Source organism: Eptatretus burgeri, chromosome 9, assembly GCF_056783735.1.
Source record: "Eptatretus burgeri isolate ZD-2024b chromosome 9, Ebu_testis_v1, whole genome shotgun sequence".
Taxonomy (NCBI): Eukaryota; Metazoa; Chordata; class Myxini; order Myxiniformes; family Myxinidae; genus Eptatretus; species Eptatretus burgeri.
Window position 1 is genome coordinate 105,348,360 of NC_140969.1, and position 72,089 is coordinate 105,420,448.

At 45.1% G+C, this 72,089-nt stretch overlaps 2 protein-coding genes across 6 annotated transcripts; one reads left to right on the plus strand and one right to left on the minus strand.

Annotated features, from left to right (window-relative positions):
* Nucleotides 1-5,580: 5,580 nt before the first annotated feature.
* Nucleotides 5,581-48,140, minus strand: MPHOSPH10 (M-phase phosphoprotein 10). The gene is made up of 11 exons (XM_085896507.1): nt 47,985-48,140; nt 36,748-37,375; nt 35,506-35,627; nt 32,493-32,583; nt 32,041-32,182; nt 31,879-31,946; nt 28,322-28,459; nt 23,153-23,263; nt 14,537-14,644; nt 14,138-14,407; nt 5,581-8,080 (listed from the first exon to the last, which is right to left on the minus strand). Exons 1-11 carry the CDS (start codon nt 48,077-48,079, stop codon nt 7,928-7,930), a joined length of 1,926 nt encoding a protein of 641 aa, XP_085752633.1. The 5' UTR covers nt 48,080-48,140; the 3' UTR covers nt 5,581-7,927.
* Nucleotides 48,141-48,813: 673 nt separating this feature from the next.
* On the plus strand, nt 48,814-60,028 carry LOC147020838 (lysM and putative peptidoglycan-binding domain-containing protein 3-like). 5 transcript variants are annotated; one of them, XM_085896508.1, is made up of 5 exons: nt 48,838-48,939; nt 49,055-49,097; nt 53,399-53,555; nt 56,849-57,082; nt 58,843-60,028. In XM_085896508.1, the coding sequence occupies exons 3-5, from the start codon at nt 53,460-53,462 to the stop codon at nt 59,485-59,487; spliced, it is 975 nt and encodes a 324-aa protein (XP_085752634.1). In that variant the 5' UTR covers nt 48,838-48,939; nt 49,055-49,097; nt 53,399-53,459; the 3' UTR covers nt 59,488-60,028. The 5 variants fall into 5 exon arrangements, with proteins under 5 accessions (XP_085752636.1, XP_085752634.1, XP_085752637.1 ...); XM_085896511.1 differs by having other exon boundaries at nt 48,872-48,939; nt 49,055-49,101; XM_085896510.1 differs by lacking the exon at nt 49,055-49,097 and having other exon boundaries at nt 48,814-48,939.
* The last annotated feature ends 12,061 nt before the right edge of the window (nt 60,029-72,089 follow it).

A 72,089-nucleotide genomic window follows, 5' to 3' on the forward strand; every position in this document is an offset into this window, starting at 1 on the left:
TCGACCTTAGTCGAATTACAGAGTGCACCGATGGTCACGGTTACCTGAAACATATGCCACCAAAATGTACACACCTGCACATGATTTATGCAAAAACTCCTTTTTCCCCCTGCTTCTGATAGTTTGCATTAAAATTCATCTACCAATACCAAAGTAGTTCCAGATCAAACTTGAAGGGCACTCAGTGGAGCGCATACCCCCCGCCACGTAATAACCTGATGCACGAGAACATGTCGGTCCCAATACATGTTTGTAATATCACGTTATACAGTACTATATCGTTTGTGGCCCCATTTCTCAATGGTGAAGAATCATTTTAAAAATTAAATCATTCTCATATCCAGATCAGGATTCGGGTTTTCACCAAAATCGAATCAATTTGTCGTGGTCACACACCCAAAGTGTCCACAACTTTTTGATATATCTTGCAGACAGACAGACAGACAGAGGTGGAAACAGGACCTCTTTCATCTTCGGTTTTGGGGAAAATATGCCAACTTCCAGTTCGGGCTTGCTCGGAGTGTTGGTCAGATCTAAAGCTGCTCCTCCCACCTGAATCAAAGTTACGTTTTTCCGAACTGGATTCGTCGTGTTTTTCTGTTGTATTTTCATCCACATTTTCTCTTGATACATCGTACCTTGTCGATATCTGTTGAACTTGTTCTTTTCATGCAGCCTTGGCCCTTCTCACATAACCAGTACTAATCATCTTGGGTTGAAGGAAGAAAGGACAAAATTTTTGGAAAAAAACAAATGAGAAAGAGGACGACAAGACAACCTCAAACGCTTTCGTATTCATCCCCAATCCAAAACCATGATCTTTTCTGCCCTCGCAACCCCCCCCCCCAAACCCACCTCATTCCAAAGTTCCATTTTTTCCCACCTGTGAGATTCCTTCTGTAACCATCTTGTCCTTTCCTGTCCCCCAATACCCATTGTTTGTTCGTCTCCCTCTTGTCCTTCAGTTCTGCTGTTGGTGCGTCCCCCCCCCCTTCTCTCTACTGTTCCTCTAATCCTGTTACTTCCTGTTCCATTTGGTGTACCCTCAACAGGATTCGCTCATCTTTAATTGAGGTCCATGTTTCATGTTTACATTATTGTCAGGAAAGGATAAAAATGCATCAGACATTAATGACATTGAAATATTAACAACAAGCAGGGCCACCTGGCGAGGCCATATTTTTTTTTGGGGGGGGGGGGGGAGAGGCGCTAAAACACTTCACCACACCCATGAAGGAATGGGGTCGGGGATCATTTAATATTACCCTTCATGTAGCGACAAAGGCTGAAGCACGATAGAGAGATTTAAAAATTAGCAATACCCATGGGTGCTCACCTGTTAGCGGCTGGATAAGATAACCAGGGAACCACTGGTAGGCATTGAAATTGCATAGTTAATTAGGTAAATTGGTTATAGACAAATAGACTCTACGCTACGCGGTTGAGATATTGGCTTCCAAGGTCAGTGAAACGACCCGCCGGCTCACGGAGTTATCCGAGCGATGGCCTTCAATTCCGGGGAGTTGGTGGGAGACGACGCAAGCCTCCCCCACCTAGTGGTCGTTCTCGCCACCGACCCCCGGCCCACAACAATATAATGGAGAAGAAAGTAAATTCCTCTGGATTTTTTTTTTTTTAACTGGTGTGGACAATCTTTGGTAGATCTCGGGTGATGAAGGTTGTGGTCAAGTTCCATCAAAATTGTGTGTGTGGTTTCAGAGAAAAAGAGCAAATACATATTTTGGGGGGCAACCCCCCCCCTCACCTGCAGACCCCAATTTTTGAAATCCAGAGCACAGAACTGCATGCAACATGATTACAGCATTTTCACCAGCCTTGAGAAGTACAGCATGGATGCTTTACCCCATTTCAACAGGATCACCACAGCCTGTTTCTCTCCACAAACTAAGGTGGATCACAGTTGATTGGAGGGTCAGCAATATGGACCGTAACACCCTGACATCCAACTCAACACCGGGGGTGATGTTTTCACCCATCTTTCTGTCTGTGCACAACAGGATATCTCAAAAAAAGTTATGGACGGATTCGGAAGAGACTTGGTGGACAGGTTGTGTGTGTGACAAGAATGAATTGATTAGACAAGTGTGTGTGACAAGCCGGAGCCAAATCCGGCTCCTACTTTTTTATTACATCACGAGCAACTACCACCCGTCGCTTCGCTGAAAGGAGGGAGGAGGGAGGGGGAGTGAGGCAGGGTGTGGGAAGAAGACAGAATGAGGTGAGAGGGAGGGAAGGCAGACGTGCGGTGGAGTGTTAATTACGATTCGGACCGTCTCATAAAAATGATTCGACATAGAATAACAATGAAGATTAAAACAAAATAATGTCTGAAATACATTTTCTACCAGTCATACGATGAACACAGCCTGAAGACAAACACCCGTCCAGAGAGAGAGAAAGAGAGAGAAAGAGAAAGAGAAAGAGAAAGAGAAAGAGAAAGAGAAAGAGAAAGAGAAAGAGAAAGAGAAAGAGAAAGAGAAAGAGAAAGAGAAAGAGAAAGAGAAAGAGAAAGAGAGAGAAAGAGAAAGAGAAAGAGAAAGAGAAAGAGAAAGAGAAAGAGAAAGAGAAAGAGAAAGAGAAAGAGAAAGAGAAAGAGAAAGAGAAAGAGAAAGAGAAAGAGAAAGAGAGAGAGAGAGAGAGAGAGAGAGAGAGAGAGAGAGAGAGAGAGAGAGAGAGAGAGAGAGAGAGAGAGAGAGAGAGAGAGAGAGAGAGAGAGAGAGAGAGAGAGAGAGAGAGAGAGAGAGAGAGAGAGAGAGAGAGAGAGAGAGAGAGAGAGAGAGAGAGAGAGAGAGAGAGAGAGAGAGAGAGAGAGAGAGAGAGAGAGAGAGAGAGAGAGAGAGAGAGAGAGAGAGAGAGAGAGAGAGAGAGAGAGAGAGAGAGAGAGAGAGAGAGAGAGAGAGAGAGAGAGAGAGAGAGAGAGAGAGAGAGAGAGAGAATTAGCAGAAAGAATATGTTATGCTTTATGAACAAACGAACAAACGCGCGCGCACACACACACACACACACACACACACACACACACACACACACACACACACACACACACACACACACACACACACACACACACACACACACACACACACACACACACACACACACACACACACACACACACACACACACTTTTTGGGGAATGCAACCTGGAGTCAGTGTGATTACCAACTTCAGTACTTACTGTATCAAATCCAGAAACCTTGAGTAGCTTGGACTGAAAAACATTACATTTATATAAACATTTCAAGGATATGTTCACAAACATTATTCTTCATAAACAATAACTCGCTCAGGGTGACGGAGGACGGACCACTCGCTCAGGGTGACGGAGCACGGGGCACTCGCTCAGGGTGACGGAGCACGGGGCACTCGCTCAGGGTGACGGAGCATGAGGCACTCGCTCAGGGTGACGGAGCATGAGGCACTTGCTCTGAATGACGTGGCGTGGCAAAAGCGTCCGCAGAGTGAACAATTCACTCAGAACGATGTAGCGCAGAACCACTTTCGAGAATGGGTGCTCGGAAAGTGGCTTAAACACTCCAATTGAATGGTTGATAAGGAATGGTTGGCCAGGCTGTCGCTGCATACCAGAAAGGATCCCTTTAACTTTAAAGCCCATGTTCACCGCACACACAGCAGTCAATGAAATAAAATAATTTCATCCACAAAAGAGCTGCAGCTTAATGCAGAACAACCCTGGAGACATCGCAAAGTTCAATCGCCCATGAAATAAACATGGCAGAAAATGCACCATTTTGCCTGCTCGTTTGTGCATGTCATGTGGTACATCGGTTCGGGGTCCAAGCAGGCATTATATCTTTATTTTAAAACGTCCGCCTCGTTTTTTTTTTTTTTTTACCAGATTTGCTTTGATTGCCTGTGGAGCACCTCACGAAACCTCCGAAAATATAGACACAGATATGGCATACGCTATGGATAGGCAGTACCTTGGGGGACAGGGGTGAGGTCAAGCAGTGAATGCATTAAATGATACGTCAATGAAGCTCGTTAATTTTGTTACTTCCGAATTTTTTTATCCACTTAATATAATTCACCAAACAGTAGAAAAAGATAAGTTTCAGGTTTAGGAAATTCCACATTTTATTGTGTATGTATGGAGGAAGGCACATTTCCTTGCTTGCTTAGGGTAAATATGTATATCGGCTTTGTTACAACTCATTATTTCTTGAAATTATCAGATTTCAGAACAGATTTTGACACTTATTTAGTCCAGATGATATCTGATCTTCAAAACCGAAATAATATTGATATACTTTAATTAGTTCGTGAGAGTGGATCGTGGAAGTCGCACAAAGCTAATTTGAAAAGTTACAGTACTTACAAAAGTGGCGTATACAACAATTCGTAGCTATGATGAACACACATTTAATAATACGAGTGAGGAAAGTGAGAACAAAGAAAATATATATATATATATATATATATATATATATATATATATATATATATATATATATATATATATATATATATATATATATATATATATATATATATATATCGTTGAGAAATCGTTGCGGCATACATACATATATATACAGTACATATACTGTCAGACCATGCTGTTCGCAGAGGATAACTTCCTGAAAAATGCTGCGAATATGAGGGCATTCTTTAAATTAAAAATAGGTTTAAAAAAAAAAACCACATGGTCCAGGCTCATGGAAGAGCGATGACACAGAACAAATCAGGACACAACACAACAAAGTGAACAGCAGGAGAAAGAGGAAACAACAGTAGAGGACAGGAGAAAGTAGTCAAAGACGGACAAACAAGGGATGCAGGTAACGATGAGGGGTAAGGGAGAATGCAAAGGGTGGGCAATATGGATACATAAGCAAAATTGTGTTTGACCAGTTTGTGATTTTGTCAAGGTCTGAGAAGAGGGGAGAGGCTGCTGCATGCTTGGCAGGAGGATGAGGGATGTCACGGCAGAGAGTGGAGTCATCAGCAGAGATAAAGAGGATTTTCCAGCGTCAGTGAGATAATTAATGAAGATTAGGAATTGGGGTACTTCAACCTTGACAAGAAGAGGAGATAAAAGGGTTCCGTTGAGAGCCACATGTTGATTATGAGAGTGGAGGAAGTCAGCAATCCAAGAGTGGAGTTAGCATTAGATTACATGGGCAGACAGTTTGAAGAGAAAGGCAGGATGCCAGACTGTATCAAAACCTAGAGATATGGCCAGAGAGACAGCCCCGACCTCATGGCCGATAATGAGGGCCTCCACCATTGTTGGGAGAGAAGCAGCAGCATGTCCAAGGTGGAGTGACCAGGTCTGAATCCGAATTGATGATCTGAGACTAGGATGTTGGAGAAAAAAGGAATGATTTTATGTGAACTGCGATGATGGATTCCATGACTTTGCTGATGATTGGAATACAGGAAGCTAATTGGGCTGTAGTTAAAGGGATCTGTTTTTACACCTTTTTAATGAAAAGCTGTGATGTTGGTCAATTTCCAGTTTCCCAGGTGGATATTGGAGACCACTACTGCAGTTAAAAAACAAACAAACAAAAAACCACAAAGGCGCAAAGCACGAATGTCAAAGCAGGTCACTTTATGACCCACAAATACGCGGGGTCCACGTTTCGCGAATCCACGAATAGCAGGGTCCGACAGTATAATATGCCAAGTAATCATTTTATAGATTACATTACAAATCGTAAACCTTAAACAGAGTATTACCAACTTACCGTAAACCCTAAACAGAGTACTACCATAAAAAACAAACATTAAAAATTAGTCCAACCAATATGCATTTGAAACATGTAAAAACAAACAAACAAAAAAATGCACTTTTTGTATAAATAGTTGAGGCTCATGGAAGAGATAGTACATTGAATGGATCAGGACACAACAGGACAAACGGAACAGTAGAGAGCGAGAGAGGGGGGGCACCAGCAGCAGAGTTGAAGGTCAAGATAGAGGGAGTTTGGACAAAGAGTATGGTGGTGGGATGGGGGTAAGAAAGGAAAGGACAAGATGGATACATAAGGAATCTCGCAGGAGGGAAAAAATATACCATCAGAGATGGGGAATCCCCTGCCATTGAATGAAAAAGGTCATACATATTCCAGATAATGAGGGAGGTGAATTGGAAACAAGACACCATTTGGTCATCATCTCGAAAAAGTTCCCCAGGGGTGAGGAACGAAGTAACCAAAAATAATTGAAATCAGATAAGCGGCTTTCCATTTATTACAAAAAACATTTTTTTGAAGATGGCCGCCCCAGTCGGCCATCTTGGATCCGGCCACGCCCAAACTCAATAGGGTTCTTCCTTTACAGGTGGTACATGTGTGACTCAAATTTCAAATCGATATGGCTACACTTTATGAGTTATCGCACTCACAGCTATAAATGTTGACGTCCGGACGGACGGACGGACAGCTGGACGACCTGGGTGACAACAATATCCCCCTTCCGCTATGCGGCGGGGGATAAAAACTGAAATTTGGAAGGAGGGGGGCTTGGGGTGGGGGTTAGTGAGGGTAGAAAAAACAATGATTTTGGGTTGGGGATGATTTGAGATGCTGAATACAAGATACAACTTGAGACACAATATAAATTATTTTTAATGTCTTGGATTGTGTTGCAGAGAAAAACTTTCGGAATTACATCAACTGCTTCCAATACAAGACAAATGGTCTTCCAAAAAAAAAAAAAAGTTCACCAGGATATCTTCCTAATACGTGATACAAAGGGTTGCAACATGGAGATGCGGAAGTGAAAAAAAAAAACATGATGAAATTCCACACATCCACAAAGAGAAGCACAAAACAAAATGGATGCCCTGACCCAAAATACTCAGCACTTCAATCACCACATCACCTTCTGAGAAAAAAAGTAAAAAACTGGTGCTTTAACTCAAAACCTCAAATCATGTTTCGGTAAGAAAAAAGTTCAAACAGAAAAGATTGTCCAAAGCACTCGGCGACATTTTATGACCCCATCGTTGTCGAGCAGTTTTACAGAGTAAACCATTGAAAGGGAAGAGTTGGCTTCTTTGGCCTTCCAATCTGAATACAAGTGAGTACAATCCAAATCGCTAATTCAAGAATCCTACATCGAGTATTGCTTTGTACATCATGAACAAACGACTTTCCAACCATTAACAAAAAAATAAAAAAGTCATCTGGTTTGTTTACTCTCTCTGTAATCAATCACGCGCACACACACCATGAACATAGAATCACTATTCCTTTTTTTTAACCCACTTGAACCCAAAGGTATTCTGTGATTGCCTGGAAGTTTCCATTCACAAGGAATCAGGTCTTGTATTATTCCATATGCAGCCTGAGGCTGCTGGTTGCATCATTGTTAGTGGGAGTGTGGTTGTGTCAGACGTAGTGCTCCTCCCCCCACCATTTACAGTGAGCTGGTATTCATTTTGCCGACCTTGGAAGGATGACAGGCTGAGTCAACCCACTTGGTGTTGTTTACCAGCAATGACAGGGGCTCAAATTCAAGACCCAAAGATCTTTAGACAGGTATCTTAACTGTTAAGCCAACACCAAGCTTATCAGGTCCGATAACAAAATGCTCTCAACATTTTGCATTAAAATGGTGAAAAGGGGATTACCTACAGACTACTGGAGCTCCTCAGGGTAGTGAGTGGTGGTGGGTGGGAAGGAGGTAGGTGGAATGAAAAGGTTTTGCATCACATACCGCTATAAACTCGATACAAAAATCAGACTTCAGTCTACTCCCAATTAATGTTTTTTAATAATAATTTAAAAAAAGAAAGAGGGGAGGACACTTTACATGAACCAATGAAGTCGAAAGTCATTACATTACAATGAGAACACCTGCAAAAGGCTTCTTGTGTTGAGGTCACCAAGGTGGAAGGAATGAAGGCTACTTTTAATAATGGCAAAAAACAAGGTCACAATTTCAGTTTGGATGCCTGAAGATGCTGCTTTCCATCCCTCTTGCGTTTCTTTCCTTCAGGTTCTTTCTTCTTTCCTCCTGTTGTATTCACTTCGTGTAAACGTGCAAAGAACGCTTGTGAAGAACTTATCGAGTTTAATCCACTGTCCTGTAAAACAGACATTTACACAGGGTTATATAAACATCTGTGCCACTGCACCCCCCAAATAACCTGGAGATCGACAAATATGCCATTTGACAATCAAAATAACCTATTTGATTGCAAAAGTGGACACTATCAACTGACGGTTGAAAAAACGATCGTGAATAACAGGAGTACATCATCCCCCTTCAAGTGAAAAGAGCAAACTATAAGATTGCATCAATTATTTTAAAATACTGAAAATGTTTGGAGAGTGTGGAGTGGAAGAAACAAAGTAGTTAAGGCTGAATGCCCATTTCTCAGATGTGGGCCATAACAATACAAGACAACATTGCAGTGAGAAAAATGTGACTATTATTGCTCTTGTTATTTCAGTTGCTTTTATATGTAGGATGTGAATTTTTTTATTTATTTAAATAAATGCAAATACCACAAAATGATACATTAAATAAATATTTGCATCACTTTGTGGAATTCACATTGTGAGTAAACGACAGTAAACCCTTAAATACCGTAGGAGTAACAGTCCTGGAACGTGCCTCAATATTCAAAATCGCGAAAGTTAAAACCAAGGGCCAATGGGAAGAAGGGGATTAGGTTCCGAGACGTCGAGAAAATAGAGGAAGGTCGGCGAGAGCCAAAAATAAACACATCACAATTGAAACAAACAAATAGAAAAAATATAAATCGGCTTTACGAAGAACTCTCCTGCTGCATTCAAGCAGATTAAACAGGTGATCTCTCCCTTCTGTAACGTGTCTAAATGCCCCACCATTCATCTCTTAAATCATTTCCCTTTTATCATCTTCAACGTCGATCTTTGTGGGGCCATTGGCCCAATCATGATCATTTTCATGGATTAATTTGTCATGGTACTTTTACGCATTATTGTGCAAATATTAAAAAAAAATCTACGAGGGGCAGATCAAGATTTGGATTTAGGTTGCCAGAGAACAGTGCAAAGTTTATTAAAAAGCACAAATAAATTAATTAATTAATTAAAAAAAAATATGAAATAGGATATTTTTTTATTAACAGAAAGGCTAAATAATGTCTGGAATTAGCTGGGCCCAAACGGCATCCAGTTTAGCTTTAAAAACAGCAATAGATAGGACTGATTATCTGATTGAGAACCACATCCAAAAGGAGGGTATTCCACAGGTCCACAATTTCATGGGAAAAAGCTGAGGAGCGGAAATTCCTTTGCGTTTTCTGCTTGAATATTTTCAAAGGGTGTCCACGCCGAGCATTATCTTGACAAAAGATGAAAAAATGACTTTGGTCAAGGTTTTCATCACAACACACATGGTATGGAAGGGCACGGAGTCAGACAACCATCTGGGTTGCAAGCCGTTGAACACGTTCAATTTTGACGACATGTTGGAGGCTAGGGGGAGCAGGCCTGGAGACAGTATTCAAGTGGAGGTCAGACAAAGGCCGAATAGGCAGGGATAAACACCCGTGGTGCAAGATGAGTCAAGGCACGTTGAATGATAAATAACATCCGCCGGGCCATTTGCACAAATGCATCACATTGAGCCAATGAGTTCAAGGAGGTGTCAAATAGAACCCCGAGGTCCCAAACTTGGGCTGTTTCTGGGATGGGAAAGGTATTCTCAGATGAATCATGCAGGGATAAAATTGGTACATCGTCCCAACTTAAATGCAGATGTTGGCATTTGGGAATACCAAGATGCAGTTTGTAGAGTGCTACCCATGCAGAGATGGAGTCGAGATCTCGCTGCGTAGTTGGGGCCTTCCTCGGGTTACAGATGAGATTCACATCATCGGCAAAGAGTAGGCATTGGCTGACAAGGTGGTAGGGCAGGTCAATCACGTAGATTATGAATAAGAAGGGACCAATGACAGAGCCTCGAGGGACACCACTCGGTGCAGGGGCCCTTTAGGAGAGAACACGATCAACACAAGACTCTAAACTGCCTCGAGGTTAAGAATGCAGCCAGCCACTCCTTGACATTTCCTGCGATTCATAGCTAGTAAGTTTCTTGGTTGACTGAGTCAAAGGCTTTGCTTATGTCTGAATAGCATTTGTTGACTCAGGACCCCTCATCTTGCATACGAGTTACCATCTCCACAGTGGTGAGGAGGGAAGCAGGATCTCCCTTTGAAGAAGCTTTGCTGAGCATTGCAGAGAAGAGGAGTTTGTCAGTCGCCTGTGATTGTCGACTTCACAAGTCTCTCCATAACCTTACACACTACACTCGTGAGACTTATGGGGTGGTAATTCGTGACCTCGCCCTTGTGGATCGGTATAATAACAGCGTCCCGCAAGTCATCAGAAACGGTTCCACTAATTAACGTTTCGTTGAAAAGGATAGCTGGAGGGTCAGCCAAGACCCCGGCAAGGGCCTTCAGGAGTGCTAGGTAAATAGCATCAGGTCCTGCAACTTGGTGGCATCGAGGAATAACAGGGCACCCACCTGACACCATGGTAGGAATGACCTGGAAATCCAGAATTGGCTGCCCTCCATATTGCTGCTCAACTAGAGGGTCTGTGAGATGGAAATCATGTTCATATAAATTTTGGAAGAATGTTTGGAAGGCATCAATGGATTTGGCAGGTGTAGCTGTAATGCAGGAGTGTGTATGAACACAACAGGGGTTGTACCGTAGGGAGATGTTTGATCAGAAACAAATCGTTTTTTAAAATTATTGTCCTTGGCATTTACGACGAGTCGTTCCTCATGCTGTATTTTACTCTCCCTGTTGAAAGTTTTAGCATGGTTACAGGTGCACCTGTAATGCACATAGCTGGGCTCTGTGGGCGGCTCCGCAATGATGGTTACTACATCTGAGAGCTCTCCCGACACGACTTCGGAACCAGGGAAGCCTCAAGACTGAGTTTACATGGCGGACGGGGACATAGATGGCTTCGAGCTGCTGAATGTTGGTCTTGAAAACATTCCACAATGCAGAGACCGATGTTTTACTAACAGGGTGAACACCACAATCAAGACTTTGTACTGCTTCAATGATTGCTGGCTTGTCCATTTTGGTGCATCTCGGCTTGAAACTCTGTGGTTGCTGGCAGTTTGATGGAGTTGCCATGGTAAAATGGATACAAGCATGATCAATAAGACCAACGGGCAGAAGTGATCTAATGCTAGAAATGTGAGAGGGATCATCTGATAAAATGAGGTCGAGAGTTGACAACTCTAATCCCACACAAAATGCCGTCGGAAAGAGAGGAGAACATGTTGGAAAAGGATATGGTTCTCACTAAATGAGAGCAGCTGAAAATCAAATGAAGTAAGGGAAGAACATGAACCAGCTGACCAGCATATGTGTGGGGCATTTAAGCCCCCAATAAGAAGGTGGTGGCCAGAGATTGAGAAGACAGTATTTAGGTGTGTTATAAGCAAAGTATCAGAGTTTGTGGAACTGTTTGGGGGATGGTATATACAAGAAATATGAAGGGGGGGGGGGTGTCACAATTTCCATTTGTACATGTGATGGAGTCAGAGTGAAGGTTCAGATTGACAAGGAAGGAGAACTGGATTTTATCAACAAAAGAACGCTGCCACAGATTCGACCACCACTACGCTCTACTCTAAAAATATGGTACTCCGGGATACTTAACAGCATGGCGGATGTCGGAATGACCTCACGTTTCCATGATCGCAAGGACATCTGGTGACGTGTCGATGGCAACTCTTCAAAGTCGCCAATTTTATTGCGGAGACTTGATGCATTTGTGAGCATGACAGCAAGGGAGGATGCCTCACCAGCTATAGTACTGGGATCAGATGAAGTGGTACTCCATTTTTTTGGAACAGTCGGTGTAATGGTGGTCCTTGAAACGTTACTGGAACATTGGAGAGCAAGGTACATATTTGTGGGTGTGGGGATACTAGTCTAAACACAGACTAACATGTATTTGGAAGAGAGATGCAGCTCTGAGGAATAGGGCAGCAGCATTGATGCTCTGTGAACTGGTTTTACCCGCATCAACTTCGGGGTGTCAGGTAATATGCCAACCCGATGGAGGTGGAACTGGCTGAGCCTGTATGACCGTCTCATGACGGTATCTCTGGCTCCTTCGCTATCAAATTTGACCACCATCGGGCGAGTGGCCCGATTCTTCAACCAGTGACCAATCTGATGAAATGCGACAGGTTGAGGGATTTCTATGTCCTTAAAGATGACCTCCAGTACTCCATTGACTGATGACAGACAATCCAGTTCTCAATTACTCCATTGACTCCAGTACTCCAGCACAGAAAATCGTCCAACAGCACTGATGCAGATGATCCTCATGGTTCTGTTTTGGGTTCTATGTTGTCCTTGTTCCACATAAATGACCTGCCAGACCACATTCTTTCACAGCCAGGCACTTATGTTGATGATTCTTCACAACTGTGCACAACTTACTCAGACACCCTGAGGCTGTTCCGTTTCATCTCATTCCCAAGGCAGCACCACTCAGAATCAAGATTTCGAGAAGTGATAAACTGGGGGAAGGATTGCCTTGTATCCTTCAACATGAACACGACTCAGTTGATGACCACATCCCAAACAGGATCTCCATGCTTTCCAACGTCAATAGGTTCTTCTCCGTTGCAGGAATTCCCCGCATCATGTCTGCTTGGGCCCGATATCGGTTCCAACATGTCGGGAGAAGTAGATTTTTCGTATTGCAAAAAGTGCTTCCAAACGCATTGGCTGTCGACGCAGTGCACGATGATACTTCCCTCCGATACCTCCCATATTTATAGGTCTCTGGAATATTGTTCCCATGTCTGAGCTGGAGCACCTGCTTGTCAATTTTCTCTCCTTGACAGGATCAGCAGCATGCTGTTAATCTGGTAAGGCACAACTTCACAATCATTGGAACCTCGTCCCATCTGGTGTTCTGTGATCAAGTGAAGTCTCTTCTCCAAATATCATGGAATGTGCTTTGAAGGTCTCATTTCTTGTTCCTCCTGACCATACTTAAAGAATTTTTTTATTATACATAGTCCAGGCTTGTGGAAGAGATAGTACACTGAACAATCAGGATGTAACAGACAAAAAGAGATGCAAAACACGCATGCATGGGGTGGAGAAGTTGGACACAGAAGGAAACTCCAAAGAGAGAAAACTGGAAAATTGGAAGAAGGGGGGATTTGGGTGGTGTTATCCAGACGAGAAAAGATCATGCCTTTGGATTGGAGACAATCTGAGGTGGTGGTGGACAGCCGTCTTGAAGACCTGACGGGAAAAATGAGATTGAAGAGGATGTGGAAGTTGATTCCATGGGAGGGGAAAAAGAGGAACAAATGAGTGGAGGTGAGCAGTGATCTGAGATTTAGGTAGTTTCACCAAAAGGGGGTCGATGGTGGACCATGTGAGCCTTGCAGAAACCTGGGATGGGGTGGGGTAAGTGGGACAAAGCACGGAAAGAGCAGAGGGTGTAAGACCAGAAAGGAGGCGGGAAGACAGATCATGGCGAATGGTCGCTGCGATGGCCAAGCAATATGCCTATTGACTCAGCTTCATCATGAAAGATTCCAATGATCTTAAAGGCCTTGGTTTCCACGGCATCAAGCTGAGCAAGATGTGAGGCAGGAGAGCCAGCCCAAAGGGGAGAGCAAGACTCCATCAAGCTGCAGATGAAGGTCTTGCAGGTGGATAGCGACAACCTTCAGATGTTTGGTGCATTTTGCAGCTTCTTCACACACTTGCACTGTATCTATCCCTCGGGCCACCACTGTTACATACTCCTCCAGCTTATTTCCTCGTGCTGCCCAACGCTGGAACCCCCTCTCAGTGTCCTGCTTTCCCTCATCCTATAACCATCCATTATTCAAAAGGAACGTTAATAGATTTCTTCTGTTCTCTCTTGTCTGTCACACAAACTCTGCTTTTGCAGCCCCACCTTGAGTGGCATTTGGCCTTCTGAAGAGCAAGGTCAGTAAAAACAAATAAATAAAGCCACAAGAAATGCAATCTTACGACCTATATCACGAGAGCAATGAAAGGATGTAAAATTCACAAGAAGGAAACAAATGACTAAACTCGTTTTTGAAAATAAAAATGAAAACCATGAAAACAATCACCAACCTTCAGAAGTGTTGCTTTCCCGTCACGAGCCAGTTTTTGTAAGCGCACCGTTTCAGCTTTCTTATCCACCTTTTTCCTTCGACCGACACTCTCCTTGCCCTCGAGGTTTTTATTCTTCTCCTGTGCCAGTTTCTCTCGATTTAGCTGCCGATTCTCTCTCTGCAGCCGTTTCATGTGACGAATCTTCTTCTTTCTCCTCCGTGCACGTTTTTTATCAGTCGCACACTGCTCTGACTTACCCTTCACATCACTTCCAACACGTCCCTTCTCCTACACATCAGAGCAGAGAGGAAGCAAAAAATAACAAGCTTGTTCTGTCGAATGTGTTCTTTCCCACCACAACATACATCTGCCTTGAAATCCATGCAGCTGAACAGGCCGTGCAAAAGGCCGTCTCACCTTGACCTCCTCGGGTGCCAGCAAAGCTCCATCGCTTATGTGCTCGGGAATGGCCTCTTCCAGTGAGATTGCTGGTAAGTTGGAGACCACCTTCACCTCCGGCTCAGGCTGCAACGATGAAGAGCACATACCAAGGAAAGTGAAAAATGAGGCAGCAATCAAAACTTATCTTCTTCCCATGATTATTAACACAACAGACATTTTTAAGGCCATTTTCCCTGCTAGAGTGGGGGTTAGCCTTGCGGGCCCCATGACAATCTTCTCCACTTTTCCCTATTTTCTGCATCTCCCCTTGTTAACCCCCCGACCCGCATTTCTTTTTCCACCACCTGCAGCCAAGTCTTTTTCAGTATTCCCCGTCCTCTACTTCCATCTACATTCATTTCAATCACTCTTCTTACCCAATCACTTTCATCCTTCCTCAACACATGACCCAACCATCTCAACCTGTTTATCTTCACAACATCCATCACAGGTTCTATTCCCATTATCTTCCGCAAGTCATCATTTGTCTTCCCCCCTCTCTGAACGATACTCCGCACATCTTCCGAACCATTCACATTTCCACCCCTTCCAGCCTTCGTTGCTGCTCTACGTTCATTACCCAAGTCTCGCTTCCATAAATCATTGCACTTCTCACACATGTAGCATACACCTTTCCCTTCAACTTCAACAACACTCCCCTCCTCGTCAGCACGCCACTCAGTTCCCGAAACTTCTTCCACACACATCTCGCTCCAGCAACCATCGCCGAGTCTGATCCACCTTCTCCATTCAGCATGTCTCCGAGATGGCAAAATGTTTTCACACCTTCCAGCTTCACACCATCTCCAAGATCCAACTCAATAATTCCTCCATCTGCAACTCCCCATGTACACACCTTACACTTGAATGGAGCTTCCACGCTGGTTAATGACCCTCTCACCACTACACTTTTGATGAATCCACTCAGCACACATTGTACATTGAATGGCATTCACTCCAACACCCTTCCTGCACAGAGCACACGGCCACTTCCCCAAACAGCACATGGCCACTTCCCCACACCCTTCATGCACACAGCACTCGGCCACTTCCCCACACAGCACACGGCCACTTCCCAGTCCTTTCCACCTCACCACATACTTTACCACTTACCATCACCTTCGTCTTTCTGACATTTAACCTTCAAACCTTTTGCCTCCATACATTCCTTCCACTTATTCATCTTCTCCTTCAGTCCATCCCTACTCTCCACAATCAACACCAAATCATCTGCATGCAACAACTCCGACGGTAAACCCTCCTTTGTGTGCTGAGCCAGCACCTCCATCACAATTACAAATAGTAGTGGACTTAGTACCGACCCCTGATGCACTCCCACTTTCACCTCAAACTCACCACTGTTCCCGTCCTTCGTCCTTACAGCTGTGCGCGCTCTCTTGTACATTGCCATCACCACTCTGATCAACCATTTCTCCACTCCTAACTTCCTCAATGCCCATGCCATTACTTCACGTGGGACCCTATCAAATGCTTTCTCCAGATCAACAAACCCAAAAAACAACTTCTTCCACTTCTCCACATACTTCTCCTGCAACTGCCTTACAATTGAAAAAAAACAAAACAAAACAAAAAAAAACTAACAAATAAATAAATAAATAAATAAAAATCAAAAAAATAATCGCATCTGTCGTTCCTCTTCCTGGCATAAATCCAAACTACATTTCATCAATCTTCGCTTTCTTCCTTATCCTCTTCTCCAACACCCTTTCCAATCTTTCATTCCATGCTCCAGTAACTATCGCTTTATACGAGCCACAATACAAAGGGTCACCTTTCCCCTTGAACAAAGGGACGAGGGTACTCAGTTCCCAATCCTCGAGAATGTGGCCTTGTTTCACCACCAGATTACAAATCTGTCATTCTCTTCACGTCCCAACTTCCCGCTGCCTTTACCACATCTCCCACAACTCCCGTCGGCCCTCCCGCATTCCCACTCTTTTCCATTGCTCTTATAGCTTCCTCAACTCCCTTCTCAGTTATCTTCTCTGCCAGTACTAAAATTGGGTTGCTCTCGATGTTGCCGTCCCATTCATTCTCGACATTCAACAGCCTTTCCATATTAATGTTCTATCATCCTTTAATTCCATCTGGGTCCACAACGATTTGTCCCACTTCATCCTTCAAGCAACTCACCCCTGTCACATCAAACCTTTCTCTCTCGCTATCTGCTTTGCAATCCTAAATACCACTCTCTGACGCTCTTCCGAATTCAAACATTCTCTGAGCATTTGCCTTTGCTACCTCTTTCTTTGCAACCTTCTTGGCTGCCTTACAACTTTCATACAATGCCTCTTCTGCCACTCCTTGAACTTCTTCCTCTTCTCATCAATTCTCTTTCCAACTTCATCATCCCACCACCATGTTTCCAAGTGCCTCGGTGGTCTTTTTATCCATCCGCATACCTCATCAACAACTCCAAAAGACTATCTTTGATTGACATCCAACCACATCATCCTCTACTATACTCAACCTCTCTCTTAATGCCTCCTTCACCGTCACCTCTTTCAACCTCCTGACCTTCATCCTCAGTTGGTACTTCACCTGCCGAGCTCTCCTCACACCTTTCATCCTTGCGTCACAGACAACCAAGTGGTGCTGTGAAACGGCCTCCTCTCCCAGGATCACCTTTGTGTCCTGGAGGTTCCCCCTATCTCACCTACACATCATCAGGTAGTCGTCAATTGTCATCGACCCACCTGATGTGTATGTAACAAGCTTGTTATTCGCTTTCTGAAATTGAGTATTACAAATCAACCAACCAGCTCCATCAGCAAACTCCAAAATCCTTTCACCTTCTCCATTCCTCACACCATATCCATAACCCCCATGGACCCCCTCAAAACCATCTGTACTCCTTCCCACATGTCCATTCAAGTCTCCTCCGACCACAACTTACTCATCTTTCACACACCAGAACTTTTCCTTCTTTTCATCGCTCCGACCGACCTGCGGGACACATCCCGAGATGACATTCACCAAGAGCTTTCCAATAACCATTCTCACCATCATCAACCTTTCACTCACCACACTGTCCACAAACTCTTCAGAAAACAGGACACCAACACCATACGCACCTTCCAGGCACCCTTGCCACACAAACTTGTACTTCTGTCCCTGCCTACCCTTCACCATTCTCGCACCACTTCCCTTTTATCTTGTCTCCTGCACACACCACGTGTCAACTCTTCTTCTGACCAATACTTCCACCACTTCTGATCTCCATCTCATTGTCCTGACATTCCATGTCCCAAACCTCAGAAACCAATCTCCATGTGGGGCATCAGACATTTGGTCGTCATGAGTGGAGTAATTTTGTCCCTTTCCTTTGATCCGGCTCCCCGCCTTGATTTTTGACAAGGGGGGGGGGACCCCCACGGGGTAATTTGGGCTGTACCCTGCCCATATATAATTGTTCTCAATATGGTTCCCTTTTTGAAGCAATGTTTTTTGACCAGATGGCCTTCCTGCTGCCAACCCTTTTCGTCACCTCTTACGACACGCAGGGATACGGTGTACCTATTCTAAGCCAGGGCACACACTGAATTATTAATGAAAACCTTAAATTAAACAGGACTCTTAAAAAATTAAAAAATAGATAATTTCTACTCGCATGCAGCCACAAATGCACAAACAAGACAAGTGAAATCTAAATAAACAATAGTTGCCATGGAAACAGAAATGAGGTAATTTGAAAATTTTGACCCATCAAGTGTTTTACGTGATGGTACGCTCTGCATTACAAATTGGGTTGATACATTTTCTAAATCGCAGCCCAATCGGTGTTTTACATGATTCGGATGGCCTTGATCTTTGACCAATTTTGACCAAATTTTACTCACAAATACCACACACGCGTACAAATAAGCTGTGGAAGTTTAAATTTGACATCTTGAAAAATGATTGAGGTATGGCAATAATAAATTCACAAAAAGTCCCATTTCATGATAATGGGTGAAATTTTTGTCATGGACTATGTTGACAGATCAAAACGGCAGCATCGATCGTTCTGATTGTTGGTGAACCAATTCAGTGACCCAATATGCAAATTCTGTTCAAATTTCAAGTCAATCAGATGGAAATTGAGAATTTTAGATATTTGGTCCATGTTGACCATTTGATCTTTTGGCCTCAAAAATAATGGGTGGTTGAATCCAGTGACCTGATGTGCAACTCTTGTTCAAATTTCAAGTCAATTGGATGAAAATAGAGGATTTCAGAAATACCACTGGAGTTGTTGACCTTTGGCCTATTTTGACCTTTTAGCACAAGTTGACCTCAAAAATAATTGGTAGTGGAAGTCAATGACCTGATATGTAAATTATCTTCAAATTTCAAGCCAATAGGATGAAAATTGATGATTTTATAAATGTGACAAAGTTGTTGACCTTTGGCCTATGTTGACCTTCTGATGTCAAAATCTAAAGGCTTGTTGATTATGATGACCTCCACCATTTAGTGAAGTTTGGTGGAGATCGGTTTAAAATTGTGACCTGTGGGCAATTGACATACAAACATTTTTATGTGATTTTCACCTTTGACCTCAAAAACAATAGGTTCCAACGATTCAACATGCAAATTCTGTTCAAATTTCAAGTCAATCGGATGAAAGTTGATGATTTAAGTGACCTTAACCTTTTGACCTGCTGACCTAAAGCAACACACTTCTCGTTTGTGACTACTTCTAGTAGATGGTTAGGTTTCATGAATATCAGAGTAAAATTGTGACCTATAGGCAAATGACAGACAGACATACATGCATGTAAACAAAGAAAGAAAGACACAAATGGACAGACCAGACAGACAGATCAGAGTACCTGTGAATATTTGATTTCGCAAGTAATAAATTAAGCAAAGTTTTGAGACATTGTTGTTATGCTATGGTCAAAAATGTTCATATTCTCGTTGCAGAGGCCCAGCATGTTGACACATTACACTGTTAATAAACATGACGGAGGTGGAACCGGAAAGCAAATATATTTTGCAAAAAAGTGACCCCCGCCAAGTTTACATCGACAGAAATGACGTTAATATTGTGTGTCACCACAAATGACACTTCCATCAGCAAAGAGTTTGTATCGGAAAAAACAAACAAACCCAAAAAACTTGTACATCTCTGATAATTAACCAAATAGACAGGAGAGCTCTTGTTATGGAACACTGCACCGTTCTTTGACTGGGGCCATTTCAATTGATTAAGAGATTGTGGGTGGACTTGGTGACAACAAACACCTTAGGATGACACAAACTCGTTCAGTCCGATTCGAGTCCGGAGATGGTGCAAGCCAATCCATGCGTGATGTCATGATCGAGAAGTGTAGCGTTGGCAACATGTACACAATGTGCTGTCATCCATAAGTATGAAGTTTTGACTTCGTCGTTGCCCCAGACTGATGACTACAGGGATAATAATCTCATCCATGGATGATGCCGGTCAGAAGAGCTCCAAAATAAATTAAGATAGTTTCTTGAACCAAATTAAATGTCAGCCCATAAAGTCAGGATGCCTCCACCAAACTGAAAATGCTGCCTCATGGCACAATTAACAAATCCTTCTCCATCTCGTCTCGAGCACACCCACCCCTGAAATCTCAGGATTATCCAGACTCATCAGTGAAAACAACATGGAGCCAACAGTTCAACTTTCAGTTGTGACGCGCATTGCATACATTGCTGCCAATGGTGTTGTGAGAGGAATGTTGAGAAGTGGCAATTTTGACATCACCCCAATGGCAAGAAACGTGTTCCCAACTATCTGGATCAAAATTTGATGATCAATAGCATTTTGCGATATTCTGGAGAGATAGTAATAAGTGGTTCAGCTGGCACCGTTGACAAGACAATGATCCTATCAAGGTGATGAAACACTTAAACAACCTGAACAAGGTCTTGCCATGAACTGTCAAGTTTGACAGTACCTTGCCAGTGCCCAAGAAATAACACCCTGATGAACATTGGACTGGAAATAATCAAAGTGACCACCCCTCCCCCAACCCTCACTGCCCACCTCAAACCACACTGCGAGTTTTCAAACTCATTTGGTGTTGAAAGACATCGATCCATTCCAACAACAACAAAAAAAATAAACCAATGTCACCCCCAGGGTGACCAGTATCTTGCCAAAATGTGAACATGAGTAACTTATTTACTCGATTAAAGTTACTCAAAAAATAAGGGTTTCGTCGACGTTTATGCTTGACCTTTTTGTGACCTTGACCTATATATTTTCGTACGGTTAATGGTATCTCTCCAGGACCGTTGTACATGAAATATCAAGAGATTTTGATGAGAACTGAGGAAATAAAATTTTCATGAAAAATCCGTTTTTTCGTCATGACGTCATCAAATGATCATAGCGTCAAACTTTTGACAGATCTGGAAAGCACTTATCAAGTGCTTTCATACGAGGTATTACTCGATATGGTATCTACGATTTCAAAATTTGATCTTGGGGTCAAAAACTTTCGACCTCCAGCGCGAACCATGAAGGTCAAGGCCGATCGCCACCAAAAATTAATCAGCTGAGCGACAGACCATGAACTATATTCCCATGAAGTTTGAAGACGATCCGATCAAAATTACTCAAAAAATAAGGGTTTCGTCGACTCCCCTGATTTGCGACAAAGTGACCTTGACCTTTGACCTTGAAAATTTTATGCGCTGAAAGGGACCTCTATAGGCCTCTGATATGCGAAGTTACAAAAAATTTCCAATGATAACTGTGCTCTGCAGAGTGATCGATACGTGATTACAGACAAACAAACAAACAAACAAACAAATAAAAATAAACCAATGTCACCTGCAGGGTGACCCGTATCTTGCCAAAAGGTGACCACGTGTGACTTCTTTAAGGTCACACTGAGGTGAACAGAGCTGCTATCCACCAGGAGCAACTCCTTGAGGAATATCTGCCGACGAGAGATTCCGATGAGAATCGTTCTCCTGAGTAACCATGAAAAATATGCGTTTGCCTCATAACGTCACCAAATGACGTCATAATGTCTCAAGCTTGACATATCTAGAAAGCACTCATCGAGGTGTTCAATTTGAGGTACTACACGATATGGTTCCTAAAACTTGAAAATTTGACCTTAGGCGCTAACCATGAAGGTCAAGGCCAATCGCCACCAAAAATTAATCAGCTGAGCGCCAGACCATGAACTATATTCCCATGAAGTTTGAAGACGATCCGATCAAAATTACTCAAAAAATAAGGGTTTCGTCGACTCCCCTGATTTGCGACAAAGTGACCTTGACCTTTGACCTTCAAAATTTTGTGCACTGAAAGGGACCTCTATAGGCCTCTGATATGCGAAGTTACAAAAATTTCCAATGATAACTGTGCTCTGCAGAATTTTTTATACGTGATTACAGACAAACAAAAAAAACAAAACAAAACAAAAAAACCATACAAGCTGACTAACATATCTTGCAAAAACTTTGTTTTGGCAAGATAAAAAAATAAAAAAATAAAAACATACAAGTTGACTAACATATCTTGCAAAAACTTCGTTTTGGCAAGATAAATAAATAAATAAATAAATAAAAACATACATATCATATCTTGCAAAAATTCCGTTTTGGCAAGATAATAAAGAAAGAAAGAAAGTCTTCAAGCACATCAGTGGCCATAGTATTTACAGAGTGCATTGACATTGGTCATGTACGCAGATTTACAGACACTAGTACGTGCAATAGATGTACGCAGATTCTGTGGGGAACATGATTTTAATACAAATTTCCAGGATTTCCAATTGTTGCATGTGCAATTTGCAGATTGTGTTTCTCTCCTCAACCATCACAGTACGCGTCTGCATGACGAAGAAATTTCGGAACTGAGAATCCATCGTGCATTTCATACCTTAAAAGCTGTTGCTAACTTTTTTTGTGATGAGTATAGAAGTTAATGTTCAAATAATATATGATCGCAATTAAAAACAATTTTTTTTTTAATGCAAGACAATACATTGAGCCAACTTGAGCCAATGGTGCAAAATATAACCAGATGGCTATTGCACGAAGTCGATGATGCGCCATTGCAAATCCCCACACTTCCCACCTGAAGCAAGGTTGAAAGATGGCAAAAAGTTCCACCAGGATGAACCAATATCAAATTTTGAGGTTTTTTTTTTGTCCATTTTGACCCATATTACCCCACACTATGGGGCATGAACCGGGGGTCAAATCCAAAAACTCGTTCCATATTAGATGCGTCCCCTAATGTTGATTGAATGAACAAAGTTAAATTTAAAAAAAATGTTTAAAACGTGCCCATGATTCCATTTTTTGGTAAATGACCTTTTTACTCTAGCCCAGGGGGCAGCAGGACCAACACTTAAACTGCTCTCGCACCTTCTTGCCATGTGGTGATCACAACTACCAAGTTCGGTGAATGTCTGCACAACCATTTAGGAGACGGTGAGATGGACAATGTCAGAGTCTGTCATCTGGAGTCAGTCAGGGTCAGTCGGAGCAGATTACAATATCATCCCATTAATATTTTTTTCTGAAAAGCATGGGAAGAATGATTTGCACAAATGTGCAATCCACAACTCATTCAAAACTGATGCGCACCGGTTTTGGTGTCAGCTGAAAGTTCGACAAAGTATCCAGCTTCAAGAAGAGAGAGTCCATCATCTTCTTCACTTCCACATGTTGTGGATTTTCTTCCTCCTGTTTCCGTTTCTGTCGTACATGAAAACAAAACAAAGTCAATTTCTACACTTTGCAAATGGAAAGATGATAAGTTAAAAGGGATGGTTGAAGGCTGCGGCTTCCCACTCATTTTATTCCAAACCGTACATCATAATAAAAAGATGCAAATTTTCTGTAAATATATTTATGAACCTTATGGAATCATAAACGGCTTGAATGTTCTCCACCAAATTTTACATACAATCCTGGGGTAAGTGCAAGCCGGTTAAGAGCACAATTTAAATTGGCTCCTAACCCACTGAGGATGGTAGAGGGACCGATAATATTTATGGAGTGTGTGAAGCAGATTCATCACAAGTCAGAAAAAGTAAAAATTTCCACAATTTGATCCTGGAGGTGATGGGGCTTTACGGAGACTCCAGAACACTGAAGTTTTTCCACTCCACTGGCCACATTGATTAAACTTTTTGTCACTTCCAAATCCGAACATAAAGTTCAACGGCAATAATTAATTGGCCACAACTTATGAAAGTCAAAAATTCCAGACTTAACACGAACCGACTTAACACAGTTGCTAAATTTTCACAATGAACTTTGTCGGGTATCTTGTGTTTCAAGGATTCTTCACAATGGGAATCTTCATGAGCTCAATCAATACTTTGGGAGAATCAATACTTTGGGAGGGTGAGGGACGAAGTACACAATGTTAATGAACCATTTTAAATGGCACGCTCCGAAGCTTCGTTTGCACGAGCAGGTTCGGGACCGCTCCAAGCTTGAAGCTTGTCAATCCAGAATGAAGTTCCTCATTAGTATTTTTTTTTTTAAACTCAAAGATGGCGAATTGCAACAATAGCCATATAGACAGAATTGTGGTTGCTGTAATAATCAATCCACGGCAAATAAATCACAACGAACGACAATAACGCTATTATTACTTTAAGAATGACTTTCTTTGATTAAAAAAATTATAATTATTATTATGTATTTTTTTTAAACAGTGCCTGCGACAGCCATCATGTATACCAACGATAATGGAAAAAATAAAAACTATAAAAAAGAAAAAAAAAGAAAATACAATTTGATGAAAATGTATCCGTGGATGCATCTACGCCCACGTGAGAAGTAAACCACGTTCACATTCGAGAGTGTGAAAGAGAAAAGAGAAGTAGAAGAGAGAAAACATCAAACTCAAGTTATTATGATCTGCTAAATGATTTTCAAAGGACACATAACTTTTGACGTGTTGAACCCAAAATCAAATTGGTTGATTTTTGTATCGCAGTCCATACTTGTGCCAAGTTTGATTGAAATCCCTTCTGTGGTTCACAAGTTATTGTGGTAACAAAGATTTTCAATTAAAGATCATATGACCAAAGACCTTTGATCTTTTGACCCCAAAATCGAATCTGTTCGTCATAGTTTATAATTGTACCAAATTTGATTGGAATCTCTTCGGTAGTCATAAGTTATCACAGCAACAAAAATCTGCTACGCATGCCTGGACGGATGGATGGACATTGCCAGACGGACAACCCGGAAACATAATGCTTCCGGCACCTTCTGTTTGATGGATGCTGATACTTTTGTGTCAACATCAATCAAATATCGACTTTTGCACTGAACCGACAGAAGCTGTTTTTTGTCTTTCTTTTGTATACATAGTCAAGGCTTGTGGAAGAGCGAGAATAAGTACACTGAATGAATCAGGGCATGGCAGGACAAAAGGAACAGTTGAGAGAGGGGGAGGGGGGGACCACCAACAGTAGAATTGAAGACCAAGATAGAGGAAGACTTGGACAAACAATGGGTGCGGGTAGGAAAGAGGGCCTGGAAAGGATGAAAAGGTGGACAAGATGGATGCAGAAGGAAACTCTCAGGAGGTTAAACTGGAAATTTAGGAGGGATTGGGGTGGGGGTGGCAGGGTTAACGATGGTAGAAAATATAATGGTTTTGGATTGGGGACGATCTGAGACGGTGGTGAACAGCCATCTTGAAGACCTGAAAGGAAGAATGAGATTGAAAAGAATGTGGAGGTTGGTTCCACAGGTAGGAGAAAAGAGGAACAAATGAGTGGAGGTGAACAGTAATCCTAGATAAAGGTAGCTTAACCAGAAGGGGGTTGATGGTGGACTAGAAACCTGGGGGAGGGGAGGACAAAGCACAGAAAGAGCAGAAGATGCAAGACCAGAAAGGAGGCAGTAGAAGACAAAGACCACTGACCTGTCTGTGATGGCACAGTGATACTCAGCTTCATCGCGGGAGATTCTAATAATCTTGAAGGTCTTTGTTTCCATGGCATCAAACTAAGCAAGGTGTGAGGCAGGTGAGCCTGACCAGAGGGGAGAGCAGTACTCCATCTCACTGCAGATGAAGGCCTTGTAGGTGGATCCAAGTTCAGGTGAGTCAAGCAAGAACTTTGTACGATGGAGGATGCCGAGTTGGTGGCTGGCTTTGGAGGCCAACTTTGAAGGGTGGTTTACCCAAGAATGATCAAGGCTGATAGTGAGACCCAGGAATTTGAATTACAACTTCCTCAAGAATATGAAGAAAATATAATTGGGGGAGGGGGGGTTGCCAGATGGTCCTTTCAAAGAGAGATATGGGTGAGATTTGTCAGGATTGAAAGATATATTCCAAGTGTTTGACCATCTTGCGATTTTTTTTCAAGATCTAAAGAGAGAGAAGAGACTCCAGCCTCCTGTCTGAAGGATAAGGGATGTCACAGCAGTGGGTGGTGTCATCATCAAATAAAGAAGATTTTCTCGAGAGTCAGGGAGATCATTGATGAAGATCAGAAATTGGACTGAGCTCAGAACACTATCTTTGGGCACTCCAGCCTTGACAGGGAGAGGAGATGAAAGGATTCCGTTGAGAGCCACACGTTGGGGACAAGAGTAGAGAAAGTCAGTGAGCCATGTGTGGAGTTGGTCTTGCATTCCATAGACAGAGAGGTTGGAGAGCAGGGCAGGATGCCAGACTGTATGACAGACGGCCCTGATCTCATGTCTGATATTGAAGGCTTCTGTTTATTGTTGAGTGAGTGGAAGCAGCATGTCCAAGGTAGAGCAACCTAATCTGAAACCAAATTGATGATCTGAGATGAAGATGTTGGAGAAAAGCAAGGATTTAATATGAAATGTGATGATGGATTCCATGGCCTTGCTGATGATTGGAAGCAAGCTGATCAATCTGTAATTAAGGGGATCAGTTTTTTGCAACTTTTTTAACGTAAGGGAGTGATGTTGGTGGATTTCCAAGCATATGGAAGATGACCTCAGGCAAATGATAGGATTAAAAGGGCAGAGAGGATGGGAAAGAGCAGCAGAACAGGATTTTAGAACACATGACCTGAGTCGAGGGTTGAAAACCTTCTACACCTTCTCGAGTGTAAAAGACAGAGTTCAGGAACAGTTGGGCACGACAGGGAAGGATGAGTGAGGGATTGCGTAACACAAGATTTGGAAGCAAACACAGAATTGAGACATTCAACCTTCTCACAAGTGGAGTTGTCTGTGGTGCCATTTGAAGAGAGGGAAGGGATGGAAGGGGAGCATACTCCAGATACTGACTTAACAATGCCCACCAGGTTTAAGAGGAGGGAGACAAGTTTAAAAGTTCAGTCCTGAGGTTCGACAGATGTTTCTGGCTCTCCTGAGAGTGAACACACACTTGTCGAAGACTTTTGGGAAAGCACAGTGATTGCCTTTGGTCGGATTTGCCTTCCAGGAAGAGAAGCCAAGTTGTTTCAGTGCAACTGCCTCACCACAGGATTCAGTGTACCATAGGTAGGAAGAGGGGTAGGATAATTGAAGATTAGATGGGATGCATCCATGTATGAGAGAAAGCAGGTTTCTGTGGAAGAATTCCCATGCCAAGTTAACATCAGGGCAGTGGATGTGGGAGACCAGTTGTGAAGATAGATGGCTGTTTTCAATTCCTGCCAATTTGCTTGAGTGAAATACCAGACTTGCCAGCATTGACACAGCTCACTAAGAATAGCCAGAGAGACGTTGACTTTCACAAGCACATGATCAGATGAACCAATTTGAGCAGAGGAAGAGTAGGAGACATTTGTGGGAAAGTTCGTCATCACCAAGTCTAGAAAAGAGGATTTGCCATTGGGAGAAATCGGGGTTGGAAAGTTCACATGTTGAATCAGTACCGTGGAATCACAGAAGTTCTTTGCTGAAAGGCCATGACTGGTGAGAGGTACCAACACCCAGCCAAGTTGCATGGTGACAATTAAAATCGCCACATATGAGGAAGCGAGTGATGGGATGAGTGCTTAAAAGTTTGTCCATACTGTCACAGAGAGACAGAGAGAGACAGAGATAGAGACAGAGACAGAGAATGTCCATGGAGTCATCACTGTTAGGAGGATGGTGAAACACACAGATGAACAAGAAGTGGGTGCAGAGGGGAAGTCGCAGCCAGAGGTACTCCTGGAGAATGGGAGGTGTAAGATCAGTACATTGAGAGTGACAAATTTAGTTGATGATGGAAAGTGCAACTCCACAGCTGGGGCATGGTTTATTTAGGCCTATCAAATCAGAGAAGCCAATAACCGGGGAGACACACTAAGGAGTCAGGGACATCCTGTGGGACAAAGGATTCTGTTGAACAGATTATGTCCGATTTATCAGAAGCAGCATGGATGAAAAGATCTGTAACCTTGGAGTGCAGGCCCCAGATGTTTGAAGAGGTAGTCGCAAGATACCCGAGAAGAAGAAAACAAAACAAGAAACAGACACAAATAATTTTCAGACTTTCTATCTGGGCATAGGCCTTATCAGGCCTTGAACAATACTGTACGAAACGAATAGCAAAAACAACAAACGAATTAACATGAGATATAGCAAGGGATACAACAGCAACACCGAGACAAGACACAATAACATAAAACACGCAAATCCCGTTTGAAAAACTCAGCCTTATTTGGTGGAAATCAGCTCAGATTTTTACATGTGCAGAAAACCCCAAACCGAACCATTGGGATCGCTTTCACACCTCAACCCCGAATATGGGCAAAGTGTAAACTCGCTCAGAGAGACGAGGCAGGAAGCGATTCCCCTAAAGCTGGTTACCTGTGTTTGTTTGACAAACTCTTGTTCATAGATCTCAGCAAGGCTCAACTTGCTCTTCTCTTCGTCCAACACAACCCTTTTCTTGAACTCTGCCGCATTTTCTTTTGGTTTCTCTTTTCGTACAACATCATCCCAGGCCTGCATGATAAGTAGATATTGGCATCAAAGATACACACAGAACTCTAAAAGAAGAAGAAGGAGGAGGAGGAGGAGAAGGAGAAGGAGAAGGAGAAGGAGAAGGAGAAGGAGAAGGAGAAGGAGAAGGAGAAGGAGAAGGAGAAGGAGAAGGAGAAGGAGAAGGAGAAGGAGAAGGAGAAGGAGAAGGAGAAGGAGAAGGAGAAGGAGAAGGAGAAGGAGAAGGAGGAGAAGGAGAAGGAGAAGGAGAAGGAGAAGGAGAAGGAGAAGGAGAAGGAGAAGGAGAAGGAGAAGGAGAAGGAGAAGGAGAAGGAGAAGGAGAAGGAGAAGGAGAAGGAGGAGAAGGAGAAGGAGAAGGAGAAGGAGAAGGAGAAGGAGAAGGAGAAGGAGGAGAAGGAGAAGGAGAAGGAGAAGGAGAAGGAGGAGAAGGAGAAGGAGGAGAAGGAAAAAATAAAAATAAAAACACACAAAAACTCGACAGTAATTGCAACCTTCAATCAACTAAAACTGGAAAAAAATAGAATAGTACTCTTCAACGTCACATCGTTGACCGATACACCACCTCCCACATTATTACATCTTGATACACACTTGAACCAAGTTTGATTTTAATCCCTTCAGCTGTTCTAAAATAACAACGTTATGAATGAACAGTACCAGTGACCTCTTGACCCCATAGTCTAATCAGTTCATCTTTGCATCATCTAATATACTCCACCAGTTGAAAGTTTTAGAACACCCCCATTTTTCCAGTTTTTACTGAAATTGAAGCAGTTTAATGTTTCAATGTACTCTGAAATTAAAGCATAGAACAAATAAACAATTGCAAATAAAAAACATAAATCATGGAATCGTTTTGTTTAACAAAATTTAATCTAAATTTTTGACTCGTCAAATTAACCACCTTTTACAGATATAACAGCCGAACATACTCGTGGCATTCTTTCTTCAATGAAAATCAAATATTGTTCGGAAAGTTCTTCCCAACACTGTTGCAGAAGTTCCCACAAATGTGTTGCACTTGTAGGTTGCTTTGTTTTCACCCTTCTGTCTAGTTCATCCCAAACCAGTTCGATGGGGTTTAAGTCTGGACATTGTGCTGGCCATTCCATGATTTGAAGCCAACCGTCTTGTTATTTTCTTCAAAGGTAGTTCTGACATAGCTTGAAGGCATGTTTTGGGTCGTTATCTTGCTGTAGGATGAATCCCTGACCAACTTGGCGTAGACCAGAGGGTATTGCGTGGTGCTGCAAAATACTGTGGTCGCCCTTTTGGTTCAGGGTGCCGGTCACTCTGTGCAAGTCGCCGACTCTGGATCCAGCAAAAGGGCCCCAGATAATCACGCTTCCTCCTCCATGTTTGACAGTTGGTGTCACACACTGAGGAACCATCCTTTCGCCTACTCAACGGCGTACAAAAACCCTGCGTGATGAACCGAAGATTTCAAATTTTGATTCATCGGTCCATATGACCTTCTTCCAGTTTTCAGTAGTCCACTGGCGGTGCTTCATGGCCCAGGCAAGCCTCTTTTTCTTATTTTGCCATCTTACCAATAGCTTTCTTACTGCCACTCGACCTGTCAAACCTGCAGCTCGAAGTCTTTTCTTCACAGTTGAAATGGAGACTTCCTTACTTCGACCAGTGTCAAGCTGTGCTTGAAGCTGCTGTCCCGTGAGCCACCTATCACGCAAGCTGTTGACTCTCAGAAACTTGTCTTCTGATTGTGTTGTGGATTTGGGTCTGCCAAACCTCTTCCTGTCAGAGTTTCCTCCAGTTCCAAGTGCCTTTTGATGGTGGAGGAAACTCTACTCACTGACACCTTGGCCTCTTTGCAATTTCTCCAAAGGAAAGACTTACACTTTTAAGAGTTATAATGGTCTGTCTGTCTTCCTTTGTTAATTGTCTTTTTCTCGCCATTATGATAGCCATATACTACTTCCTGCAGGGCAATATTGTCCAAATAATGCTTCAGAGGGTGTAGCAACAGTCTGTTCCAACACTGCTTTTATACAGACAGAGGGTTTGTAACTAATCAACAAAAGTTGGGACACCTGCAGGAATTGTTTGCATCAACTTTCAAGGCTTAATTTACTTCCATTGCTGCAGAACAGCTGCAGTTGCTAACCCATTACTTGTTCCCTGAAAAGGGCCCCCCAAAAGTTTTTTAACAACTCTGAAATATACATTATTTTTCAGTTTTTGGGAACCTAAACTTTTTTTTCAACCTCTGGTAGTTTACCGCTTCGCTTTGTACCATTTCACGTTATTCACTGGACTTGAACTACTTAAATTTCAGTAAAAACTGGAAAAATGGGGGTGTTCTAAAACTTTTGACTGGTCGTGTATAATTAATATATATATATATATATATATATATATATATATATATATATATATATATATATATATATATATGTATATATACACACATATATAGATATATTATGTGTACATTTTATCTAAGTTTGGTTAAAATCTCATCACTGGTTCACAAGTGTGCACGATAACAGAAGTTTTACCAAACAGGACCTCTGACCTTTGGACCTCTTGACCCCATAATCTAATCACTTTATCTTTATATATCATTACACATACTTGTTCCAAGTTTGACTTCGATCTCTTCAGCCGTTATTCTGTTATCGCAGTCACAAAAACCTATCACAGACACTGACCTTTGACCTCTTGATGACAACATCTAATCAGTTCATCTTTGCATCATAATATAGACTTCTGCAAAGTTTGGTCAAAATCCTATTCCTGGTTCACAAGTTAGTGCAGTCACAGAATTTTTACCTTTCGGGACCTCAGACCATTGACCTTTTGACTCCATAATCTAATCAGTTCATCTTTGCATCATGATACATACTTGTACCAAGTTTGACTTAGATCTCTTCAACCGTTCTCAAGTTATTGCGATAATGAAAACCGATCAAGGACGGACGGACAGCTTCATCGGCAGAGGGACAAAAATTATTGAATTTTTTTTTTTTGGAAGTACAGTCAACTCTGTCCGCATATCAACTAAACCACAAACGTCAGGTATCAAAATCCAACTAATGGGAGCAGTGTTGAGGATTCGGATTACATGAGTTTGGAAAACAAGTAACGATCACATCAGCTGCAAAAACTCAGCTGACTTGTGAATACCCTTCAGGGAAGGGGTAATCCTCCCTTACCCACCTGGTATGGTCCACACGTGATGCCAGCCCACAATGTGGTGACCTCTTAATGCCGTCAAGACAACTTGAGATGGGCATAAAAACGCTACCGTTTCATGAAAAGGCAGTGCTGCCCCAAATTCCTCCATTATGGATTTGGGGATGGGGGGGGGGGAGCTTGACGATAGACAAATATCACAATTCCAAGATGTATGATGTTCTGGTCATTGGGCACAAATTATAAAATAAAATTTCACATAATACCTTGTCTTTGATCCGCTGGCATATCATATCTTCCAACTTAGAAGTCGTCTGCTCAGTGATCACAGGAGCTGTAGCAAACCATGCAGAGAACAACACATTGTTTTGAAAAACAATTTGTTTCACAAAGAACCCAAGTCCAACATGTTCCTGAACAATTCTTACCCATGCGTACAGCATGGTCAAATAGTATGCTCTCTTCCAAAAGACCATTCTCTGGATGCTGCTCAGCAGTCATCTCTCCACGCAACTGCCAGGGTCGTTCAGCCAACGCCTCGGCCTCCAGCTCCCGGATTTGATGGCGGATCTGCATGGGATACAAAAACCAAAGGGTGTTATGGTGTCTGTGAAAAGGACACATATAAAGGACACATATAAAGGACACCCATTGACAGCAAAACGAGTCACGCTACAGACAACCAGTGAAGGTCAGGTCTTCTGTATCCAAGTGTGAACATTCATCAAAAAAGATATTCTGAGGAATACAGAAAAAGGATAGGCCCACAGCTTAAGAATCATTTTATCTATTTAAAAAAAAAGACTTTCCTCGTTTGAAGTACAAAGGAAATACAAAGCAAGTTTCAAAAGGAGTATTGGGCGTGCTTTCAAAGTCGTACCTTTTCTTCGGTCTTCTCAAAAGATGATTTCCCCTTTTGCTGTTCCGCTTTGTCAGCTGAAATATGTACACCCAGTTCCTGCTCATCAGACCTGTTTCGGAAGTTGGGTGTTGAGAGCCAAACACGCATCATGGTCTCATCAGTTGCAAAGATTGGATTTTGGATTTGACACGATGAGAGAATGCTCAAAACAACTTTTGAAGGACTCCCAATAAATCACCGATCAAGTAACGCTACACCATTTGATATTCACCAAATATACTTCAAAAGGTTCGTTCGTTCATTTCGTATGCAGCCTTCGGCTGCTGGTCGCATCGTTGCTTGGAGCGCAGCTGTGCCACTAGTGCAGTGCCCCTATTTCCAGGAAGCTGGGACTCATTTTGCCAACCTCAGAGGGATGGCAGACTGACTCGACTCACCTGGCGTTATCTACCAGCATTACAGGGGCTCAAACTCAAGACTCTAAGATCTTAAGCCAGCCACCTGAAGTGTCAAGCCAACAGCAGGCTTTCAAAAGGTGATATAATAGTACACAACAGAAAAAGAAACCTGATGAACAAAGCTAATATCAAATTACACGTTTTGAATCAAATCAATGGAAAGGATGTGCAGAGGCAGCCGGGACTCAAGGAAGCCTTGACATGCTTGTTAGCTTAAGTTATGCAGACAATCGTTTTCCATTATATGAACTCCCTCTGTGCAAATGCAGAGGAAAACTTGAACAACTACTTTTACGACAAAAATTCTCCTTTTGACGTCACAAACAAGCTGCCACCAACACATGAGCATGGGTGAAACTGCAGAGCTTTTGAAAAAAGGAAAGTAACGAGCGAAAAGACTCCTTACTAGGGCTGTCTGGGGGGCATGCCAGGACACCCCTAATTTGAATAATTCATGTTAAAGTATGCATTTTGAGGGGTGATCCTGTCCAAACTGTAACAAAACAAACAATGCAAAAGAAAGTGATAATTTTTTTTTATTTCTTCACCTTTTTACAAGTGTTATATAAATGGGAAGGGGGGGGGGGTGTCATGCGTCATGTAATGGAGCGGTTTCCCAGAACCAGCCTCGCTCCGGTGTAAACCAGAGCATTCACTACCCCCTTATGTTTTCTGCGCATTTCTTGACTTGGCGGAAACTGGACTCATTAACGCTATAATGTCTGCCCAAAAAGGCCTCGCCTGGCACCCCCAGTTGTGCACTCGTGGCCATTTTGATTGAATTACATTTCCTGTATCAAGTGGGTTTTCTTCATGTTGGATCGCGAGCGTACTTTATCGATATATCTGCCCGTTTTCATGTCTGCTTGTTTTTTGTCCCGGGATTCTCCGTTTTTGTCATCCTGTGCCTCCTTATAATAAACTGATATTGGTGTGGTGACCGACCATTGCAGATTTAGCACGCGAGAAACCGTTTCGGTGCAGCTTTAATGGCGAATCCACAGAGGAGGTTAAAATTGGTAACATTCTCTGCAAAGAGATGAACGGAATGCATTTTAACCACCCCCTCCAGCAGGGGCCAGTAAACACACCATGCCACATGTTACAGGTGAAAGTTGCAAGTCTTAATGAACAAATGGGTTTTAAAATATTGATTTTACCTGCATTTATGACATTCTAGTCCCTGTGCTCGTCACACTTTACTCATCCCCACTCCTCCACCCGATGAAACCGAGTCAAGAGCCTGATGGATTGATTTAACGTGGTGGTGGTGCAGCACAGGCATGATGGACCAAATGGCCTCCTCCTGCGTCAACGCTCATCGTTAAGATTTATCGATTTCATATCGATGTGGTCACAAACTCAATCATGACCAACAGACATTACCGTGTGTGTGTGTGTGTGTGTGTGTGTGTGTGTGTGTGTGTGTGTGTGTGTGTGTGTGTGTGTGTGTGTGTGTGTGTGTGTGTGAGTGTGAGTGTGAGTGTGTCAGAATCGAGTTTTTACTTCATGCAATGTAAATATGGCACTTCAGTGTTTTCCGTGAAGTTCACGTAGGAGGGAACGGCAATGGGTGCAATTCACAAATTCATGGTCATAATGTGTCATCACTGCACCTCATCCGGATGGAATGGCTGAAGAAACGAAATCGGCACATTGGATATTGGAATGGAACCTCAATTCCCCTATAAACCACGGCATGCTTTTCTGACGATTCGAATACGGAAACCTCTGCGTGAGTTGTTACAAAAATGCGTGGATTTCCGTACACATCTGGAAGAGCTTCTTCACATGCACAGGTGGTCATAAGGCAGAGGTTGTAAAACCCAACAAGATTGTACACACCTAAACAATGTTATCTTCCAGAATGAGCAAATAACCTTCCCCACCCAACGATGCTCTTCGCCCCCCCCACCCCCCAAGACTGATATCAGACACTATTGAATTTAAAAGGAATCGGATTTTCATCTTTTGACTCTCATGACCAATTTATTTAATCATCGAAACGTCGCGAATTGCTGCACTCACTTGACGCAGGCAGCAACATTCGGAATCAGGTGAGTGGATTTGCAGGTGATCAGGAGGTTTGTGCCAGAACAGTCTTTCACAATGTTATGGGCGTTACACCATTAAATGTAGATCAATCACTTCCACACCTCTCAGGACCGAAAAGCAATATTAAAGTTAAGGACCATGATACCTCGGTCAATGTCATCGACGCAATAACGTGCGCACTCTGCAACATCTACGTGATTGGTGAAGCCAGGCGAACACTGAACGATCACCTCCACACTTTTTAGTCATTTTAACCTCCCCAACTCCTACTTAACCTTTCAATCCTTTCCCTCCCTGATTTTCCCCATTTTATCAGAATAAACCCTTATCTCTATCTCATCCTCTTTGCTCCACCAAAGGGTCATCGCCCAAAAACACTCCTCTCCTCCTTTCTCCCCACAACGTGTATGTTCTGTCAATTCTGTCCAACGTTCTACCAGGCCACGAACGCAGATCGACAGCAGCAAGAAGCAAGCAACACTTGTTCTTGCATTTCACGTACTTCATGCCAAGCTCACCTATCATCGTGTCTGTTCTCTTCCTGAAAATCTCCAAATGTCACTTTCTTGTTCAGCTTCTGCTTGTTTCCTTGACCTTCAAAATAATCCTTGTACTTAAGATCTCTCGGGTTCTTTTCTTCCTGGATAAACACAAATGCAGCAATTTGTATTTTAAAAAGAAGAAGAAGAAAAAAGATTTCAGGCAGGAAAGGGGGGAGGGAGGGAGGGATGAAAGACCTTCAATATTTTTTAAACTGCACTTTTTAAAAAACACAGGGGGGGGGATGCTTTCTATCCAACGCCATCCTCCTCGTAAACAGTTGTGCAGAAATTCGCCAAACTTGGTCGTTATCGCCACACGACAAGAAGGTGTGAGAGCGGCAAGAAGGAGACGTAGGGTTACAGGAATCAAAACAGAAGATTTTTTTGAAACTCAAAATTGGACATTGGGTCATTCTGGGTGGAACGTTTTGCCATCTTTCAACTTTGCTTAAGGTGGGGAGCATGGGGATTTGTGATGCGCTGCCGTCCCCCCAATTGACTTCGCTGTAGTTTGTTTTTACATTTAACCTCCGACAATGCTGGGATCCCAGGTGCAAATTACCAAGACTGTAATTGGTCAGTTATTACCTCCGAAGGTGGACGGAGGTTATGCTTTCAACCCTGCTTTTCTGTCTGTCGGATGAAACTTCGTGGACAGGTTGGGAGTGTGACAAGGACAAATTGTATTTCAGTGAAGATCCTGACACTAGAATTTTTTTCAGTGATGCTTCACCATTGAGAGATGGGGCCAAAAAGTGAGAGAGTAGTGGATGTACGACAAAACTAGGTGGATGAGTTGGGTAGGTGACAGGTGACAAGAACAAGCCGATTCGATTTTGGTGTGTAACGAGGACGAATGGTCCAGATCCGGAACCAGTCAATCAGTGGGATCCACAAAACGTAAACTGTTTAGGGTGGCGGAGGTATGCGCTCTACCGAGTGCCATTGCAGAATACTCATGAACTTGTATTTCATGTAAAAGTGCGAAAAAGTCCCCGACTGCTCTTACACATCCTAAACACGTGTCCCAGCTTCTCCGTAAGAGAACAAAGTTTCATATATTCTGAATGAAGTACAAATAGTTAGCTTTTCCCAATGTGCCCTATAAACAAGCTTTTCCCCTAATAAGTTGAAGCTTTTCATTGGAAATTTTCCGAACAATAAAACAATCGGCACATTCTGCTCGGAAACAAAGCGGTTCGATCACATGCTACCCACCTCGTCCTCTCCAAACATGTAATCATCTTCAGTCACGTCTTCAAAATAATCCACCTCTTCATCCTCGTTCTCCTCCACAACGGCATCAGCCCGTGACCCATCAGTTTGACGTTTACGGTCCTCTCGCTTCTCTTCCGATTCCAAGAAAGCTTCCATCTCAGACAAGGAGAAAAACCCATCCTCCAAACGATTTTTGTCCTTCAAAACAGACGACGGCTGTGCAGTCGATTCTAAATCATCAATGTCAAAATCCACGTCCGAGTTGCTTGCATCACTTTTACCCGCTTCGCCGTCGGAACCTGGGGTTCCTGAAGAATCATTCCCATCAGATTCCTCACAACTGTCGTTTTCAAGCAACAAGAGATCTTCCGCATCACCACCGGCTTCAATTGGCAAGAGGCTGATGGCTTGTCCAGTGCCAAGATTGGCCACACGCTTCAACAATTGCTGAATAACCAGTTCATTTTGCAGCTCCAGTTGCTGCCACACTTGCTCTGCATCAAACCCTTCGACCTGCAACTTCTGCAGAGGGCTTCCATGGAACGCAACAGAAGGTTCCTGGAGCTTATGAAGGTCGTACAGTTTCTTTGTCATCTCCAGCATCTGGTCAGCCAATTCCTCCTGCACACTGCACATGATCGTAAATCGACAACAAACCACTTTAAATTCGGAAAAAATCAGTGTGAGAAAAATGTAATCGAGACTTTTACTTAATAAAATATATGGCTATGGCAGCACATGACTAGCAACAAACTGCACAAGTCAAGTTTGGATGTATTGATTGCACGAGTACTGGAAAACCTTTGTGTGCATGTTACCTGGACAAGTTTCACTGAAAAACGCCAAACTTCGAATAACAACCTCAACAAGTTTTGAAATATTGGATCCTGACGACCTCTAAAAAAAAAACACATCATTTGGAGGCATTTTTTTTTCCGTCGATAGTCTAGGCTCATGGAAGAGCTAGTACAAGTACACTGAATGGATCAGGATGTAACAGGACAAAAGGAAGAGTAGAGAGAGGGTGAAAGGCCAACACAGGGGGAGGCAAACAATGGGTACGGGGAGAGGATGCATGGGGTGGACAAGATGGATACAGAAGGAAACTCTCAGGAGGGGAAACTGGAGGGAATGTGTGGGTGGGGTTAACGCAGGTAGAAAAGATCATGATTTTTGCATGGGGATGATGTGAGATTGTGGTGAACAGCTGTATTGAAGACCTGGAGGGAAGAATGTGATTGAAGAGAATGTGGAAGTTGGTTCAACAGGCGAGAGAAACAGGAACAAATGAGTGGAGGTGAGCAGTGATCCTGGATTTTGATAGTTTCACCAGAAGGAGGTTGATGGTGGACCAATGCGTGTACCCTGCAGAAACCTTGGAGGGGGGGACAAAGCAAGGAAACGGCAGAGAGTGCACGACCAGAGAGGAGGCGGAAGAAGACAGAGAGACCACTGACCTGTCTGTGACCTGTTTTCTTGCGGTTATTGTTAACCATTTGATATCATCAACAAAAATTGCTGGACTATTTGGCAATGCTGTCGACGGCACAAACAATGAGGTCTCACGACGTTTGGCCAGGAATCTCAACGCCAGTGAGGAAAAATCCTTTAAAACCTCAATCGTGAACTATTAAAAGGGTAAAATAAGCACGACATTTCCTCAACTGATCGAGATACACAATGGTCTTGATAACCTTTGACTTTCAATCAAAAGCAGAGTTAACATCTTGAATGACAATGAAAGGAGATGACAACACACACTGCTCTGGAATTGCGATAAAGCGAGACTTCATTTTTAATTGCTGAAAGTTTGGAGAACGTAACACGGTATTTATCTAGCTATCAAATTATTTTTTTAACCCCAAAATGCCACACTTGAGTACAACAATGTGTGTGTGTGTGTGTGTGTGTGTGTGTGTGTGTGTGTGTGTGTGTGTGTGTGTGTGTGTGTGTGTGTGTGTGTGTGTGTGTGTGTGTGTGTGTGTGTGTGTGTGTGTGTGTGTGTGTGTGTGTGCGCAAAAGGGTTCCTATGGCCATAGAATAACAAAAATGGTACCGACAGAAAGCTAATAATTAATTAACTTGGAATAAAAAAATATAAAATTCGTTTCATCATAGTGATGCCCATTTTAAAAGTCCGCGTTTCCGAGATCAAGGAAGAAGATGCGGGAACGGGAGCTTTATGTAACGTAGCGTGGTTCCCATGGTAACGTTTATTGATTGTAAGGCAGCAGGAACTCTTTAGAAGGGCATTGGAGGAGCACAAATAATCATATATAGTAATAATGTACTATGTATTTCTCGAAACAATCGTAAAATATGTAAACGTACATGGAAGGAACACAAAACAACAACAACAAATCATTTTTGGCATCCTTAGTTCATTTTATATCCTCATTGATGTTCATAGAGACGTGTAATGTGTTTGTGAAGTACAACATTGTGCGTTTTGATTAAAACCGCCAGCGGAGTGACCAGAGGCACACCAAGTGCGCTCTTGTTTTGCAGAGTTACGAAGAAGACTCGTCTTACAAGGGGAAGATGACGAGGATTTTGTGGGTGGATTTGTTTTATTTATTTATTTTTAAATCAACGAGACCTCTCTCTCTCCAGTAGAGCTTAACGTCCATGTTAACCGAATAAACATGCAGCAAATATTAATGATGATAATAAATAAATGATTTACATATATATATATATATATATATATATATATATATATATATATATATATATATATATATATATATATATATATATATATATATATATATATATATATATATATGTATATCAATGATAATTGGATAATGACACCAGCCTGGTGTGTTGGCGCAGTGGTTAGGGCAGTGGCTTGGGATCCAAAAGGTCCTGAGTTCAAGCCCCGTTGGGCCACTGAATTAATACACCAGGGGGTTGACTCAGCCTGTCATCCTTCCGAGGTCGGCGAAATGAGTACCAGTATACTGGGCCGGTGTATACCCCGGTTAAAATAGGTGTACCATATCCCTGTGTCGTAAGAGGCGACCAGGGTTGCGTCAGGAAGGGCATCCGGCGTAAAACATGTGCCAAATCACTATGCGGATCATACAGATGATCCGCTGTGGCGACCCCTAACGGGAGCAGCCGAAAGAAGAAGAAGAAGATCAATGATAATTGGAGTGCTTATTTCTATATATATATTTTTTGTATACCTTGTCGAGGCTCGTGTGAGAGCAAACACACAACGCACAGCAAGGGTGGCATGAGAAACTAGGGGCGGGAGTGGGAAGGACAAAACAGTGGGGAACAGAGACATTAGGAGATCTGTGGAAGGGAGAGGGATGGGGTGGGGAACCTGGGGTATACAAGATGGACACCACAGGGACTGTCAGGAAGGAAAGCAGGGAATTTGAAAGAGGTGGGTTTGGGGTGGATTATTGGGGGTAGAAAAGATCGAGGATTTGGATGGAGGATGATAGGTGGTGGTGAACAGCTGTTTTGAAGGACTGGAGGGAAGAATGGGATTGAATAGTGAGGGAGTTTATTCCAAAGGCGGGAAAAAAAGAGGAATGAAAGAGTGAAGATGAGCAGTGATTCGTGATTTTGGTAGTTTTACCAGATGGGGGTTGTTGGCGGACCTTTGAGCGCCCTGCGAAAATGTGGTTGGGACAAATCGCAGAGAGAGCAGGGGGGGCGAGGCTGGAGAGGAGACTGTAGAAGACAGAAAGACCACCGACCAGCCTGTGGTGAGGGAGTGAGAGGCCCAAAGACTCAGCCTCATTGCGGGAGATGCCAATGATCCGAAATGCCTTGGTTTCCACAGCGTGAAGCCGAGAAAGGTGGGAGGCAGGAGCACCAGCCCAGAGGGGAGAGCAGCACTCCATCAGGCTGTGGACAAAAGCTTTGTAAGTGGTCAGGAGCTCAGGTGGGCCGAGGAAGGACTTTGCACGACGGAGGATTCCCAGTTGGCGACTGGCTTTGGAGGCGAGGTTTGAAATGTGGCTTTCCCAGGAAAGGTCATGGCAGATAATGAGACACAGAAGCATGAAAGAAAGGACTTCTTCCAGAGGATTGTTGAGAAAGTGGATGGGGGTTTTTCTAAACGGTCCTTTCGGAGAGACAGTGAGAGTGTGAGATTTGTCTGGATTGAAAGACATGTTCCACGTGTTGGACCAGTTTGTGATTTCACCCAGATCTGCAGTGAGCGAAGAAGCTGCTGCTTGTCGGTCTGAGGGATGACAGATGGTACGGCAGAGGGTGGAATCATCAGCAAAGAGATATAGAGGATTTTCCAGAGAATCGGAGAGATCATTGATGAAAACCAGAAAAAGAACAGGGCCCAGAACGCTACCTTGAGGAACTCCAGCCTGCACAGGAAGAGGGGATGAAAGAACTCCATTTAGGGCCACACGTTGACTGTGACAGGAGAGGAAGTCTGCGAGCCATGAGTGGAGATGGCCTTGGATACCATGGGAAGAGAGTTTGTTGAGCAGGGCAGGGTGCCAGACTGTGTCAAAAGCACGTGATATGTCCAGGGATACGGCTCGGATTTCCTGTCTGGCATTGAGGACCTCCATCCATTGTTGGGAGAGCAGAAGCAGCATATCCAGGGTCGAGTGACCTGGTCTGAAACCAAATTGATGATCGGAAATTAAGCCATTGGAGAAGAGGAAGGATTTCATGTCTGAAGCGATGATGGATTCCATAACCTTGCTGATGATTGGGAGAAGGCTGATTGGTCTGTCGCTGCAGAGATCTGTTTTTGCACCTTTTTATGCAGGACAGTAATGTTTGCTGATTTCCAAGCAGATGGCAGATGACCTTGAGCAAATGAGAGGGTGAATAGAACGGAGAGAGGGTTAGCAAGAGCAGAGGAGCAGGTTTTTAGGACACATGGGCTGATGCCGTCTGTAGTGCAGCAGATTACTGAAATAATCTTTCACTTGGTGGTACAAGCACCAAATTTGGTATACATGTGCTCCAGGACCTATTCTCTCAGAAAAGTATGTTACCCACGTTGAAAAACAAAATGGCCGCCATTTTTCAAGATGGCCACCATTTGAAGTGGTTTGAATCTGTGTTTGAGCTGAATTTTGATGGAATAATGCTATTTTAACGTTCTATGATGCATCAAAATATATGTTTTAAGTTACAAAAATCCATTTCTGCACTTACAAAATCGTAGTTATTGAAAACTAAGATGATATGGCCGGAATTAAATGATGACAGGCTCTTTTAGCGCTACATTTTGCAAAAAGAAAAAAAAATGAAGAATAATATTGCATATACAGCAGGAAATTATCTTTTGATTCACGTGGTGGATTCGTCAATCATTTCGTCCTCACATTTGCATGCACACAACTGTGTACACTTGAGACTGAAGCGATAGCATTTACATCGCCCTCGGCATTCCGTCTTGCAGCCACATTTTGTTAACTGCTGACAACTCTGGGCAATGGGTGGAAGGGTCGTCCAAAAGACTTGCCAGACCTCACCATCTTTCCGCCACCCCCAGTTTGCAGGGCTTTCAGTGTGCATTTTGCACACTGTTGCCTGGCCCCATATGCAGCCTGCTTGGTAGGCAGACCGTTTGACATGCTGTATGAGAACTGCGCTTGTCGGTGGAATGGCATCCTAAGACCTTTGCTTCCGAGCGAACAAGTCCAGTCTTGCCTCATCAACTTTGTCCATAGTGCTGTTCTTGTCATACATGGTGATGACAAACTTCTCAAGGACGTTGTAGTCTGCGTTTTCCAGGACTGGTGGGTACTGACTTAACTTCTTGAAGACGGGAGTCACTTGAGGGTAAACTTCCCATGCCTGCCATGCGGTTTTTTTTGCCTTTTCCACGAAAAGCTGACAGAATATCACAGCCAGTGAAGGTGTGAAAGAACAGCATGTCACTGGATTTGTCTGGGCCAAGATTCGCCACCATGTCATGAATTGGCAACCACTTAATGATCTGACCCTGGCCAAATTCAACCCACAGCATTTCCATGCCTGCGTCTTGGAGGGTAGCAAAAACACTGACTGCAACAACAAGAACATCTGTGTCACATGCTTCAATCAACACAGACGTCATCTGTTGCTTGGCTGCATGAAGAGCATGAGTGAAGATTCTGGAGTCGGCTTCCTCATGGTTGCAAGGACTGAAGCCATCAAGACTGATGGATCTTTTGGAAAGAGCCTGATCTCCTTTGGTCACAACAACGACATTGTCAGGACACATGGTCACTATATTATCAGCAAGGAACCCAAAGAGCTCTGTCTTGTTGTTGTTGTCTCTCAGGAAACTTTTCCAGTTATGTGGCAGCTTGGTTTTCTCAATCACTCGGCGTCGATCCCCTTTGCCTCTCTTTGATCTTGTTTCAGCCTTCAGGCTGGAAGTCCAATAAATATCAAAAACTATGTCTGTCCTCATGAAATTCGATGAGTACATCTGAATCTTTGGAACCACATCTAGGACAGCATATTCCTCAAAGGTCTTTGGCGGCAATGAATACACAAGAGAGGACCCATCAATGATCACAGCATCACATCCTGGTCTAGTGTCGGGAGAAGTAACTGTAGCTTCCAGAATTTTTGCAAGTTGTGACTTCTGACCAGTGTGGAGTTTCCCACTGTCACTCAGCGCCGCAGGGAAAGACTGGTTTTCATGTTGGAAAAACTCAAGCAGGTCACACTCTCGTGCTTGGTAGGATATAAAGAGTTGCGAGAACAAACGACAATCATCTTTGAGTACCTGCTGCTTCATGTCGCCAGAAGTTGCAGCTGCCTCTTGGCGAAAGAAGTCTGCTTTGTTCTTTTTGATGGGCTTATAGAAGGAAGCTCCGTCACCCAGACGATTGAAAAATTCTCGGAAGGCAACTTTACCTTTCTCAAGATGAATCCTTACAAGTTCAGCAGTACTGAGATGCACGATGGTTTTTGAGTCCAATGTGAGCAGGTCTTTTGATTCTTCCTGAAAAGGATTGCCCAGATCCTTCATTTCACCAAACAATTTCTGGACCTTGTCAGAGAAGGATTTCTGAGATAGGCTGGTTTGCTCATGGTGCGTGATATCTTCATTTGCCACTTTGGCCAGTGACGCCAACTCATACTGTGATATTAGCACGCTAACTTCTGGTCCAGACACCATCCACCTACTCAGTGCAGCTGGATCCTCAGTAAGCCCAATGGCACCACCATCACCTTTCACTACTGCATTGTCCTGTTCATGTGCTTGGTCAATGGCCAAGCCAGAAAACTCCCTGATAGTCTTGTGTACCACAAAATTTCCCAGTTGAAATTCATTAAAGACCTCAGGGTGAATGTGTTCTAAAGTGACCATGTCTCTAAGATGGATGGGAAGCCATCTGGCATCGTTCACATTGTTGTTTGCAAAGAACAAGGGGATTAGAGCAGCCAGTGCTTCGCAATACAAACCGAAGTTGGCCTCCCTGAAAGACCTGACCAACGAGAATGTCACCAATTCCATTGACAACACAAGATGGAGGGGAAGGGAGGGGATAGAGGGGGAACATACACCAGAAACAGATTTGATTAGACGCCACCAGGATTTTGAAGAGGGAGAGAGGTTTGAGAGTTCAGACTTGAGATTAGAAAGATGTTGTTTTCTGGCTCTCCTGAGGGTGGATACACACTTGTTCCAAGCTTTATGGAAGGAACTGAGATTGCCTTCAGTTGGGTTTGCTTTCCATGAGGCAAAGGCAAGTTGTTTCAGGACAACTGCCTCGCCACAAGGTTCAGGGTACTAAGGGTGGGAGGAAGGGTAGGACAACTGAAGACGAGAAGGGATAAATCTGTGCATGAGGGAGAACAAGTTTCTTTGAAAGAATTCCCAGGAAGAGTTGATGTTGGAGAAAGTAGCGATACGAGACCAGTCTATAAGTGTGATGGCTGCTTGGAGACCCTGCCAGTCGGCTTGAGTGAAATGCCAGACTCAACGGCGGTGAGGTGGTTCTCTGATGATAGCCAGAGAGATGTCCACTTTGACAAGGACGTGTTCAGAAGAACTGATTGGAGTGGAGGAAGAACAGCAGATATTTTCAGGGAAATTTGTCAAAATCAGATCCAGAAGAGATGGAGTACCATTGGTTGAGATCCGGGTCGGGAAGTTGACCAATTGGAGTCAGTCCCAATGAGTCGCAGAAAGCTTTTGATGAAGTGCGATGACAGGTGAGAGAGGTACCCACACCGAGCCAACTAGCATGATGACAATTGAAGTCGCCACATATGAGGAAGAGAGTTTGGATGACTTCCCTTTCCCTTTCCAGTTGTGTATAGTAATTGTGTCTCAAAGCAAATTAATAAAACGGGGAATTCTTCTATGACAAGAGTGACTATACCACAAAATGTCAAACTTCATAAAGGCGCTTCCAACATCACAATCGGAACAACATAATAAAGAAAGACGTTTACAGGTTCATAAAAAGGTACAAATATATTCTTGCATCCCAACAAAGTTCTCGGTGAAAAATAGCACATTCAAAGAGTCGCTGTGATCATTTGGGTTTTCACTCTGACACAGGCAGGATGTGAGGCTTGCATGTCCTGGGGATTTGGAATGGCAGAAGGAAGATGTTTAAAAAAAAACAAAAAATCATGAACATTTTTGCTCGCATTGGACAAAGAAAATGTCCCCGTGAAATCGAGCCTGGGGAAGCGACTTTTATGACTGATGGTACGTCGTCGGATGAACCGGCAGCTGTTGAAGAAAATAAAAATGCACAAAGATTCGAATGACAGTTACACCGATGCTGCAGGATGTTCTACCTTTAATATCCAGGTGAGCAGCCACCAAGTGTGCGACACCTAAAGGAAACAAGTTCAGAAAACCCTCTAAATTTAGGATATTACAGAACCACTGTTAAGACGATTTGTATAATTTTTTTTCCTTTGCAGGAACGAGGCTCATTGAAGAGTAATGTCGAACCGCCAATGGGACAGACATAAAGGGAGTGATCAAACGAAATAAGAGCAGAGGAAGGAGGCACTGAAACTATCAAGATGAAACTGAAAAAACACTGAAACTAGCAAGGGGGTAGAGAACGTTAATGGAGGTATTGTGAAGATCATGGTTCAGAATTGGGGACGACGGGACACGGACTGCTCGTTTGAAGTCGTGGAGGGAAGAGCGAGACCACATGGCCACTGTAAAGTGGTTACATAGAGGGGATAAGGGAGGAATGAGAGAGTTGGTGTGTGTAGTGAGCCAAGATTTTGGAAGTTTCACCAGGATGGGGTTACTGCAAGATCATGTGTATCGTGGAGTACATAGGCCATCGGGAAGAAGGTCGGAAGGATGACAGATCAGAGGGACCAACGGTGGAGGATCGATGATGGTCGAAAACAGAGAGACCACCGACCTGCCTGCGATGCGAGTGTAACAGACCCTGTCCTTCGGACTCATTGCCGGTGAGGCCTTCAAAAACACAGGTGTGCAGACAAAAGGTCTTGGTTTTAGCTTGAAGGTCTTAGTGATGAGATTTTAATAATATATTAATAGCGGCACCGACCCAAGGTGAATGAGGTGATGTTTTCACCCCTTTCTGCCCGGTCGTGTCCGCGATATCTCAAAAAATTGCGAACGGATCCGGATGAAACGTGGTGGACAGGTTGGGTGTGTGACAAGGACGAGCTGACTCGATTTTGGTGAAGATCCGAATATGATAATTATTTAATTTTTTAACTGATTCTTCACCATTGAGAGATAGGACCAAAAACGATATAGTCCTCCTGTATAGCATGATATTTCAAACGTAATGGGCTCGATTAGTTATTATATATATATATATATATATATATATATATATATATATATATATATATATATATATACATAATTCCAGAAATGTGTGTGTGTGTGTGTGTGTGTGTGTGTGTGTGTGTGTGTGTGTGTGTGTGTGTGTGTGTGTGTGTGTGTGTGTGTGTGTGTGTGTGTGTGTGTGTGTGTGTGTGTGTGTCCGCTGTTTCTCGACAACCACTGGTCCGATCTGATTGAAACTTGCCAGGTATATTGCTGGGGACCTGAGGATGTGCCTTTTCAAGGTTTGATATTAATCGGACAAGTGGTTCCCAGGTTATGGCCATTTATTTACCAAACCGATGACAAGACACGTTGTTGTGTGGGCGTGGCCGATGGGGGAAGGGAAGCTCAGCCGCGTTCCCCATTACGGGTTACAACGTACGGGCTTCTGGAGAGTGATGACTTTGTGTATTCTAATAATTTCTCGATTTCTTATGCGCGTTTATAGAGAAACACAATGTTATGATCGTTTTCATATTAGACGGTGCATAAATTTCTGTAACGTCAGAGTGAGCTGGTGTGCTCCGAACCAGGAAGTAAATTTTTTTTTCCTCCCGTCTCTGCTCTTTGTGTTTTTCCTTGCGAAGACATTGCGAAAAGGCAAAATACGTTGGCGCTAATTGAAAAATTGGCCATTAAAACTAAATTGCGAATAATCGTAACTGCGATATGCGAACTTTCGGGAAACGCACGTACGGGCATGTGAGAGCGAAGAAACGGCCTATGTGGTTGTTGTTTCTTGCTCGCGGTTCGAATATTTATTTATTAAAAAAAAATTTTTTTTTTTCATTTTTTTACGGGCACGTACTCGTATCTATAATTCCAGCAATCTCTGTGTGTCTGTCTGTCTGTCTGCGGCCGCTGTTTCTCGACAACCACTGGTCCGATCTTATTGAAACTTGCCAGGTATATTGCTGGGGACCTGAGTGTGTGCCTTTTCAAGGTTTGATATTAATCGGACAAGTACTTCCCAAGTTATGGCCATTTATTTACCAAACCAATGACAGGACATGGTGCTATGACGTCACAATTCTTCTTTTTTTTGCACGTACTAGTATATATATATATATATATATATATACATATATACTCCCCAAAAATCGAGGAGTTGACCTTGTGACCCTTACAGATGAGATTACTTCAGTCGTGCCAGGTGGAAACAGATGATGTACGGAGTTGCTGCTGCTGGTTGCATCATTTTTGAGGATGTGACGTCACCAATGATAAAAACCCCCAACCCCTCCAAGTGGAAGGAGTTAAACCAGGGACTCGGCACACAAGGTCTTACCATTTTCCAAAGGCACCACGTAACCATTACGAGCAAACACAGGACGAGCACAAGGGGGACATGCCTGTCATCCTGAGGGAGATCAAAGGTGAAAAGTTCACACGTATTGAACGTTAATGTGGAATGATATGTACACATCGACCCCAAAGTAATATTTACGAGAGAAACCGGTCCATCCGGGCATCGCACTCTTTGACGACCTCAATTGCCGCGCCGACGACGCCTGGCCACGCTCGGGTGTCGGGACGCGCCATGTTGCGATGACACAAATGAAGGAACAGCGGAATTTGTTTTCTCTCTTTTTTCTTTCGTCGTTCCTTGTGGTAAAACCGTCTTGCAGCGAAATATTAAATATCATTACAACAAAAATAAAAAAATTTCCATCAAAAAAAAAACCAAGAAAACACTTATGGCAATACTGCGCCTTATACACCGCTTAATGTGTAATCGCTAATACGGAAATGATTGACGGTTCCTGCGCCGTGCCATCTTGCCAGAAAACTGAAAAAACGACGTCGTCATAAAAAAAACGTGCAATTCTTATAAACTCATCGAGAAATATTCAATGCGTCCAGTCAGCGAGCTGAGCGAGGACCGTGACGTATACTGCCGTCATGACGTCATTCCATCGTTCATCCCTCACGAAACGTTGTATAACTATCTCATTTTATACATGTACACAATATTTATATCTCTGTCTCTGTCGAGGAATTTTGTTCAAAACAACGCGCTGATCTGTGTCCGTAAAAACCCTCGAGCTCGGTTTGTGTGGACAATAGTTTGTTGTTGATCAATGTGAACCATCCGTCCACGTGGTGATGATTTCCACCTCACGCTCCGCTCCATTGATGAGTTATTAATTTCGTTCGGCAAACAATTGACCATGGCGTGAAAATAGCGGCAGTGTCTGCGATTTGGTTGAAACGATGTCATGAGGTTTCCACACGGAAGGAATGTTGTCCGGTACATTCTTTATCTCCGTATGCTTGTGTTGTGTTTTTCAGGTGATTAATAATTGTCGGTGATCTCCTCCGATGTCGAAAAACCTTTAACCCCTAAAACAACAAGAACAACAACAACAACAACTGTGTGCGCGATCGAAGCGGTTTGTGAGGTGATAATAACAATAATAATATTGTTGTTGTTGGAAACTAAAAGGTGTTTTATATTATTATTATTTTTATTATTTTTCTCATTGCTTCGTTTTCGCCTCGTCCACCCGTATCCAGTGTGACTGAGAGATCGCTCGGTGACACGAATGACACGTTGGCCGTGAGTGAGTTCGTCCTGTTGTGGCACGGACAGGGTTTTCACCTTTATTAACAACAGGAATATTTCCTTTGGACAGTTTATATTTTTAATGATTAATTATTTTTTAGATGTATATATATATATATATATATATGTTTATAATGTATATATTTGTACTGACTTGAAACGCTTCGACACAAATTCTCAAATGATCCTCACCATATGGGGCAATTTGTGGGACCCGTTAAAATGATCCTCACCATGTGGGGCCAGTCGTGGGACCCGTTAAAATGATCCTCACCATATGGGGCCAGTCGTGGGGCCCGTTAAAATGATCCTCACCATGTGGGGCCAATCGTGGGATCCGTTAAAATGATCCTCACCATATGGGGCCAGTCGTGTGGCCCGTTAAAATGATCCTCACCATATGGGGCAATTTGTGGGACCCGTTAAAATGATCCTCACCATGTGGGGCCAGTCGTGGGACCCGTTAAAATGATCCTCACCATGTGGGGCCAATCGTGTGGCCCGTTAAAATGATCCTCACCATATGGGGCCAGTTGTGGGATCCGTTAAAATGATCCTCACCATATGGGGCCAGTCGTGGGGCCCGTTAAAATGATCCTCACCATGTGGGGCCAATCGTGGGGCCCGTTAAAATGATCCTCACCATGTGGGGCCAATCGTGTGGCCCGTTAAAATGATCCTCACCATATGGGGCCAGTTGTGGGATCCGTTAAAATGATCCTCACCATGTGGGGCCAGTCGTGGGACCCGTTAAAATGATCCTCACCATGTGGGGCCAGTCGTGGGACCCGTTAAAATGATCCTCACCATGTGGGGCCAATCGTGTGGCCCGTTAAAATGATCCTCACCATATGGGGCCAGTCGTGGGATCCGTTAAAATGATCCTCACCATATGGGGCCAGTCGTGGGGCCCGTTAAAATGATCCTCACCATATGGGGCCAGTCGTGGGACCCGTTAAAATGATCCTCACCATGTGGGGCCAATCGTGTGGCCCGTTAAAATGATCCTCACCATATGGGGCCAGTTGTGGGATCCGTTAAAATGATCCTCACCATGTGGGGCCAGTCGTGGGACCCGTTAAAATGATCCTCACCATGTGGGGCCAGTCGTGGGACCCGTTAAAATGATCCTCACCATGTGGGGCCAATCGTGTGGCCCGTTAAAATGATCCTCACCATATGGGGCCAGTTGTGGGATCCGTTAAAATGATCCTCACCATATGGGGCCAGTCGTGGGGCCCGTTAAAATGATCCTCACCATGTGGGGCCAGTCGTGGGACCCGTTAAAATGATCCTCACCATGTGGGGCCAGTCGTGGGACCCGTTAAAATGATCCTCACCATGTGGGGCCAGTCGTGGGGCCCGTTAAAATGATCCTCACCATGTGGGGCCAGTCGTGGGACCCGTTAAAATGATCCTCACCATATGGGGCCAGTCGTGGGGCCCGTTAAAATGATCCTCACCATGTTGGGCCAGTCGTGGACCCGTTAAAATGATCCTCACCATATGGGGCCAGTCGTGGGGCCCGTTAAAATGATCCTCACCATATGGGGCCAGTCGTGGGACCCGTTAAAATGATCCTTACCATACCATGTGGGGCCAATCGTGGGGCCCGTTAAAATGATCCTCACCATATGGGGCCAGTTGTGGGATCCGTTAAAATGATCCTCACCATATGGGGCCAGTCGTGGGGCCCGTTAAAATGATCCTCACCATGTGGGGCCAGTCGTGGGACCCGTTAAAATGATCCTCACCATGTGGGGCCAGTCGTGGGACCCGTTAAAATGATCCTCACCATGTGGGGCCAGTCGTGGGACCCGTTAAAATGATCCTCACCATATGGGGCCAGTCGTGGGGCCCGTTAAAATGATCCTCACCATGTGGGGCCAGTCGTGGGACCCGTTAAAATGATCCTCACCATATGGGGCCAGTCGTGGGACCCGTTAAAATGATCCTCACCATATGGGGCCAGTCGTGGGGCCCGTTAAAATGATCCTCACCATGTGGGGCCAGTCGTGGGACCCATTAAAATGATCCTCACCATATGGGGCCAGTCGTGGGGCCCGTTAAAATGATCCTCACCATGTGGGGCCAGTCGTGGGACCCGTTAAAATGATCCTCACCATGTGGGGCCAGTCGTGGGACCCGTTAAAATGATCCTCACCATATGGGGCCAGTCGTGGGGCCCGTCAAAATGATCCTCACTATGTGGGGCCAGTCGTGGGGCCCGTCAAAATGATCCTCACCATGTGGGGCCAGTCGTGGGGCCCGTTAAAATGATCCTCACCATATGGGACCAGTCGTGGGGCCCGTCAAAATGATCCTCACTATGTGGGGCCAGTCGTGGGGCCCGTTAAAATGATCCTCACCATGTGGGGCCAGTCGTGGGACCCGTTAAAATGATCCTCACCATGTGGGGCCAGTCGTGGGACCCGTTAAAATGATCCTCACCATGTGGGGCCAGTCGTGGGGCCCGTTAAAATGATCCTCACCATGTGGGGCCAGTCGTGGGACCCGTTAAAATGATCCTCACCATATGGGGCCAGTCGTGGGGCCCGTTAAAATGATCCTCACCATGTTGGGCCAGTCGTGGACCCGTTAAAATGATCCTCACCATATGGGGCCAGTCGTGGGGCCCGTTAAAATGATCCTCACCATATGGGGCCAGTCGTGGGACCCGTTAAAATGATCCTTACCATACCATGTGGGGCCAATCGTGGGGCCCGTTAAAATGATCCTCACCATATGGGGCCAGTTGTGGGATCCGTTAAAATGATCCTCACCATATGGGGCCAGTCGTGGGACCCGTTAAAATGATCCTTACCATACCATGTGGGGCCAATCGTGGGGCCCGTTAAAATGATCCTCACCATACCATGTGGGGCCAATCGTGGGGCCCGTTAAAATGATCCTCACCATATGGGGCCAGTCGTGGGACCCGTTAAAATGATCCTTACCATACCATGTGGGGCCAATCGTGGGGCCCGTTAAAATGATCCTCACCATATGGGGCCAGTTGTGGGATCCGTTAAAATGATCCTCACCATATGGGGCCAGTCGTGGGGCCCGTTAAAATGATCCTCACCATGTGGGGCCAGTCGTGGGACCCGTTAAAATGATCCTCACCATGTGGGGCCAGTCGTGGGACCCGTTAAAATGATCCTCACCATGTGGGGCCAGTCGTGGGACCCGTTAAAATGATCCTCACCATATGGGGCCAGTCGTGGGGCCCGTTAAAATGATCCTCACCATGTGGGGCCAGTCGTGGGACCCGTTAAAATGATCCTCACCATATGGGGCCAGTCGTGGGACCCGTTAAAATGATCCTCACCATATGGGGCCAGTCGTGGGGCCCGTTAAAATGATCCTCACCATGTGGGGCCAGTCGTGGGACCCATTAAAATGATCCTCACCATATGGGGCCAGTCGTGGGGCCCGTTAAAATGATCCTCACCATGTGGGGCCAGTCGTGGGACCCGTTAAAATGATCCTCACCATGTGGGGCCAGTCGTGGGGCCCGTTAAAATGATCCTCACCATATGGGACCAGTCGTGGGGCCCGTCAAAATGATCCTCACTATGTGGGGCCAGTCGTGGGGCCCGTCAAAATGATCCTCACCATGTGGGGCCAGTCGTGGGGCCCGTTAAAATGATTCTCACCATATGGGACCAGTCGTGGGGCCCGTCAAAATGATCCTCACTATGTGGGGCCAGTCGTGGGGCCCGTTAAAATGATCCTCACCATGTGGGGCCAGTCGTGGGGCCCGTCAAAATGATCCTCACTATGTGGGGCCAGTCGTGGGGCCCGCGAACGGTTTTAACCAAAGGGAAGACCCTGGACATGGCGCACGATGCTGATTTGGATAAGAGTTTGTAATTTGTCGAGGATGCCGGCGATAAGTCGCCTACTCTTCACGAAGGACGCCGTGGCATCTTTTACGTCCACCGACTAGTGCTAGCAGACGGGCCGGCCGGCTTCACGTCTGTCAGAGGGACGGTGGATTCCTTTCGAACGTAACGAAGCATCGATCCGACGGCTTGTGGTCGTGTCCGCAACTGGACCCAGACTTGACCGCTCCAACATGAGTGCGCTACCTCTGTGTACCAGCTACCATGCCGTCGGACCTTCCCTGCAGTCCACAGTGTCACTACAGTTACCTTCCGTCATCACGTCAGGTGTTTTTGTACAACGTGATGGCCCCCTTGTACTGGTGACCTCATGACGTCATCTGGGTGTGATGACGTAATAACCACCTCGCTGTCGTGTTCTTTTCTGGGTTTTTTTTTGTTTTTCAGACTATTTCGCTTTGATGCTGCCTGGCAGAAGCACGAATACTGAACAGTACACCTGGCAGAGATGCCGAGGAGGGGGAAATATGCTGGAGGTTTTGTGGGTCCACAGGTGGTTGTGGCAGGTAGCTGCGCGGTGAAAGGAGAGGATGGTCACGCACAGGTATTTCGTCTTTTTGTTTCATGTCCATACACTGTATGTATTTATAATATTTCCTGTTTTATGAAACGGCCTTTTATGTGAGCAGCATTTACATCTGAATCGATATTTTGGCTAAATAATATACCGAGGCTAAACAAAGGCAGAAGTACGTGTTGTAGCGATTGGTGACGGTGTTCTGTCCAGTTTTATAGATCATAGCAATTTGTAAACACAGAAATATAAGCTTGATGCAACATGAGCATGGAAATATGTGATATGCTCTTAACCTTCTGAGCTCCGGATGGAAAATGATTTCCAAGCTGGAGCTAAAAAATCTGTCGCCAATTTCCCAAACGGTATTGAGCAATGAAGGGAAAAATTTTCACCTCACCCTTTCATTCCAGAAGGATCGTCAGACAAGCACACCTACCAATCTATATTCATCATTGGCCACAGGAAAAGTTCATACTCCAACTTCTCAGCCAGGACTCCCCCCCCCCCCCCGGCTGACAATATATCAAAGCAGGCCACCAAAGCAAGCCAAAAATTGGACATCCTCTGTCATTCAAAGTTATTCTTTGAAAAATCACAACTACTCACAACCTCCAAGATCTTTATTCTTTGAAAAATCACAACTACTCACAACCTCCAAGATCGTTATTCTTTGAAAAATCACAACTACTCACAACTGACAAGATCTTTTTCCATGCTCAATGAAGTATCGCTTCCCTCAATGGGCTGGTGCCCCATCATCACATCTCTGTCTGTCTGGCTGGCTCTCCCTGACTGTCTCTCTGTCTGTCTCTCTGGCTCTACCTGGCTGTCTATCTGACTGGCTCTACCTGGCTGTCTATCTGACTGGCTCTACCTGGCTGTCTATCTGACTGGCTCTACCTGGCTGTCTATCTGACTGGCTCTACCTGGCTGTCTGTCTGTCTGGCTCTACCTGGCTGTCTGTCTGTCTGGCTCTACCTGGCTGTCTGTCTGTCTGGCTCTACCTGGCTGTCTCTGTCTGACTCTACCTGGCTGGCTCTGTCTGGTTCTACCTGGCTGTCTCTCTGTCTGGCTGTCTCTGTGTCTGGCTTGACCTGTCTCTCTGTCTGGCTCTACCTGGCTGTCTCTCTGGCTGTCTCTCTGTCTGGCTGTCTCTCTGTCTGGCTGTCTCTGTGTCTGGCTTGACCTGTCTTTCTGTCTGGCTCTACCTGGCTGTCTCTCTGTCTGGCTCTACCTGGCTGTCTCTCTGTCTGGCTCTACCTGGCTGTTTCTCTGTCTGGCTCTACCTGGCTGTTTCTCTGTCTGGCTCTACCTGGCTGTTTCTCTGTCTGGCTCTACCTGGCTGTCTCTCTGTCTGGCTGTCTCTCTGTCTGTGTCTGGCTCTCCTTGTGTCTCCTTGATTCTGTGGAATCATGCCATTTCCTGTGATGAGGTTGAAGCACAAGGCCTATTCTTCTTGCATTGCAGACTTATTACTTCTCCTCTGCTATCTCAGCCCTCCCACCCTGACAGTGTCTGGCTTGACCTGTCTCTCTGTCTGGCTCTACCTGGCTGTCTCTCTGTCTGGCTCTACCTGGCTGTCTCTCTGTCTGGCTCTACCTGGCTGTCTCTCTGTCTGGCTCTACCTGGCTGTCTCTCTGTCTGGCTCTACCTGGCTGTCTCTCTGACTGGCTCTACCTGGCTGTCTATCTGACTGGCTCTACCTGGCTGTCTATCTGACTGGCTCTACCTGGCTGTTTCTCTGTCTGGCTCTACCTGGCTGTCTCTATGTCTGGCTGTCTCTCTGTCTGTGTCTGGCTCTCTGTCTGTGTCTGGCTCTCCTTGTGTCTCCTTGATTCTGTGGAATCATGCCATTTCCTGTGATGAGGTTGAAGCACAAGGCCTATTCTTCTTGCATTGCAGACTTATTACTTCTCCTCTGCTATCTCAGCCCTCCCACCCTGACAGTTCCTCCAGAATGCAGGATGCACGTATTCTGCCATTCACTCCCAATTGGGTAAACTCCCAAAATCTAGGCTTGCAGCCCAGCTCCAATCTTTTGTCCTATTTTGTCTCGTTTGTGGAGCTTCCTTCCTGAAGCTGTTCAATCCCACCCTTTCCTCGAGGACTTTAAGTTGTTGCACCACCATCTCATGTCACCTTCCACCCATTACTACGAATATTTCCCCCAAAATCAGAATTTGAGAGCTCAAAGTTTGACTTGAAGCTGGGATGTTTTAGTTAACCGAAGTGTAGTTTCCAGCTTTGACTATAAATGGTAGAGTAGGTAGCCAGAACACTTTGAGATCAATCGACTTGCTTGGCTCGGCTATCTGAACCTCTTTAAGGTTGAGGAGGTGGCGTTTAGACGATTGAATGTGGTGGTGCTTCGAGTTAAATTGGAGTGATGGCCACAGATGTTGCAGAAAGACGTAATAAAGTTATGGGACAATCTTGTGCTGGATGACGGACCACAGTAAAATTTATTTTTCTAATATTGTGCACCATCAGTTATAATAGAGGAGAGGAGAGGAGAGAAGAAAGGGGTATATGCTACAATGTGAGGGAGTGAGGAGGATTGGGGTGAGAGAGAGAGAGGAGGGGGGAAGTGGGGAGGGGTTCGTGACTTGCATTTGGTAGTGGGATTTGTAGAGAAGTGTGGGGGGGGGGCTGGGATGATTTTCTCTCTGAAATTGAACCAGTGATGCTTGGAGCAACGGGAATGATGAAGAAGAATGTCACAAAGATCCCACAAACCATCCCTGGGAATCTTACCACAAACAAACTACAGTTGGAAGCTGTGCGGGGCTCAGTGATGATCCTGAAAAGAGCTCTTGGGGCAAAACACTGAGAACAACACAATTTCGCAATTTAGGCCATGAATCACGATCCTTCACCGAAACGAAGGTGGATACTTCAAGTCCTGGGAGAGCTCCATTCCACCTTCTGGAACCTGAATGATGGAGATGTTCGATAACAAACACATACCTTTGCTTGATTCTTTCCCCACCCCACCCCTGTCTCTTGGGACAGGTACTTTTGCTTGTTGCCCCCCACCACATCAGTGGGGATGACAGGTACTTTTGCTTGGTTTTTCCCATCACTGGGGTACTCTTGCTTGTCATTTATGGTTAAACACTTTACATGTCATAGGATGCCATAATTTGCCGTTTATCTCTTTTGACTTTAATGGTTGAGCGTGACTTCTGCCTCTTGTGGTTAACCATTGTAGGATCCTTTAAAATTCCCCCCTTTGCATAGTTATCACCTGTTCCAGGATTGCTGCAACTAACTTGGTTTCATAAACTTTGTCTGAATAAACCTCTCTCGCTCTCTCGCAGGTTTTGTACACTTTTGCTCATGACGGTGATGGAGATCCGTGTGTATCTGAACAAGAGCATGATGGGAATGGATCAGTTGCGTTGCGAGTGCGTGGCGGGCTGGCGCGAGAAGGAACAGGGTGGCCAACCGAAGGTGTATTGAGTCCCCGCACACCTGATAACATGGTTTACTTGGATACTGCAGTGCAAGACGGTGACACTCTTGTGTCCTTCGCTCTGCATTACGGATGCACTGTAAGTTACCACCGCATGCACACACTCTTTATTATCCATCTGCTTTGTCAAGTGAAGCACTGCTTACCTGGTGCTCTCGGCACTGATTGGATGAAAAGGCTGTGCACGTGCCATTTATGAGGTCACACCGACATATCACAGCTGTTCCATGGTTTTGCACAGAGGTGGGCGGGCAGGATAACGTAGTGGTGAACACACGCGACTATTAGCTGTCTGGCTTGGGTTGAAATCTCGGCCCAGTCATAAATTCACCCTGGTGTCCTCCATGGCAGTTAAGCAACAGATTCATGTCGATGGTGGTGTTTATAAACTGTTTGCGTTGATGAGTTACAGTGCAATGAGTGTCCTGATATCTGTACACTGTGATGCTATTTGTAAGTGAAGGGTGCTCTCCACCAAATAACATCCATAATGTTGTCGCGGCGCTGGCGGCCAAGGTTAATCCCTCGACCCAAATTGTGGTGACGGGCGGTTAACACTGCCAGCCTGGATGGTCGAGCGGTTTTTCCTTAAGAGGCGGACACGATCCTCGGAGATTAGCGCAGGAGGGGCATGCGCAATGGCAGAGGGATGGAGGCACGGGGAAGCACAGCACAGGGGGGTTTATACTCTAACCCCACGACAAATACATGGATATAGCTACTTAAAATGAACACATTTAATGAAAATAGACAAATATTTACAAAGGACAAGAATCAGAATAAAATAACATGTGAGGTAAACTAATCCTAAAATCGAGACGCCTCGGCACGAATTCGAGAATCGTGCCGTCTTCTTCATGCGCCGAAGGAAGGCCAGCCGTAAAGACCTGTTCTTACAGGCCATCTCTGAAGGACGTTCTCTTTCGACTGCATGCGCCTCACTCCGCACTTGTGCATTCCTTCCCTGTACTCCACTCTCACTGACCTATTTGATCTGCTGGCTCCCACGCCCTCTTCCTCTTCATGCGGCTCACGTCACGCCCATCAATCCTCCGCCTCTGGGGCGTAGCCTGCTCGCAGGAAATCCGGGAAGGCGGGGCTTCTGCCCACTTGTAGTCGTTTTAGGGATGTGTTCTCCACCTTTATTGCTGATCTTGGAATACAAAACGTAGGGGAAAGTTCACAGGGAAGTGATTACATACTGGGGCAATTAGTCTTAAACCCTACCTTATTAACACCACACCACCCCCCCGTGTGGTGACGAGTAATACTTTAGCCCAAAGTTTCCCTACTTAATGACATCGAGATGTCTCCTACACGTCCACAGACCAAACAACTTGATTCAATCCTAACTTTCCAATGAAATTCCTTCATCTATCCCCACAACCGTAACGATATATTCTCTGTCAAATTAATTTGTCTTTCCTGATTGTGAATTTCCATCTCTTACCAGATTGTGTTGTCTGATGTTCATTGGATTGGTATTTTTCACATTCATTATAATTAATGTACTGTACTTTATATCTTTATTCCCACGCTTATAAAATTGGGGGGAAAGGGGGGGGGGTATTGGAATCCTCCCACCTGGAATTACAGGCTCTTCCCACTGAGACCATTGGGAGGTGATGACACATCAGAGAACGTCCAATCAGAATTTATTTTGTTTTTATTTTTCTATATTCGTAAAGAGAAAAGTAATTACAAAGTCATTGGCTCACTTTGCACTTCTTGACAAATTGGTTTGATTAATTTTGCTGACACATCATTCGATTCTCCTTTGAGAAAGCAGTCTTGGCTTGCACCTGCTGTCAACTAATCCTTGCACAATTTTTTTTGCAGGTTGCTGAAATAAAACGGGCAAACAACCTGATCAGTGAACAAGACTTTTACGCCCTCCGCACGCTAAAAATTCCAGTGCCGCGATACGGCGTCATGACGGAGCTTTTGGAGGACGCCGGTCACCGAGAGCCTTGTTGCACAACCTCGAAATGGCTGTCAGTAAATGGATCTTCCCATGCGAATGATAACTCCTTGATGTTGGAAGATGCAGCTGTTAACATGGCAGACAAACCCGGGGCTTTCCTCGTGGAAGTGGACCGCAATTTGGAAGCAATCGTTCGATCAGCCGATTCTCTGTCGCCAAAAGAAGAGCCACGGCTTACTGCGTCTGAAAGGGGAGCAGGTTTTCAACGGCACCGACGACAGATGGACCCATGTGATGGAGCGGACTGTGGCTTGCGCTGGTGGAATGCTGTTGCAGCAATGTTGCTTGTTGGTATTGCTACACCCTTGTTATATTTGCTCTACCACCAACTTCAGATTCCATTTCATGTGTCGATGACAACGCCTGGTCCCCTCATGACAAATACAGTTGTTCAGCCAGAGGGTGGAAGACCAGAGGGGCATTTTACACCTGCACACCAAAGAGCCTTGAGAACAATTCCATCGGTGCTTGATATACCTAGAACCGCAAACTCTGCTTGAGGACTTGAAGTTTCGAAATACAAAACTCTCAAATGTCTTATTGTTCTGATAATTGCATTCCTCTAATTTCCAGTTTAATCTGTTGTATTAATCCAGATAATTCTTAAAGATTTATTTGCATATATATATTTGAACACATTTCACACATAAGCTTTGTGGAGGCCAACTTGAAGTGGATTCAACACCAGAAAGAGACACACACACACAGGGATTGTTCCGAAGTTTGTGGTTATCAAAATTACACCTGCTGCAGCGGCTGTCCACATATTATGTGCTCTGTGAACAGGGCTGGGAAAGTACGTTATCAAAAGGAAAAGCTCGAAGGATATGGGGGTGAATAGATTGTTCGGGAATGTTGCACTTTTGTGCAAAGGGTTTGTGGAGTAAAGGTGGGTTAGGGGCAGATAGAGGAAAAGGGTGGGTGGGGAGGGAGGGAGGAGACGATTGTTAAAATTTCTGCTATTTTTGTGTACATTTTGTAGATGGTCCTTGAGGTGAAGCTACAATTTGGTCGAGTACAATAAAAGGTTCACTCGACAGACCCAATTGATAAATATGTTTTCACATTTCGTTTTCCGCAACATTTGAGATGCTGTCCTTAAACCTTTTGTTTTTGGGGATGACTTGGATAATATTTTCCCCAAAGTATGGAATAGTTTTCTCGTTATTCATGTTCAAATTGTCTTCTTTAGCCTTTACCACCGCTGTTCGTCATCGTGTTTTAAGCAAAATTGCACTAATGTAGGGTCTCGCACACAAACGAATTGACAACTTTATTGCTGTATTCAAGCTCACCCAGCTGCCATTTTGATACAAATGATTCTGATTAGGCCAAAAAAAAAATTTCAATATCAAATAAAGCAGATTTTAGAGCAGAAAAAGGCAAATTGTTTCTGATGCTCAACATTGGAAAACTTTAGATTGATGGAAATGGTAACATTAAGCAAAAACAAGCAAATTTTAACTTTCTTCATTTGAATAATCCTTCACTTACCTGTTAACTTGTGTGCCTGTGCGAACAAGTTCCCTTCTCCTTTACATTTCATCAACGTTTATTTTGTCACCGAACTCAGATTAACTGCCTCAAACTGAAAAAGTTTCATTAGGATTACTGCAGTACTTTAACTATTCATTTTGGGAATGATGAAACCTCTTGACTAATGTAAGACCACTCCTCATTTTACAATCACCTCATTTCATGACCAGCCTCCATGTGTTTTGGTTATATTTTTGGAGCCACTGATGCGATCCTGATGAAGTTTTAAGAGCTGCCTAATCTCTCAAAGTAACGTTTTCAAAACAAATAGAATTGAAGGAAAACTAAAGCCAGATTTGAGAAATCAGATCACTCTTTTAAGTTTTCACTTCATGGGCATGAACCAGTAAACAAGAGGGAATGCACATTTTTGTTTTAAAGGATTTGCTTGTTGCTCTATAAGCATCAATATCTATAACTTTTAGACCACTAATATCAATCTGTTATATTCAACAAAATGTTATCCTGTTATGTTTTCCATAATGAAACATTAGAAATCGTCTTTGGCTTGAAGGATATCGGCAATCTTTTCTGTTTGCAAACCAAAATGGTTTGTTTTCTTTAACGTATGCATCTTCTCAGCTCCACATCTTCCCACCAAGTGCAATGTTGTACCATTGAAGATGAGAACAATGCTTTATGAGGTTTGTTTGTTATTTTTTAACATGTTTTATTTGGAAAGTGGAAATTTTTTGTCTTTGCTCAGTGCTATTTATTTGTTCATCTTTAACAAAGAAGCACAGCATGTGCTATGGAGGAACATTGTATAATTTGTTGATTTTCGTCTTCCTGTGATCGATGATGATGAAATAATTTTGCTTCCCATCATTTGTATATGACTAACCAGGAGTTTGCAATGTTTATGCATTCTTATCGTGAGTTTAGAATATCCGTTTTTAAAGTTTTTTTTTTTTTTTTTTTTTTTTTTTTTTTTTTTTTGCTGCTATGAGTAAAGTTACTTCTTTTTTGAACTCTTTTGGTTTGTCATATTTTAAAGAAAAAGATATGTTCCAGAAATTACATGGATGACTGTGTAGTTAATCAATTTATTAATTACCTCATAATGAATGTTAGCTTGTTTTGTAACCCCAGTTAGCAACGAACAGGATTGGATGTATGGGAGCCCCTTATCGCCCCAGCCTCTGTGTCTGGGTTTTTCTTTTCTACATCCACCACCGAAGGTGGATGGAGATTATGTTTTCACCCCTGTCTGTCTGTCTCTTGTCTGTGAACAGGATGCCTCAAAACGTGGACAGGTTGAGTGTGACACCGTGACAAATTGATTCAATTTTGGTGAAGACCCAAATTTGGATCGGAGTTTTGAAAATTTTCACCATTGAGTGATGGGGCAAAAATGATATGCAACATGCCATTTCAAAAAGTTGTGGATGAGTTATGACAAAAGTAGGTGCACGAGTTGGTTAGGTCATGACGAACGAGCCAATTAGATTTTGGTTTAAGTCCGGATTCAGATCCGGCCAATCAGTGGGATACAAAACGTAAATTGATCAGCCTGGTGTAGGTATGCACTTTACCGAGTGCTGCTGTTCTTGTTCCCTCTGTGATTAGCATTCTTACTCGTTCACCAATACATTCCACTGAACATGGCCTGACCATATGTGTGAACCGCACACGTTCCATTAGTATGGTGGCAACATGTGAGTAACAATCACACTGGGAGTGCTTGTGCAATCTTCTCAAGGCATGGGAAACCTCACCCCAGGGGGTTGGGAGGACATGACTATATAAACCAGCTGTGCTCAAGACATTAACGTAGTCGAGTCGAGATGCATGTGGTTATCAAGAGCTTTTGAGAGTCGGGAGAGTTCGACAGACACACAGAGTCTGGAGGAATGAGAGTGATTCAGTGCAACAGATGACGATTGAGTCTGTGCTTGGAGTGTCCTGTATGAGTGCAGAGCCTGACCTGTGTGTCCATGTTGTGCCTCATGAGGTCCCAACAAATGGAAAGGCCACTCAAACTATCTCATCCATCCTTTGTCCCCAAATGAGTCTGCCTGTGATAAATTCAGTGCAAGGAGATCATTACTGTATAGTTAAGCATGCCACTGGCTTTGTATATTAGCTTAATTGTTTTCTTGCTGTGCCCCAACCCTCATAATTTATTAAATCTGTTCCTTTAAAAGTGTATTCACTGTACACTTTCAGCCGCCGAATTGCCCTCCAGTGCAACCAAATTTAACTAAAACTGAAAGTGTGTGCTTAATTAATCACACCGTGGAGTTACTGCATGTACGGAACTCATCCTTGTGGCGTCTTGGGAGTTAATCTCCGGCAGTCTCGCATTGCCCGTTAGGAAGACCGAGTCCATTGCAAATTGGTGTCAGGAGTGGGATTTTTGTGTTTGAACGCACTTAAATTTAAATCCAAATTGGTTATCACCAGTGGAAATTGGTCGAGGGTTCAAATTCCTCTACCAATGGGTGAGCAGAGATTAAACCTTAAAAATTGAGATGAAACTTTGAAAGTGGAGGACAGAACCCCGAACCCCCCCCCCCACTCCCTCCCACTCCAAAATTTAAATTCTTAACTGGGTGTGATTTAGCACTAAATTTATTGAATAAATCATTTATTTTAGGGGTGAATTGCATTAGTTTGAAGAAAATTCAGCTACAGAAGACGAATGCAGACAAATGAATGGGAGGACGAATACAGACAAATGGAGAATGGGCATTTATTAAATGTAACAGTGGCATCGATGGAGGTTAAAAAGTGATGGAGACACCACCTTCTATCACTAATGAGCAACACCTTTTAAATTACACAGAGGCAATTAATGAATAGCTTTGATACAATAAATAATGGCCAACAGGAACTGAAATATACTGCCAACAGAGAAGGAGGGTGAGCTTTGAAGTACCCCCCTCCCCACCCCCATGCAGAGAAGTTGGAGGCCGAAAGGAAAGCTGAAAGAAGAGGCTGAAAAGCATAACATGGAGGCCCACCTACTGGAAATTGAGACCAATTCGGATGCTATATGGAAAGCCCATGATGAGACTGGCCGAAACGATGATTTGTATACCAAAAAATTGCCATGGGAGCCAGGCAGCAACGGATGGTAACGATCAATAAGATGATCATCCGGGTTTGCTTTTGGGGTATGGCGGGTTTCGGGGGGGGGGGGCGGAGAGACGCTCGAGTAGTAAATAAGTGGAGAGAACACCGTGAGCAGTGGTGTGGAGGCCCCAATTGTAGGGAGGTGTGGACCCCAGTGTGAACACCAATACTGACAGAACCCTGCGGCAAGTAGAGGGTTATATCCCGTGAGTGAGAGCGCAGACCCCGTGACAAGTGGAGGGTTATACCCCGTGAGTGAGAGCGCAGACCCCGTGACAAGTAGAGGGTTATACCCCGTGAGTGAGAGCGCAGACCTCGTGACAAGTAGAGGGTTATACCCCGTGAGTGAGAGTGCAGACCCTGTGACAAGTAGTGGGTTATACCCTGTGAGTGAGAGTGCAGACCCTGTGACAAGTAGTGGGTTATACCCCGTGAGTGAGAGTGCAGACCCTGTGACAAGTGGTGGGTTATACCCCGTGAGTGAGAGTGCAGACCCTCTGACAAGTAGAGGGTTATATCCCGTGAGTGAGAGTGCAGACCCTGTGACAAGTAGTGGGTTATACCTCGTGAGTGAGAGTGCAGACCCTGTGACAAGTCGAGGGTTATACCCCGTGAGTGAGAGTGCAGACCCTGTGACAAGTAGAGGGTTATACCCCGTGAGTGAGAGTGCAGACCCCGTGACAAGTAGAGGGTTATACCCTGTGAGTGAGAGTGCAGACCCCGTGACAAGTAGTGGGTTATACCCCGTGAGTGAGAGTGCAGACCCTGTGACAAGTGGTGGGTTATACCCCGTGAGTGAGAGTGCAGACCCTATGACAAGTAGAGGGTTATATCCCGTGAGTGAGAGCGCAGACCTCGTGACAAGTAGAGGGTTATACCCCGTGAGTGAGAGTGCAGACCCTGTGACAAGTAGTGGGTTATACCCTGTGAGTGAGAGTGCAGACCCTGTGACAAGTAGTGGGTTATACCCCGTGAGTGAGAGTGCAGACCCTGTGACAAGTGGTGGGTTATACCCCGTGAGTGAGAGTGCAGACCCTATGACAAGTAGAGGGTTATATCCCGTGAGTGAGAGCGCAGACCTCGTGACAAGTAGAGGGTTATACCCCGTGAGTGAGAGTGCAGACCCTGTGACAAGTAGTGGGTTATACCCTGTGAGTGAGAGTGCAGACCCTGTGACAAGTAGTGGGTTATACCCCGTGAGTGAGAGTGCAGACCCTGTGACAAGTGGTGGGTTATACCCCGTGAGTGAGAGTGCAGACCCCGTGACAAGTAGAGGGTTATACCCCGTGAGTGAGAGTGCAGACCCCGTGACAAGTAGAGGGTTATACCCTGTGAGTGAGAGTGCAGACCCCGTGACAAGTAGAGGGTTATACCCCGTGAGTGAGACTGCAGACCCTGTGACAAGTAGTGGGTTATACCCCGTGAGTGAGAGTGCAGACCCTGTGACAAGTGGTGGGTTATACCCCGTGAGTGAGAGTGCAGACCCTATGACAAGTAGAGGGTTATATCCCGTGAGTGAGAGTGCAGACCCCGTGACAAGTAGAGGGTTATACCCTGTGAGTGAGAGTGCAGACCCTGTCACAAGTCGAGGGTTATACCCTGTGAGTGAGAGTGCAGACCCTGTAACAAGTCGAGGGTTATACCCTGTGAGTGAGAGTGCAGACCCTATGACAAGTAGAGGGTTATACCCTGTGAGTGAGAGTGCAGACCCCGTGACAAGTCGAGGGTTATATCCCGTGAGTGAGAGTGCAGACCCCGTGACAAGTAGAGGGTTATACCCCGTGAGTGAGAGTGCAGACCCCGTGACAAGTAGAGGGTTATACCCCGTGCGTGAGAGTGCAGACCCCGTGACAAGTTGAGGGTTATACCCCGTGAGTGAGAGTGCAGACCCCGTGACAAGTAGAGGGTTATACCCTGTGAGTGAGAGTGCAGACCCCGTGACAAGTAGAGGGTTATACCCCGTGAGTGAGAGTGCAGACCCCGTGACAAGTAGAGGGTTATACCCCGTGAGTGAGAGTGCAGACCCCGTGACAAGTCGAGGGTTATATCCCGTGAGTGAGAGTGCAGACCCCGTGACAAGTAGAGGGTTATACCCCGTGAGTGAGAGTGCAGACCCCGTGACAAGTAGAGGGTTATACCCCGTGAGTGAGAGTGCAGACCCTATGACAAGTAGAGGGCTATACCCTGTGAGTGAGAGTGCAGACCCCGTGACAAGTAGAGGGTTATACCCTGTGAGTGAGAGTGCAGACCCTATGACAAGTAGAGGGTTATACCCTGTGAGTGAGAGTGCAGACCCCGTGACAAGTCGAGGGTTATATCCCGTGAGTGAGAGTGCAGACCCCGTGACAAGTAGAGGGTTATACCCCGTGAGTGAGAGTGCAGACCCCGTGACAAGTTGAGGGTTATACCCCGTGAGTGAGAGTGCAGACCCCGTGACAAGTAGAGGGTTATACCCCGTGAGTGAGAGTGCAGACCCCGTGACAAGTAGAGGGTTATACCCCGTGAGTGAGAGTGCAGACCCCGTGACAAGTAGAGGGTTATACCCCGTGAGTGAGAGTGCAGACCCCGTGACAAGTCGAGGGTTATATCCCGTGAGTGAGAGTGCAGACCCCGTGACAAGTAGAGGGTTATATCCCGTGAGTGAGAGTGCAGACCCCGTGACAAGTAGAGGGTTATACCCCGTGAGTGAGAGTGCAGACCCTGTGACAAGTAGTGGGTTATACCCTGTGAGTGAGAGTGCAGACCCTGTGACAAGTAGTGGGTTATACCCCGTGAGTGAGAGTGCAGACCCTGTGACAAGTGGTGGGTTGTACCCCGTGAGTGAGAGTGCAGACCCTGTGACAAGTGGTGGGTTATACCCCGTGAGTGAGAGTGCAGACCCTATGACAAGTAGAGGGTTATATCCCGTGAGTGAGAGTGCAGACCCCGTGACAAGTAGAGGGTTATACCCTGTGAGTGAGAGTGCAGACCCTGTCACAAGTCGAGGGTTATACCCTGTGAGTGAGAGTGCAGACCCTGTAACAAGTCGAGGGTTATACCCTGTGAGTGAGAGTGCAGACCCTATGACAAGTAGAGGGTTATACCCTGTGAGTGAGAGTGCAGACCCCGTGACAAGTCGAGGGTTATATCCCGTGAGTGAGAGTGCAGACCCCGTGACAAGTAGAGGGTTATACCCTGTGAGTGAGAGTGCAGACCCCGTGACAAGTAGAGGGTTATACCCCGTGAGTGAGAGTGCAGACCCCGTGACAAGTCGAGGGTTATATCCCGTGAGTGAGAGTGCAGACCCCGTGACAAGTAGAGGGTTATACCCCGTGAGTGAGAGTGCAGACCCCGTGACAAGTAGAGGGTTATACCCCGTGAGTGAGAGTGCAGACCCTATGACAAGTAGAGGGCTATACCCTGTGAGTGAGAGTGCAGACCCCGTGACAAGTAGAGGGTTATACCCTGTGAGTGAGAGTGCAGACCCTATGACAAGTAGAGGGTTATACCCTGTGAGTGAGAGTGCAGACCCCGTGACAAGTCGAGGGTTATATCCCGTGAGTGAGAGTGCAGACCCCGTGACAAGTAGAGGGTTATACCCCGTGAGTGAGAGTGCAGACCCCGTGACAAGTTGAGGGTTATACCCCGTGAGTGAGAGTGCAGACCCCGTGACAAGTAGAGGGTTATACCCTGTGAGTGAGAGTGCAGACCCCGTGACAAGTAGAGGGTTATACCCCGTGAGTGAGAGTGCAGACCCCGTGACAAGTAGAGGGTTATACCCCGTGAGTGAGAGTGCAGACCCCGTGACAAGTCGAGGGTTATATCCCGTGAGTGAGAGTGCAGACCCTGTAACAAGTAGAGGGTTATACCCCGTGAGTGAGAGTGCAGACCCCGTGACAAGTGGTGGGTTATACCCTGTGAGTGAGAGTGCAGACCCCGTGACAAGTCGAGGGTTATATCCCGTGAGTGAGAGTGCAGACCCCGTAACAAGTAGAGGGTTATATCCCGTGAGTGAGAGTGCAGACCCCGTGACAAGTTGAGGGTTATACCCCGTGAGTGAGAGTGCAGACCCCGTGACAAGTGGTGGGTTATACCCTGTGAGTGAGAGTGCAGACCCCGTGACAAGTAGAGGGTTATACCCTGTGAGTGAGAGTGCAGACCCCGTGACAAGTAGAGGGTTATACGCCGTGAGTGAGAGTGCAGACCCCGTGACAAGTAGAGGGTTATACCCCGTGAGTGAGAGTGCAGACCCCGTGACAAGTAGAGGGTTATACCCTGTGAGTGAGAGTGCAGACCCCGTGACAAGTAGAGGGTTATACGCCGTGAGTGAGAGTGCAGACCCCGTGACAAGTAGAGGGTTATACCCTGTGAGTGAGAGTGCAGACCCTGTGACAAGTAGTGGGTTATACCCCGTGAGTGAGAGTGCAGACCCTGTGACAAGTGGTGGGTTATACCCCGTGAGTGAGAGTGCAGACCCTATGACAAGTAGAGGGTTATATCCCGTGAGTGAGAGCGCAGACCTCGTGACAAGTAGAGGGTTATACCCCGTGAGTGAGAGCGCAGACCTCGTGACAAGTAGAGGGTTATACCCCGTGAGTGAGAGTGCAGACCCTGTGACAAGTGGTGGGTTATACCCCGTGAGTGAGAGTGCAGACCCTATGACAAGTAGAGGGTTATACCCCGTGAGTGAGAGCGCAGACCCCGTGACAAGTAGAGGGTTATACCCCGTGAGTGAGAGCGCAGACCTCGTGACAAGTAGAGGGTTATACCCCGTGAGTGAGAGTGCAGACCCTGTGACAAGTAGTGGGTTATACCCTGTGAGTGAGAGTGCAGACCCTGTGACAAGTAGTGGGTTATACCCCGTGAGTGAGAGTGCAGACCCTGTGACAAGTGGTGGGTTATACCCCGTGAGTGAGAGTGCAGACCCTCTGACAAGTAGAGGGTTATATCCCGTGAGTGAGAGTGCAGACCCTGTGACAAGTAGTGGGTTATACCTCGTGAGTGAGAGTGCAGACCCTGTGACAAGTCGAGGGTTATACCCCGTGAGTGAGAGTGCAGACCCTGTGACAAGTAGAGGGTTATACCCCGTGAGTGAGAGTGCAGACCCCGTGACAAGTAGAGGGTTATACCCTGTGAGTGAGAGTGCAGACCCCGTGACAAGTAGTGGGTTATACCCCGTGAGTGAGAGTGCAGACCCTGTGACAAGTGGTGGGTTATACCCCGTGAGTGAGAGTGCAGACCCTATGACAAGTAGAGGGTTATATCCCGTGAGTGAGAGCGCAGACCTCGTGACAAGTAGAGGGTTATACCCCGTGAGTGAGAGTGCAGACCCTGTGACAAGTAGTGGGTTATACCCTGTGAGTGAGAGTGCAGACCCTGTGACAAGTAGTGGGTTATACCCCGTGAGTGAGAGTGCAGACCCTGTGACAAGTGGTGGGTTATACCCCGTGAGTGAGAGTGCAGACCCTATGACAAGTAGAGGGTTATATCCCGTGAGTGAGAGCGCAGACCTCGTGACAAGTAGAGGGTTATACCCCGTGAGTGAGAGTGCAGACCCTGTGACAAGTAGTGGGTTATACCCTGTGAGTGAGAGTGCAGACCCTGTGACAAGTAGTGGGTTATACCCCGTGAGTGAGAGTGCAGACCCTGTGACAAGTGGTGGGTTATACCCCGTGAGTGAGAGTGCAGACCCCGTGACAAGTAGAGGGTTATACCCCGTGAGTGAGAGTGCAGACCCCGTGACAAGTAGAGGGTTATACCCTGTGAGTGAGAGTGCAGACCCCGTGACAAGTAGAGGGTTATACCCCGTGAGTGAGACTGCAGACCCTGTGACAAGTAGTGGGTTATACCCCGTGAGTGAGAGTGCAGACCCTGTGACAAGTGGTGGGTTATACCCCGTGAGTGAGAGTGCAGACCCTATGACAAGTAGAGGGTTATATCCCGTGAGTGAGAGTGCAGACCCCGTGACAAGTAGAGGGTTATACCCTGTGAGTGAGAGTGCAGACCCTGTCACAAGTCGAGGGTTATACCCTGTGAGTGAGAGTGCAGACCCTGTAACAAGTCGAGGGTTATACCCTGTGAGTGAGAGTGCAGACCCTATGACAAGTAGAGGGTTATACCCTGTGAGTGAGAGTGCAGACCCCGTGACAAGTCGAGGGTTATATCCCGTGAGTGAGAGTGCAGACCCCGTGACAAGTAGAGGGTTATACCCCGTGAGTGAGAGTGCAGACCCCGTGACAAGTAGAGGGTTATACCCCGTGCGTGAGAGTGCAGACCCCGTGACAAGTTGAGGGTTATACCCCGTGAGTGAGAGTGCAGACCCCGTGACAAGTAGAGGGTTATACCCTGTGAGTGAGAGTGCAGACCCCGTGACAAGTAGAGGGTTATACCCCGTGAGTGAGAGTGCAGACCCCGTGACAAGTAGAGGGTTATACCCCGTGAGTGAGAGTGCAGACCCCGTGACAAGTCGAGGGTTATATCCCGTGAGTGAGAGTGCAGACCCCGTGACAAGTAGAGGGTTATACCCCGTGAGTGAGAGTGCAGACCCCGTGACAAGTAGAGGGTTATACCCCGTGAGTGAGAGTGCAGACCCTATGACAAGTAGAGGGCTATACCCTGTGAGTGAGAGTGCAGACCCCGTGACAAGTAGAGGGTTATACCCTGTGAGTGAGAGTGCAGACCCTATGACAAGTAGAGGGTTATACCCTGTGAGTGAGAGTGCAGACCCCGTGACAAGTCGAGGGTTATATCCCGTGAGTGAGAGTGCAGACCCCGTGACAAGTAGAGGGTTATACCCCGTGAGTGAGAGTGCAGACCCCGTGACAAGTTGAGGGTTATACCCCGTGAGTGAGAGTGCAGACCCCGTGACAAGTAGAGGGTTATACCCCGTGAGTGAGAGTGCAGACCCCGTGACAAGTAGAGGGTTATACCCCGTGAGTGAGAGTGCAGACCCCGTGACAAGTAGAGGGTTATACCCCGTGAGTGAGAGTGCAGACCCCGTGACAAGTCGAGGGTTATATCCCGTGAGTGAGAGTGCAGACCCCGTAACAAGTAGAGGGTTATACCCCGTGAGTGAGAGTGCAGACCCCGTGACAAGTAGAGGGTTATACCCCGTGAGTGAGAGTGCAGACCCCGTGACAAGTAGAGGGTTATACCCTGTGAGTGAGAGTGCAGACCCCGTGACAAGTAGAGGGTTATACCCCGTGAGTGAGACTGCAGACCCTGTGACAAGTAGTGGGTTATACCCCGTGAGTGAGAGTGCAGACCCTGTGACAAGTGGTGGGTTATACCCCGTGAGTGAGAGTGCAGACCCTATGACAAGTAGAGGGTTATATCCCGTGAGTGAGAGTGCAGACCCCGTGACAAGTAGAGGGTTATACCCTGTGAGTGAGAGTGCAGACCCTGTCACAAGTCGAGGGTTATACCCTGTGAGTGAGAGTGCAGACCCTGTAACAAGTCGAGGGTTATACCCTGTGAGTGAGAGTGCAGACCCTATGACAAGTAGAGGGTTATACCCTGTGAGTGAGAGTGCAGACCCCGTAACAAGTCGAGGGTTATACCCTGTGAGTGAGAGTGCAGACCCTATGACAAGTAGAGGGCTATACCCTGTGAGTGAGAGTGCAGACCCCGTGACAAGTAGAGGGTTATACCCTGTGAGTGAGAGTGCAGACCCTATGACAAGTAGAGGGTTATACCCTGTGAGTGAGAGTGCAGACCCCGTGACAAGTCGAGGGTTATATCCCGTGAGTGAGAGTGCAGACCCCGTGACAAGTAGAGGGTTATACCCCGTGAGTGAGAGTGCAGACCCCGTGACAAGTTGAGGGTTATACCCCGTGAGTGAGAGTGCAGACCCCGTGACAAGTAGAGGGTTATACCCTGTGAGTGAGAGTGCAGACCCCGTGACAAGTAGAGGGTTATACCCCGTGAGTGAGAGTGCAGACCCCGTGACAAGTAGAGGGTTATACCCCGTGAGTGAGAGTGCAGACCCCGTGACAAGTCGAGGGTTATATCCCGTGAGTGAGAGTGCAGACCCCGTAACAAGTAGAGGGTTATACCCCGTGAGTGAGAGTGCAGACCCCGTGACAAGTGGTGGGTTATACCCTGTGAGTGAGAGTGCAGACCCCGTGACAAGTCGAGGGTTATATCCCGTGAGTGAGAGTGCAGACCCCGTAACAAGTAGAGGGTTATATCCCGTGAGTGAGAGTGCAGACCCCGTGACAAGTTGAGGGTTATACCCCGTGAGTGAGAGTGCAGACCCCGTGACAAGTGGTGGGTTATACCCTGTGAGTGAGAGTGCAGACCCCGTGACAAGTAGAGGGTTATACCCTGTGAGTGAGAGTGCAGACCCCGTGACAAGTAGAGGGTTATACGCCGTGAGTGAGAGTGCAGACCCCGTGACAAGTAGAGGGTTATACGCCGTGAGTGAGAGTGCAGACCCCGTGACAAGTCGAGGGTTATATCCCGTGAGTGAGAGTGCAGACCCCGTGACAAGTAGAGGGTTATACCCCGT

What these genes read in the sequence shown, in the direction of transcription:
- MPHOSPH10 (XM_085896507.1), bottom strand. Translation starts at nt 48,079, where the DNA reads ATGGCGCGTCCCGACACCCGAGCGTGGCCAGGCGTCGTCGGCGCGGCA. An exon ending in ACATGTTTGGAGAGGACGAG is followed by an intron (nt 35,628 to 36,747) that starts GTGGGTAGCATG and finishes GTGTTTATCCAG; the next exon opens with GAAGAAAAGAACCCGAGAGA. An exon ending in TGACCATGCTGTACGCATGG is followed by an intron (nt 31,947 to 32,040) that starts GTAAGAATTGTT and finishes GGTTTGCTACAG; the next exon opens with CTCCTGTGATCACTGAGCAG.
- LOC147020838 (XM_085896510.1), top strand. Translation starts at nt 53,460, where the DNA reads ATGCCGAGGAGGGGGAAATATGCTGGAGGTTTTGTGGGTCCACAGGTG. An exon ending in GAGAGGATGGTCACGCACAG is followed by an intron (nt 53,556 to 56,848) that starts GTATTTCGTCTT and finishes GCTCTCTCGCAG; the next exon opens with GTTTTGTACACTTTTGCTCA. An exon ending in CTCTGCATTACGGATGCACT is followed by an intron (nt 57,083 to 58,842) that starts GTAAGTTACCAC and finishes TTTTTTTTGCAG; the next exon opens with GTTGCTGAAATAAAACGGGC.